At 38.9% G+C, this 72089-nt stretch overlaps 1 protein-coding gene across 2 annotated transcripts; it reads right to left on the bottom strand.

Moving 5' to 3' along the window:
* Window positions 1-15426: 15426 nt before the first annotated feature.
* On the bottom strand, window positions 15427-62918 carry sfswap (splicing factor SWAP). 2 transcript variants are annotated; one of them, XM_054612888.1, is made up of 19 exons: window positions 62550-62918; window positions 60708-60871; window positions 58140-58271; window positions 56002-56078; window positions 53187-53412; window positions 52887-52987; window positions 51903-52053; window positions 47548-47809; window positions 47007-47159; window positions 46734-46827; window positions 42042-42120; window positions 41063-41166; window positions 40799-40928; window positions 36564-36760; window positions 29889-30424; window positions 28261-28392; window positions 27729-27869; window positions 21466-21538; window positions 15427-16179 (listed from the first exon to the last, which is right to left on the bottom strand). In XM_054612888.1, the coding sequence occupies exons 1-19, from the start codon at window positions 62747-62749 to the stop codon at window positions 16114-16116; spliced, it is 3018 nt and encodes a 1005-aa protein (XP_054468863.1). In that variant the 5' UTR covers window positions 62750-62918; the 3' UTR covers window positions 15427-16113. The 2 variants fall into 2 exon arrangements, with proteins under 2 accessions (XP_054468863.1, XP_054468864.1); XM_054612889.1 differs by having other exon boundaries at window positions 56002-56075.
* Between the last annotated feature and the right edge of the window lie 9171 nt (window positions 62919-72089).

The raw sequence follows: 72089 nt of genomic DNA, 5'->3' as shown, positions 1-72089 counted from the left end.
GGGAATATATTATATATTATCATAGCATTTAAAGAGAGTCCATACCTCCAAGTCTGAAGCCATACTTCTCTGTTGGAAAACGGTGGATTGTGCCTCTGTGTTGGGAATGAGTCACTGCCCCAAGTGAGAGGGGGTTTAAGTGTCTTGGGGTCTTGTTCGGTGCTGCATCAGCAGTGATGTGAGCGTTGTATCGGACCATTGTGGTGAAGAGGGAGCTGAGCCGGACAGCAAAGCCCAGAATTCACCAGTCCGTCAACTTTCAGACCCTCAACTATGGTCATGAGCTTTGGTAGTGAACGAAAGAATGGGATCCCGGATAAAACCGGCAGAAATGAGCTTCCTTCGTAGGGTGGCTGGGCTCAGCCTTAGAGATAGGGTGAGGAGCTCAGACATCCAGAGGGTGCTTGGAGAAGAGCCACTGCTCCTTTGCATCTAAAGGGTTCAGCTGAGGTGGTTCAGGCATCTGATTAGGATGTGCACATCCACTGTAGGAAGCCCCAGGGTAGACCCAGAACACGCCGGAGAGATTATATCTCATCTGGCCTGTGAACGCTTCGGGATTCCCCAGGAAGAGCTGGAAATGTTCTGGGGGAGAGGAAAGTCTGGAATACCCTGCTTAGCCTGCTCCCCCGTCCTGGATAAATGGAAAAGATAATGGATGCATTATTTCAAAATGACTTAAAGTGGCCCTATTATGCTTTTCTACTTTTTCCCTCTTCTTTAGTGTGTTATGTATATTTTTGTACATGTAGAAGGTCCGTAGAGAGTAAAACCTGAAGTCCACGCCTAAAAGGAGTTACCCTCCCCCTCAGAAACACTGCTCCTGAGCTGCCTGAAACGGCTCCATTGAATTCTCTCCTTCACTTCAGTAACTTTATGAGGTCATAATGTTACGGAAGTGACGTAAAACTCCTTCCGGCTAGTTTGGCCTGCCCAAAAACAACAAAACAGAGAGAAGATGCAGAAGAGTTTTTTGAAATGTGAAACGTTTACCAATAACAACAGATCATGTAAACATGTAACTGTAACTTAAGATAAAAATATGCACACGGAAAATAGCATAATAGGGCCTGTTTAACATTGATATTAACACTGTATTATATTTACACAGGATTTCTGCAGCCAGCTCTGTCTACATGTTTTCAACGTCAATTTGTTAGCTGTTATTTCTTAGTGGTAATTTGGCAAAGCGTGGAGGAGTGGGAATAGAGCTCATAGGTGGTGTTTCAGAAAGAGTGCAGGTAAAGATGCTAAGCCACGGCAAGGGTGTAGGTAGAGTGAGGCAGATGTCCTGGCAGCTTTACAAATCCCCTTACTTTATACCTACTGGGAGACAGAGAAAACCTTGATACTTGATACACAGTACAAGTACTCGCACAAAACAACAGAACAGTGTGCCCTTCTAAAAAAACCTAAATGACTCATTCGAGAATGTTGTGATCTGGTAAAGAGTAGGCAACTTAAACTACTTGAGTAAGGATTGGAAAAGATCACCTCAAGAGTTAAAATATACCCATTTATTTGATAGAAGACAGGACAGAATTTCTTGGAGCCAATGCAGCATCATGACAAATTCCTGTACATTTTCTGGACATTAAACTGATTCTGACTAATGAGGTACAGTATAAGCCTAATACAACACGAATGAGGGGTATATTTTCTTTATGTCTCTCTTTCTCTCATATGTGTATAATGTCTCTGCTTGTCTTCAGTGTCTACTTCCCCCTCCCCACTCTCCCTTTCTCCCGACTTTGTCTCTTCCTCTTTTTTCCCTCTGTCGTTGTTTGTGACTAAAGGAAGGAAAATCAATGCCACAACACAATGCCATGCATTCTCATGTGAAATTAGGTGACACTCTGCATCACAATCAGCATTCCCTTCTGAAGTCAGGGAGACAATTGGTGCAGGAATGCAGCTTGCTCTCTGTCTAATTCTGTTTAGAATGATTATTGTCTGCATGTACTGTATAGTGTGCATAAGGATGTGTGCATGTGTCAGGAGAACAGATCGGGTTGGGGCTTTGATATGGTGGGACGGGTGGTTATATCAGATATTCCTACTATGGGTATTGGGTTTTCTTTGGAGACTGAGACACTTTGTAGAAACAGAAGCCTGCAGCAATAACTGTGTCTGTTTAGAGAAACTGGAGTTCTGTCTGTCTGTTATGAGCCCACGTTGTCTGTTGGAAGACTGACATTATCAGTTTATCCGTTTGGCAAAATTGCAAAATATGACCTTTGCTGTGCATGACTGATATGAAGATACAGTGCTTATGTATTTTGCCCACATGATTGAAGTCACTTTCATACATATTTCATACCACATTAATCTTTGTATTGCAGTTTATTATGACCCCCCCATATACAACCTGCATGTCTTACAAGTGGTGAAAAGTAACTAAGTATATTTAGTTAAGTACTGTACTTAAGCACAATTTTGAGGTACTTTTACTTAACTTGAATATGTCCATGGGCAAGACACTTAACCCCAAATATGAATGGTTATTGAGAGTCCTGATGGACAGGTGGCACCTTGCATGTTTGCCCTGCCCTCAGTATATGAATGTGTATGAATGGGTGAATGATGACATGAGGCAGTGTTAAAGCACTTTGAGTGGACGGAAGACTAGAAAGGCACTATACAAGTACAGTCCATTTACCATCTATAACATATTTTCAATATGTTTATAAATACGTTTTCAATATGGAACACACACAAAAAAGAAAAACTGAACCTTGAAAATGCTGTCATTTGAAATTGCTTGCCTGGATATAAAACCTTGACAACAGTGTTTTGACCTCTATCCATGTAATCATGTGCACAGAACAGGGGTTCATTGGATGACGCAGACATTCAAAGAACGCACTGACAAAAACTGATGGTACCTTATGAGAAAATCCATATTGGAATTTCATTCAGCAAGAAAATAAGAAACTGGCCAAACCCCATACTTATTGTGCTATCCTGATCTCCCAAATAGCAGGCCACTATATATTCATCGAAAGTGTTGAATAGCAGCAGAGAAGACTCCCCTTCATCTTTTCCCTACAAGCATCATTACCAACACCTGATATTCTCCACGGTAAACACTAGTATTCATTCTGACATTTGTGTCAGTGTCTTTCAGCAGTGAATGGTATACTCAAAACATTATTCAATATCTAGTCCTTTTTTTTTGCAACATATGGGGATAAAGTGTTGGTCAGCAACACTTTTGAATTTCCTCATATAAGGACAGCCTGGACACTTTCTAAAAAAGGATGCTTATTCACAGACTTAAATTAAACCACAAAAAGGTCACACACCGGCTGAACAAAAATAAAATCCTGTGCTTGGTTTCTTGCTCGTTGTCAATAAAATGTGGGCAAAGACCAGAGGAAACAAATCTCCAGAGTTCCTCCTGCTCATCGACTCTGAACACTGTATCGCCTCTCTGAAAGTAGGGCCTCTGCCAAACCCATTGAAATGTAAATCTGGCCAAGAAAACAAAAAGCTGCTGACCGACTTGGCTCTTTCTAAAATTCTGTTCACTAAAAGTCAGATTTTTCATTACTCTCTTCTCTCTTTCAGGCTCACGCTGTGACACAGAGTTTAACTGGCTCTGTAGCACTGACTCAGATTTTTACAAAGATTTGATGCTGCTCAGCTTGGGTACTGTATGAAATATACAACACATGTTTCTATTATAATTACAGGACTATTACATGGTTACAATTAATTTATCATTGGAATACTTAACAACTCAATAGAAGATAGATGACAGAACAATCACACGTCCAAATACATTTTGTAGCTGTTCTGGAGCTCTGAGAGTATCACACAAGTTTTCCTAGTTATCAAGGACGATTAGACGAAAACATTTCCATTTTAAAGTCATCTCCTCCATGTTCAATTATTATTGTGCGCTCACAGCAACAAGCTTAATGAGCAACAGCAAGAGGTGCAGCAAGTGCTTTATGAACTTTCTTTTTTTAAATATCTGTTTGTTATTTTTCGAGAGCATAGCTGTAATACGAACAAACATGAAAGAAAAACAAAACAAAAAAGACCAGTCCTGGGTAATAATAATGACAAAAGTACAAGTTTTTTTATATACACTTTGGTACAAGTACAAAAGTGTATATAAAAAAGAAGAAGAAATGAAATAAACACAGCAAGGCGCTTTATATTGGAAACTTCCTTAGTCCTGACCCTGAAAGGATATCGGTACAGGGTCCCAGAACTGATATAATACACCTCTAACTTCATTGTACAACCTCAGTCTCTGCAGATGCAATTTGTTCGCCGTTTCTCTCAACAAGAAATCATACATGGATACAGAATCCATTATGCTCACAGGCAAAATTTACTTTTTGGCAATCACCATTCCAGACAAAAAAGCTTTTTTTTTCATACATGCTGGCAGGAGATAAGGAATTTATTGCTCCAAGGATGAATATGAGTGGATCAGGTTCCCAACGCTTCCCAAGAGCCTCAGAGAAACAATGAAAGATGCTTTTCCAATATGTGTAAAGTGTACTGCATGAACAGAAAGTACGAGTTCAATTACTGATCATAGAGCTATCGATTACAAACAGGTGAAGCATTATGGACTCTTTTTTTTTTTTTTTTTGCCCTGTGTTTCATTGTGTTTGAGGGTTGTTGGGGACAGAAGCTATCTGAAGTGGATACCTGCAGGGACACAAAAGACCCATTGTCTTCTTTTTTTCATTCATAATTACAATAAATATAATATCCTATAAATATTCTTCTAAAATAAAAGCCAGGGTTGACCGTCAGTCAATGATAACACAGTAAAGCTTCATAGTAAAGCTGCAAATATAACATTATCCTTCCAGTACCAGGACAAAAACAAATAAAAAAACAGATTTAAAGTAGGGCTAGTGCATTATTGCAATACATATCTTTTATGTTATACATACCTTTATAGAAAGTACAATGAACTATTTTAACACAAGATGCCATTCACCACAGTGAATGGCATCGGGAGGGTCGGGAACTGCTCCAGTTTGCATTCAGTTCGCTGTGAGGACAGACAAGAGAGTTGTAATGATAAGAGTTGTCCCTGAGGACAATAGCTGCTAACTGTACAGCACCGATGGAGCCAAGATAAGTTCACGGGATTCAAAGGACACAATTCAAGTTATAGTAATTACACAGTGTAATCAAGTATGTCCATGATGACAGTCCTCCAAATCCCCTATTCAAAGATAAGGTTTTGACTGAGATTCCTGGCACACACTGCTTTTTTTTATCTGCAATGTGTCTATTTTCTGATTCTTCCATCTGAAAAAGCAGATCTGTTGACTCTCAGATCCCAGGGGCTATTACCCTGCTGTTGATGCAGGGAGACTGGGATGTGATGTGACTAAATATAAATGGAGTGACGGCAGGTGTGTTTGTGAGTGTTCTACTGTTTGTCATACTGCTGGTATTGAAGTAAATAATCTACAGAAACATCTCTACACATGTTTGAGTGTTTGATTTCCTCCCAATGTTATTTCATTTCTGACAAATGAAGTACAAAGTGATAGCACACTCGATTCCTACAAATTTGAGGCTTATTTGACAAACGCTCTATTAGAATTCTCATCAGGAAAAGAAAACATGACTATTATTCTTACGTTGACCTTCACAGAAACAGGAATACTCTACAATACCACAGATCTGTCAAAAATGGACCTTTTGCTTTTTGTTCCCAAAGTAAAGAAAGCAGAAAAAAATAACTCACACCTCCCTCTTTTATTGTGCATTATGATAGCAAGGCAAAATGGATGTACCTCAAAGTAACACAATACACAACCCTAACAAGACACGAGTATTAAAAAAAACCCTCTGTGCAGTATTTTTTAATGTGATTATATAATTTTCCAAATGATTTTTCCTTTTTTTTTTCTCAAATGAGACAGATGTTTTATCGAGTAAGTTTATCTCATTCTTCGTTATGTTAATCCACTTCATTTTAAGATGTAGGATAAAAACAGATTATATACAGGCAACAGGTACCAGACAGGAATGGCTAAAATGCTAAGTGGTAAAGAACACTGGCCTCCATTTACACTGGGAGGTTGATGCGGGAATGGAGGAGGACTGGGTGGTCAAAGGTGACTGCTTTAGGGGGGGAAAAAACTGTCTAAAGTACTTTATCCAAAGCCATGCTCCATATCACTATGTCAAGTGTTACATCCACATTGAAGCCAGAACCGCACGCACACTGAAGAAGCAGTTAAAACACAGGATAGCACATTACAAGCATGTGCAGTTTGTCTGCAGGTGTGCATGCTTGTGCACCCATGTTTTGTGTCAGGTGTGGTCTTTCTTTCTGTTTCCCTCCTCTTATTTAACACACAAATAAGAACTGCTGAGAGGAGGACAAAGAGAGAAACAAAGAGCGCTACAAGAATGAGCACACGGGAGAGTAGGTGAGTAAACAAACAAAAGCTGCTATAAACTGAAAGTGGCAGGCAGAGAATTACACCAAACCTCAAGCAGTGAATGTCCAATCTAATTGGTGGCATAGACGCCAAAAGGAAGCAAGGTTCTCTCTGCCAGCATAGAATTTGATAATCAGAGTAATGTCTGAACACATATCCGGTGAAATTTCCTGTAAAAAAACTGACATTAGCTCACTTTATAACATGCAGGTTTGTGGGGAGCCATGTTCAGGCGCAGGCACTGTAAACTACAAATTAAAGTTGAGCCCAAGAGAGTTTTTTATAAACCTTTATGATGATAAAACATTGACACCGTGCAGCAGGTCAACTCTTATTAAATTAAATGGCCATTTCAGCTCAACCTATCATGGAGGAATATGCAAGGCACCAGGGCTGAATGCATGAAGAGCATTAAGGACAGTAAACACATTAAGCCAGCAACACTAGCGACTGCATTAAGAGAGGACTGAGGGCACATTTGTTCCAAACAGAGACATAGTGGTCTAATTAAGACCAGTGGCCACGAGGCAGAGAGGAATGTAAAATAAGTATCAGACCAGCAAGGCAGAGGGCTTATGAAATATATAGAAAGACAGACACAAACACGGTGAATCGCTACATCTGTCTCATCCTAGACTCTGTTTGCCACTGGGACTACTGCCAGTCTGCTCCCTTCCTTCTTACAATGTCTTAATTAGACCAATGTGTCTCTGTCTGGGTCTGTAGCCAAGGTGCCCTCACCCTGTGTGCAGTCCTCTAGTTGGCGGTCAGACCACATCTGTCAAATCCACTTCAGCTCCCTCCCCCGATATATTCCTTTACCACGCTCTCACCATACAGCAGTATTTCTAAAGACGCACGCTGGAAATCATAAGGTAGATCAACACCGTGTCACATCCTATCAAGGTACGGTCATTTGAGTTAAATCAGTCGACTCTGCAGCAGAAGCTCAATACTTACCCACAAAGAGATTGGACTGAGGATTTAATCATCTTAATGTTCGGCTATTATTATTTTTAATAAACATCAATTGCATTTTGGAATGGAACGTTTCCTCTTCAACACAAACTTCCTTTATTCCCCCCCGCCATCTCCTTAGATGTCTCACTGAATTACGATGCATTCAGGTCCCGTAAAACAAACAAATCACTCTCCGTGCCCTCGTGGTTCTCTCTAACTACTTGCCTGAGTCACTTTCCCACTGCCCTGCAAGCTCTCCTGTTTCAATGTCTACACACACACACACACACACACACACACACACACACACACACACACACACACACACACACACACACACACACACACACACACACACACACACACACACACACACACACACACACACACACACACACACACAATCTATCTCTGCCAGACTGAGTTAATGAAATTGCAAATGCCAGGCAGCAATTTGTCTAGAATCAATCAGTGCAGATGTGCCGAGCTTGATTTGATTACATATAAAATTGTGATTTAATGTTTGGTTGGGGCATTGTGGTTATTATAGTTACCATAGACAGGGGTATGAACAGACAAGACAAAAGTGGCTATTCACATGACTTATTTGTTTTGTTCTTTTGATGGACTATTAGCAATAATGCGTTTGGTAATAAGAATTTAATATTTATAATGTTGTGAGTCTAAAGGCTTTTGGAAGTCTTTTAGCCTTTAGTCTAACTCATCGGATGTAGACTTTGGGTAGTGCAAGGGCACTGACGCCTAAGACTAATGTGATTGGTTTAAAGAAATACAAACAAGCCAGAATGTTTTTTTTCTCCGAGAAACCATAATGATAATGTGTGGAGCCAGACCTTTCTTTTGCGCTGACATTTGTGAGAGCAGTTAGTCTTCTAAAGATCTGAGAAAAATAAACATGATTTCAGTTTAGTTCTTAATGTTTCAACAATAATTGTTTCAGGGTTGTCTTTGGGTTGTGTGCATCTCCCAAAAGGCTTAGAATGGACTCTGTATTTCTGAATGAACTTTGATTTTTCCTCCAGTTTGTGTGTGTGCCAGGATCAACTGGATTGCAGTAATCGGTTTGGTTCTTTTTGATGTAGACTCTCAGTAGTAGGTAAGTGTTGATACCAGATGAGGCGTTCTGATAGTGGACAAGAACTAAGCTCTAACACGTCAGAGTGTTTTACACCGTGGTCACTTACTACGGTGGGAAAAATGATCTGTATTCATCAAACATCAATAAAATAAAAAACTCTTTAATGTTTTTTTTTGGCCTCTAGGGGGCAGCACAACAAGCTGCAAACAAAACATTGACTTGCTTGTCTACGCATCCAGCAGGCAACATTAGCATTCATCTGGATTTGTGTTCAGTCCAACATTCCCTCTCTTTCTAGCTGTGCTCCACTAACATAATAATTAGCAGCTAAATGCTCCACTGTTTTCACCAGCTAGTTGATAACTCCCCACTGACGTCAGGACAGCAGAGTCGCTGCCCATCTTTAGGCGCAGGCTGAAAACTCACCTCTTCAAGAAGTACTACCCTGAGCCTTCCTCGTAGCACTTATTGCATTCGTATTAGTTGTTGCACTTACTGTATTTGTATCAGTTCGCTGCACTTATTGAATTTGTATTTGTTTACTGCACTTATCCTATTCGTAGTAGTTTGTAGCACTTACTATATTCGGATTAGTCTGTTGCAATTATTGTTTTCGTAGTAACTTGCCTCTGCACTATACTTTTGCTCTGGTTTATGCTTTAAGATGCTTGTTTAAGAAAGGAGATGCACTTATGACTTCTGGTGACTAGTAGTTCTCTTGAATACCTATGTTGAATACACTTCCTGTAAGTCGCTTTGGATAAAAGCGTCTGCTAAATGACTGTAATGTAATGTAATGTAATAACTTTGTCTTACTCCATTTACTAGGTTTTCATGTTATATGCTAAAAACACGACACTTACTGCAGATGAATGGAAACAACTGAGAAAGGTGAATCAAAACAGTAAAGTTGTGAGCCAAGAATCCAAAGCAATGAGCTGAAAGATGCTGAAACAGGTGATATGTTCTGTGGGTCTATCAATACAAGACACCACTTTCACATTAAAGTTAAATGTCCTTATGTCCTTTTCTCCAGTTAGCATTAGCTTAACTGCTAGCAAACAGCTCACTGAACCAACTAGGCCTCGGTGTTGTTATGGATTACTGCAGGTACATTTTGACTAAACTACAAGATGTTTGAGTCCTAAACTTTTTAAGGACACCTACCACCTGAAATGACACATTTTAAACCCACGTCTACTCATATCATGAAGCAGACTCCCTCAGCCGTACTCTTTACCACAGACACTTCTCATGTCATTTCTTCACACCAATCACAGCGGCAAAAAATACACTAAAGCTCCCAAAAAGAAGAAATAGAGGTTATGATAACCTTGTTCATCTATTGTCAAGATATACTACCCTCAGTTTGTACTGCCTTTTGCCAGTATATGACAATTAACCCCACAAGAATGTTTTGACCTTATAGGGCATTACCCCTGATTTATAGTGACAGTTACAGCAGAACAACATGCAACCATTTGCCAACTATGATGCTAAATAAATGAGTAAGGGTTCGATATGCTGTGGCAAACAGTGGTCAACTGTATCAATGACCTTTCCGTCATCTGCTTTTGACTTTTGGAATACGTACCAAAAGAGCTGAATGTTACACAGACTTCATACACGCTTAGAAGGAGTTTAAGACCGTATACTTTAGTATTAAAGGGATATGGCTCATCCCACATATAAATCCTTCCCCCTAGACTCTGTCTGCCTCGTACTTATCTATTCTCAGCGGTAGCACACAATTACTTGTTGAAAAATGCCATATAAGGCATCACTCGCCTGCCTTATCGAAGCCACTGCAGCTGTACAGATAAAGGGTAAGAAGTGTCTTTTCACACGCGCAGGATTGGCCAGATGAACTTCTTGCTGAATTTTTGACCCATGCGTCCCACAGTATCAAGGCAAGACATGCTGATAGGAATGAGGAATGCAGAAAGTGTGGTTTATTTTACCTCATCAGTTAACAGTCTAACACATTTGTGCAGTCAAACACCAACATATGGATTGATAATAGTCAAAGCAGTTTTGACTAAACACTCATCTATATGGTACAACATCAAAGGGTCTTAATTTCTATTGATGGTAAGAATTCCCAGCCAAGTTGAAACTGTGCTGTCACTAACAGTTGTGGAAAATGAATATTGTTGTTGTGTTTGTTTTTGCAATTAGAGTAAAATTACTGAACATTATTATCAGCTGATTAAATGGCCGTTATTAGTTGGCTTCGGGATTATAGATTTAAGGTGGTTTGACTCTACTCGCCATCTATTGGTAAAGTGGATCACCATAGGGAGGTTCAAGTAGTCATTTTTATAAGAGCAAAGGAGAAAGTCAGGTGATGTAGCATAAAGAGCGACAAAGTCTGAGTAGAAAAAAGGTCAGGGTGGAAAGATGGGTCAAACAAACACCAGAATGGTTCTATAGTGACACAAAGAGTTAACATATTTAATTACTGTATAACGTCAATTAATAGCCCAGGCTTTTATTTGCTTCAATCGCTGAACTCGATTGGCTAATATTTTGGAAAGGCGTCTATATGGGACAGGCCTTCTTACAAAACCTTGCTAGGCAGAGATGGGAAATCTTCAACCATCTATCAAAATGTTCTTTTAATCCAGTCTGAAAATGACTTGTGTCAAGATAAGGCTATCGGATAACATATCAATTATAATTCATTCATTTCATCTAGCTCAGAGACAGTTAACGACCCTTGTTTTAACTGCTCCCCGCATACAGACACAACACCTCTCTATGTCCTCCACAACAACATAAATTACATGTGACATATCTATACTTAACTTATGTACGTTACTTAAGTTACATTGACAATTATTCATATTTGAACACAAACCACAATCTTTTCTTAAACCTAACCAGGTACTTTTGTTTCAATTCACAACTTTAAGCATGAATTTAAAGCTGTGAACATTTCCCAATGTGTTGGTAGGTGCAGTTCCCCCATTCCACCCAGTCTGAAGTATAACAATGGTAGTGATAACAACTGATAACAACATTTGAAACGGGTGCCATATAAATGAAAGCTAACAGATTCTTTATTTATGTGTTAGTTCTCCCTCTTTGTTATTCATAGAGCAGTTTCTCATTCCTGTAAAATATCGGAGATTACAACTGATTCGTTTTTTATCTGGAACGATGAGAAACTTTGTATTTTTCATGGTCTTTGCCCAAATGTGCTAAATTGATCAATCTGTGATAACACAAGCACAATCTTAGAAAAAAAAAAAAAAAAAAAGGACCAAGTTAACTCTTGCCATCGGGTCCCCTTTGAAAAAAATATGAAAATACACTGAATAATTTAACCTATCATGGTCTTCAGAGAACACTTCATTAAGTACGATAAAGAGTATGAGACAAGCCACATTAAATCACACACAGCAGGGAGCGGTTGCTGCACACTCACAATGAAACTTTCAAGGGTGTTGCAAACACCATCAGCGGCCCCATAATCAGCGATGCAAAAGCAGGTGTTTTGTTTATGACAGCTGGTGGAAAACACCTGCATAGGAAAATTATTTTAAGAACTTGGCACAAAGCAGTCTTTGAAATTAAAAACCTATGGGTGGACCAAATGTTCGTTGCAGAACTTTAAAAAAATCTCCTCCTTTGGTATCACTATGAGAGAACACTTTTAAAGGATGTGAATGACGGTCCGGGTGAGTCATTGTAGCACTACCTGCTTGTTTATTAGGCCTGTTACCCAGGAGTGAGGTCGTATTAAGAAAATCAATGAACTAAATAAAACAAGTCCCTTAATAGTTTCTTTCTTGTTTTATAGTCAGCATGTTTTGGCAATTATGCTGCTATCTTTGCTTTACCGATGTTGGATAAGCTTACAGGCTTATTTTATCTGTCAGGCAGGTGAGTGAGAAGCAGCAGGGGAACTACCAAAATGCAGATGGGCGAGGCAGATAGCGACAGCTAAATGATTTAATGACCAGTGGAAGATACAAATAGGCTTACAGGCAGAAACAGGTAGGTTGACAAGCGGGCAGGTGCAGGTATAAGTAGCAGAAACACAGCAACTAAGAAACAACAACAGTCTGACAACTTAATGGGAAAAAGAAGCTGGTATATGAGCTGCAGGGCTGATGAGGAAATGAGGTGCAGGTGGGGAAGCTCAGGTGATGGGAATGAGGTGATAGCAGGGTGGATGGGGTGGCAGTTATCTGGAGCAAAAGGAAAATCTAAAGGCATGTGGCTGGATGGTGAGGATAGACAGTGAAGGGGTCAGGGACAGAGGAAATGTGTCTGAAGAGAGGAACAGAGAGGCAGAATGGACAGCGATCCACACAATTAACTTGCACACTATGATATTAGCGGCCATTTTTACATACATTTTGCAATTGTTGCAAATATGATGCAATTATTGTATTTTGTCATTTCATTTAAAATGATTATTACCCTGAAGAACTGGGTGCATATTACAGTACCCCATACATGTTTTAATTTTTTATTCTAGGACCTTTCATCTCTGCATGAAGGGCCTTAGACTTGACTCGTGACCCGCCCTCAGGGACCTGTAACCTGACTCCTCCGCCGACATACATAAGTCGATGAATTGGAACTATTTCAAAATGACTTCAGACTTCACTTGGACCTCCTCTAAAGTACAGCTCTGCAGTTACCCAACACCCCAGTGTGAAATCAATAAAGAACATTTTCAGCTTGCCTTGAAGTACCCTTGTACAAGAATAAGTGCTGGCAAAATGCGAGACTGTTGCTGGCTTCCAGCAGTATTTCTGTACCTCCTTTTGACCTTTTCTATAGGATGCTCAGCTCTATCCCTTCAAAGTGTGGAAACACGGGAAGAAAAGTAAAGTCTACAGGCTTTGAGTTTACCCGCAGAACTTGCAGCCTTAAAGTGGCCAGACTGTTGCTGTCTACCTAAAGTGTCATTCTCATGGAGTGGGTCGGGCACAACGTCACATGACGCCCAGCCTTCAGGTGATGATGCCTGGTGGGAGGCACACAGCTCTGCTTCCACTCTGCACTATTTTCCAACATGCTACAGTGCGTTTGTTAGACAGAAAAAGTGTTTTTACTGAATGTGAGTGAAGGTTTTGGTTTTAACCTTAGTGGTCAACAGGTGTATTGGGATCTGAGTGGTGATGTGGGCTGTCAAATGTCAGATCATCAGCGTAAAAAAAAAAAGATTAGCTACATAATTGGAGTACTGATTTCCTTCCAATCTGTTTCTCCACACGAACATTTTAGCTGTTAGTGTTTGTGTCCAATTTTAATTTGTCTTTTAATAAAATTCGGCTGATTACTGACTTTGCCCTTTTAAGTCCCATTCACAGAAAAAGAACAAGCTTTTTTTGAATATGTCTACTACACATTTTCCCCATATGACAGATTTTCTTCTATTTTATTGTTGTGAATCAGGTAAAAACAGTTGCTGTAGACTCGATTTATTTACTAATGTGATTGATAACTACTATTTTGACATTGGCATTGTGAAGTATCAGTGGGAATTGAGGTAGAAAATCAAACAAAAACAGAAAGTGCTTCTACTCGCTAGTGCATACTATATTGACCTGTTATTTTGTCAACCTGCCAGACAAAGTATTATGTATAGAATACACACATCTACTATAGACACCTCTTTGACATATATTATTAAATTAAACTCAATTATTTCTCTGGTGTTCATGTAGTTGTGTTCAGGCGCTGTTTAAGCAAGCTTTAGACAAAGTAGTCCAATTTAGGAAAATAAAACAGAAACCCATCCAATCCAATTTTCCACCTTGTCTAGCAACTCTTTGGAAAACAAATACTAAAATCAGATTGAACATAAACTTTTGCCAGAATCTGTGTTCAGTCTGAGTGCTGTGATGGGATTTTTTAGACAAATAACTCTATTTAGGGCTATTGTTTAACAGAAACAATTTCAGTAGATGTGTTAGCTGTATTATACCGGGCCAATGCCCCCAGAACTCGGACTGCCACGGGACCTCCAAGCCGCAGGTGCGTGGCCAAAGACTTAAAAAGGAAGTTGAATGCCAGTGGCCTCAGTGAGCTCTGAGCCACCTGAACACTAGGCCACCTGGGTGCTTAATAGTGTGAGCCAACCACTAGGACCCACCAGTTCCTTAGCTCTTAACAAGTCAATATAGAGTAGGGAAATGATAATGTGGAAACAGAACAAAACCCAACTGTGTTTGTGTCAGCTGTTTAAGTTCGTCAGGAGGGAAGGAATATTCAGCATTCTCATATCCTGAGGCTTGAAGAAGGTTTTTACTTTATTGGTGCAGGTCTTAATGTTCCTGAAGGTGTATTGACATATTGACTTTCCTTAAGAAGAGTAGTTGTTGCGCCTTCTTTGCTATTTTCAGTGTCAGTTCATATGTTGGGTAGACCTAGAGCAACCCAGGGCTCCTTTGTACTTTCACTGAAGCTCTTCTGAAGTGAAGACTGTTGTGAATGACAACCTCTTCATAAATGTCAGTAAAACTAAGAAGTCTTTTTGTCCACGATGGCGCCACGATGTAAGGCATTACTGGTGATGATTAAGGTCAAGTCTGTTCAGTGTGCAAACTAATTCTGGACTTTGGTTTAACTGCTGAAGTAAAGACATTGGTTTGAGTGCAATCTCATGCATCAGCAGACACCTAAAGGACATCAGCAGTCAACAGTTATGTTTGTCAGCTTTATCAGCAATGCTGCTGTGACACTTAAGTCAGTACAGTCAATGGAGGTGAAGGTTTGGGGGCATTATCTCTTCCATCTTATCAGTGTTGTCAAATGAATGACGATGAAGCGGTGGACTGAAGGACGCTGACATTTTTCGCTTTAAATAGTTTCAGCTAATTAAAAAGAACTGGTGTTTTTGCAAAAACATCCAAAAGGTAAAAAAAAAAAAAAAAAAAAAAAAAAAAGTAAAGGAGGATAGCTACAAGTAAATCATAATTGAAAGTTTATTAACAGTTAGGATTAGAAAGTTGTTCTGCATTAAATTCCATTACAGTATAAACCAGGAACTGAAGTAAAAGGCCACGCACTAGAGCTCAGGGACAGAGGAGAAAATTAAAAGGGCTTCAGCAGCAGACGTGTGAAGTGCTGAAGAGCAGAGACAGCTAGGGGGCGGAAATAAAAGGGAAAACAATGGCAGAGAATAGTAGATGAGGGAGGAGAGAATTGAACTCATCAGAACAACACAACCCTTCATAGAAGGAGAGAATACAGACCTCCGGCAGCTTCACTTAATGCTGCAAGGAATCACTGTCACCACGTGGGAGAAAAGCAGAGCGTTTTTAAAACAGGATGCAAAAATAACATATGATTTATTTCCACGTTTTGCACTTAAAAAATGCCAACTGCTGACATGATCTCCGAGGTGATGAGCTGTTTTCTCAGGTCAGGTGATATATTTCAGCTTACTGACTGCCCTTTAATCAATCTTACAATACTGAATAAGTCATAACGTAATCAAACTGGATCTGCCAACGCTCAAATCGAGATTAAATCATAAATCGAGTATGAACACTGGGAGATGGAACAAATTCGGGCCAAACAAATCTTCAGGCAATCGGAGAATGCCGCTCGCTGATTGGCCGATGTTGTTGTGGCCAGTAGAAAGCCATGTCCTCTTTAGGAATTGGGAGGCTGGAAGGTCTTGGAGGTGGCAAGCATGGCTCGCACTTTGGCCATCAGATCCTAAAAAACAGAGAAGGCAAAAAGAGAAAGATAGGGATGAGTTTAATGTACATCTCCATCAGATAACTGAGAATGAACTTACAGTGTTACCCATCTATTGATCCCCCTCCACTCCAATAAAGAAAATATCCAATTGATCTACAATGAGCAACTGAGCTGGGGACCAAAACTATTGAAAGTACTGGGGGTTAAAGCAGCAAAGTATCCTATTTTGAAGTAATTGACAAATAAACATTCATGTTAGTATTACTATTTATTCAAATTGCTCCCTGTAGCTGCTAGTAATGGATATTTGATGTAGTTCAAACCTGTGGGATTTTCAATAAGAATATTTTAATGTCAGTTTTGGCCAATTTTGACGGACAGAATTCCAAATTCCATTCCTACCCTTTTTCAGGTAGAGTTGTTTATTTTGCTGACCAGGGTGTCAAATGCTTGCATTGCTGAATAAGAAGTGTTCCATTTGCATCCCAGGAGTGATTAATACACGCATGGATAAATATCCACCCTTGAGCTCTCCTGACAGATGAGACAAATTAAGAGCTGTAATCACAGAGGGAATGAGCTGTCATATCAAATCACTCAGAAAGCTCTTTGTCTCTCAACCCTGGTGTATCCGAATACTCACACAAACACACACACAAACACGCACGCACAAACACACGCACACACGCACGCACGCACGCAAAGAAGTGTGCAGGGAATGTGACAGACAAACAATACTCCAAATTATTAACGACGGAGTAGGAAGTTGCTCGACAGATGAATTCTTGTGTCGGCAAAGAAAGTGCGGCAGAAATTGTACGACATTAATAGATTATCACAAGTTACATTACAGCTGTCACACCGGGGATAGCAGCCTCTGGGTAATGAAAAAAGGATGAAGCCCACTTACAAAGAAGAATTCCTATAAACAATGCATAGGATGTTGACCTATATATTCCTATATCATCCAACATTTGATAAAAAGGGAATATTTGAAAACTGTTTAATAATCCATATCTATCGCTGACTGCTCAGCCTGACTGAGAAACAATGTACTCCACACTGGTCTATTATTGAAACATATTTCAATCTAATGTTTTAAAAAGATTAATAGTAAAACAAAAAGAGAGAGAAAAAAAACAAAACTTCTCACACAGAAGAAGACAATTCGCAGATTTGCTTATCATTACAAAGTCTAAACTATGTCTTACTGACTATCTTGAGGGAACTATGCAACATCTTGAGTTTTCTCTTCATCTCTCTCAGACATTCACACACCTGCCTGGGAAAAGTTCTGAACCACTTTTCTTTTTATCTGTTATCACGCTCCAAGACAACCCACATTGGACCGAGCCATTTCAATGTTTCAAAAATAAATATAAAACAAAGAAAAAAATAAATAAATGCACACACAAAGTTACAAATCCAAAATGAATTCCAAAAACAAAAAAATAACACAGTTAAACTAAAGTAAAAGAACAACAAGGTCTAAAAGCTTGGGCAGAGCATCTATCAGACGGAGTAAACCACAACAAATGTAAAACAGGGGACAGAAGACAGAGGAAGAAAGACAAACAGGAGGAGAACCAGAGACTGGTGGAGGCGAATAGCAACCAGGCACCCTCGGGGGAAGAAGAGACCATTAGGCAGATGAGGATGAGCTGAATTATTCAACATGTGTTTGTAAAACATCACAGATGGGGTATAAGTAGTTAGTGGTCGTGAATCTGTGCATGTTGCAACATCGGCGAACAGCATGCTTTCACCAGCGCGCTTCTGCGGGAATGGTTGAGATGAAGGCAGGAGAAGGAGCGGTGTTTGATTATGTGAGAGAAAAGATTTTCAATGTGTTGTTTTATGCAGCGAGAGACGTGAAATGTGTGGTTTTGTATCTGTGGTGCATCTGGTGAGTAAACACCGGACATTCGCTCGGAAACACTCCGTGGCACCCTCCCCCACACCCCCACACCCCCACACTCACACTGGCCAATGGCCAGAGGAGAGAAAAGGCTCCAAATGTTGTGTAAGTTGTACCAGTGTCCACAGAATGGCCAGTGCTGCCTCTCCATTCTTACTCTATTGACCTCCATTAACTCGAGCCCCAATGCTTCTTGGATTCTGGTCTCGACTGCAACCTCCCTACATTCAGTGCGACGCTGGTATTTTTGCAGGTTTAGCTGTTCCTACACCCTAGGTTTAATACTTTCAGTGCTATATAATATAGTTACTAAATATTACTACACACATTTAGTGTCACACACACACCGGGTCCTACGTTCCATCCTTTAATGCATGTAGTTGCACGCAGGTTGCATGAGAATCAAATGCATCTAAATATTGCATCACATGCAAGTGGAAATTAAATAACTGACATTTTCAGATTAGTAATCAAAGATGGTGATCTAAACTGAAATTGTAAAGATGTATATAATTAGATAACATTTTTACATATAATTTATGATGTGAGACGGTTGCCGAGATGTCTTTCATCTTGGAATTGATTTAAGGCTTTTGACAAATCAAGGTGATTTATTTTGATATTTGTCTGGAGGGATGTTTCTTCATGTTTCCACAGCAGTCAGAATTAAGCCATTTATGAGAGTTTCACAGTATTGCACTTCAGTGCTGGTGGAGAGAGACAAGCCAGACAAAAATAGGTAGAAAAAATGAGAAAATAAAATTATATTTGAAGAGAAAACAGTTGTGACTACTTTTCTTAATGTGAACTGATTGAAGTCAGAATTGGCTTGACAAACACTTTGGAGCCTTTTTTGGACATTTAACAAAGAACAGTGACACAAATGTCCTACGAGGAAAGAAAAATAACTCAAATAGTTTTTTGATTAAATTAATCTAGTGATCTGTACAGCTAACAGCTTTAGGCCTATTTTTTCCCTCTACAACTGGTGAGTGTACATGCATTTGTTTAAAGTGCATATCTGAAAGCAGCACGATAAACAGTCACGCATTGGACATTGTTATTTTTAAAAAAAGGGTGGAACAGGGAGAATGTGTACCGGGGTCAGAATGTATCGGTGAGGACTGTGAGATTACATTTTGAGTAACATTTCTGTACCACTTATTCAGACATAGCATTCCTTTTATCGTGTGCTCCAACACCCAAATGAGGAACACAGTGCTCCATGGATAAACAAAACACAGACACGTTCCATTTAATGTATCACAAACAAACAGATGTAGCGAGCACAATGCACAAAGCATTGTCATTCGGACAATTGGTGCACAAACTGTGAGAAAGTGGCTGCATGCAGAGCCTGGAGTGTGATTGGTGTAATTTTATGGATGGAAGTGCCTTACTTTCTTTAGCACTCAACGGGAGATGGTGGCTTCTGTGAGCCATTGACGACAGCGGCAGTCGTCAAGTCAATAACATATCACAGGGTTCCCACACTTTCTCAAATTTGAGGACTTTCTAGGCACAATTACCTAAAATTCAAGTGCCCAATAAGGCCTAGTTTGAGACACGGGTCAAGGTTAATTACGGTTTACGCCCATGGTAGCTTGTGAAACAATGTTGCAACAGGGGACACACACTTGCAGACAGCAGATTTACTTAAATTTACTTTTTTTACTTACTAATGTTAAGAAAAAAAGGACCCATGTCTATTTTCCAAAACTTTCAAGGCATTGATTTTACCCCCTGAAGTTGACAAGTATTTCAGAGGTCCATGTCAACACGATATCACCACTTTTGTAATTCCTAAACCTGCAATAGCAGATATTGTAGCCGCTTGGAGGCAGCAGAAACAAGTTGTGAACACAACACTGACATTGTTACTTTTTAGGTTGATACGGTGAATATGTCCCCCAAGGTTCGGTACTCGGCCCCCTTCCTCTTCATCCTCTACATGCTCTCCCTTGGTAACATCGTATGCCAACATTTTCTCCATTTCCACTGCTATGCTGAAAAACCCCAGCTCTACGTCTCAAGCAAATCCATCACTAACTCCACCACCACCACCACCAGATTAGAGGCCCCCGATGCAAGCAAACTTTCTCAAACTCAACAGCGGCAAATCTGAAACCCTCGTTATCGGCCCCAAAATAAGCAAATACCACAACTTCTCCCTCTGCATCGATGGCACCACTGTTCCTGCTTCCACACATATGCCTAACCTTGGTATCATTTTTTTTAATCAAATCCTCTTCCTCGAACGTCCGATAATCACATCACAAAAAACGCTTTCCTTCACCTGTACAGTGTACAGCCAAGGAGGTAAAAACAACTCATTGAACTTAACCTCTAGTACCTCGGTAGAAGTGGTAACCCTTTTTTTGTCTGAATTTAGAAGTGCTGGATGAAGGCACATTAGCTTGGCCTTCCCTCCACAGAGAGGTGAAATCCCACATTCAAAGAGACTGTTTTTGACAGGGGAAAGTTCGCCAAAGTCTCTGCATTCACCTGCCACTCAACTGGCATCTATGCTTCCAAAATTCTTGGCTACACTCCAAGAAGTAGTGCAGGGGTTGGAAGTGCGATTTCAGATAGGATGAACTGCTACAGTGGCAGCAAGCAAACATTTGTTAGAATGTTGAAGTGGTAGCGTATGGGTAATGATACCAATGTTACTCTGTAGATGTAGACAAAATACCAGAAACACCTTTCAACCCTGGAAACTACTACTACTACTACTACACACACACACACACACACATATAGTTGCAAAAACTAAACAAACAAAGATGCAAACCAAAATGCATATATTTGCACAGCCAACTAGTCATTGAGACAAATTTAAAGAAAATTATACCAAAATGCATATACACACACACACACAACTAGTCATTGAGACAAATTTAAAGAAAATTACACACAAACCCACACACACACACACCACACCCACACACACACACACACACACACACACACACACACACACACACACACACACACACACACACAACCAGCTGTGTGGTAGAAAAATTACTTCAGGTAACAGATAACCTAATGCATGAGATGCAGGTGAGAAATTTGTACTGCTGGACCAATTCTATATCCAAAGATAGTTAATCAAGGTTCCAAATATTTAATCCTAATAAAATATAATACATGGATGAGTTGTATAAACATACAGGAGATGTAGCAGAATATGTAGATGGTATTAAACATTTATTCAAGTAGCATTTCAATTCGAAAAAGGGCCTAGACAAAAACAAGACAGCATTTTTTCGGCTTTCCTCTTTGCATGATGGAATGACGTAAAAGCACTCAGTACTTGTATTTGGTAAGCTGTTAAGTTCAGTAGAGGACATATTTGGGTTGAAAACAAAGAACAATACCTGAGTTATTTTGGACTGAACAGAGGATACAATGGATGAGGCCACTGCCTTGTCTTTCTCCAGAGATCCACCCCTGTAGAGAGAAGAGAGACATAGAGAGAGAGAGAGAGAGAGAGAGAGAGGAAAACAAAGAGAAAAACAATCATGTTAACAGGAGAGGCTATACAATATTCATAATATCTTTTGAAATGTTCAAAGTTGGATGGACATCAAGAGCAGTAGAAGGGAGAGGAGAGAGAAAAGACAAAGAAGTAAAAAACTTTAAATATCCACCCAGAGCAGAAGCTACAACATCAACAATGTCAAACACAGACAAGTTAATATCACGCAGACAGAGAAAGTGCCCAAATTGCAGGCCTCAGATTCAACTTCTTGGGTATGTCCAGAGCTTTTAATCTTTCTTTATCTGACTGCCCCCAAAAGAGTCTCTGTACAAGGCTCTGATAAAATCATTTTTTGAATTCTGGGGTGCCCCAAGTTGTGTATTTCATCTCCTGCACTTGTTTGTCTATGTATATAAATAAGATGCAGATCTATGACATAAACTTAAGTGTCCTTAGGTGACATGGCAATGCTGACATTAATATTTAAGGCTCTACAGGGAAGAATAATAAAAGAAAATTAAGGAGCAAAATGAAGCTCAATTGAATAGATTATACAGTACCCAGGAGGAAAGCAACATCAATAGTTCAGGACCCTTTAAGTCCTCTGTTTAATGAATTTGTAAATCTCCCTTCAGGAAGACAATATAGGGTACCCACAGGAATGATTAACATATTTTATTCCATCCTCTGTCATCATACTAAACAAATTACTTAACAATGACTGCTGCTGTTTTTTGTTTTTTTACCACGTCTATTAAAGATAAGTAAAGAGTTTAGTAAAGTTTAAGTACTCCCAACCTTTTGGCACACTTATTAATTGTTTCTTACCTCATGTATTCTAACCCATGGCAGAAAAGGTTTTTAAGTGCATGTATGTCTGTGATGCCTTATACAAATATCCACGTGAGCAGATGATAAAGATTTGTATTTACCTGTCGGTGTCTAAAATGTAATAATTCATCACGAGATGTTCTAAATAGGAGAGGTCATGCGTATCAAGATCATAAAACATAACGGGTGACAGGAAACGGCTTGTGTTATGGAGATCTCCAGATTAAGTCCACTGAAAGAGTCGGACAATTCGGAACGTGTTTATCTGTGTATGTCAGTCATTCCTGGGTATTACGCACCTTTAAATACATAATGTGGGATTTTTATGTTACAATGCTCTAGTCCCATTCCTTGTAAACAAATTTAATAAAAAGGAAAACCAGCCAATCACCTGATTATGTAGCCACTCTAATAATTGTGCTCTCTGAAAAGACAGAAAATATCTACATACAACCGACAAAATTCAAAAGAATAAAAGAAAGAAAAGCATTCTTGCCCAGGGCATCACCTGGTGATTTGAGACGTGGTTGAAGAAAAACAAGGCTTTAAAGAAGCATGTTTTTTGAAATACCTTAGTTATAAGCAAATTGTCCCTGCACAAATAGGAGTATTTATGTTTGTCCAAACAAAACATATGTCCATGGTGTGTCATCATTCACCACCACTTCCATAAATCAAATATTGTTAAACACAACCTCTGTTCACTACTTGCTAAACATTTACTTCCCTCAAAATCGAACAGCTTGTATTTGGAAACTTTGGGGGAGAAACACTTTATCTGTTTAGTGAATAAACAGAGAAAGGATTCAGAATATCATTCATCTGTAATACAGATATACTTTTATTACATCCAAAAACTGACATAGCAACTTGTTTAATATTTTGTACATATTTCCTTCTTACAGAGAGTGAAATGTCAAAAACGATGGGAATGATGAGCAAAACTATGAAAACTATGATAAGAGTCCCTGGGGCGGAAAAGAACAGCGTTTACCTTGTATACGATAGGTCAGGATTATTATATTACATTATATTTGGGCTACAAGTGTTTCTGTTTTTGTCGTCACTCAGTGTGTGTAAGTGATTTATAAAAGCTAATGCCTGATCTGGAAAGATGAGGCTATAGTTAGAGCTTTTAATAAGCTGATAAAGAAAGATTGACTTCTTAGCGACCTGACAGATGACCTCAATAAAGAAGTCAACAATTGTATTTTACAGCACTTTCAAATTAGGCTGTTCCTTTGCATAAAACATCCAATCAGTACAGATTTTTATGGCTTGTCTAAAATACATAAATCCCCACAATGGCTAGTATTGGCATTAAATGGAACCTCTGTCCCAATGTGATGATCATTTGTTCAGAAAACATGTTTCCACTCTGCCTACTTTTGCATGTGACACAACAGATATTTTGAATAACGCAAAATACAGTGAGCCCTTTGCTTCATTTTGATGTACAAAGTCTGTATACTTGTATCCTCAACAACACTGGCCTTTCACCTTATCTTTACAAACACTTGACTAATTAATACTCCCAAGGATTTTCCCCTGACCTTGACTGAGGCTATGTCCATGAACTTCTTTTAAATATTCAAGCAAATCTTTCTTGCAATCACGACACACACCAATGGGAACTTCCTTTGCCCCCTCTTACTCTTGCCTTGTATTGGGTTTATGGGGAAAAAAACGTTATTTTCAACCCTGCAAATATATTCCCCTCTAAAATTGTTTCAAGAGATATATTCATGATTATACTGATAAACTGGAGAGGCAGCACTGAAGAATTGCATTATTTTCTTTAATTATAGTACTTGAATGCCACAGCTGATTATTTGCGTTTCACTGTGGATTGCAACATAGAATGTATTAGGTTTATTAATTTCATGATTTCCTTTTGAAATAATGTCAGACTGAAAACCACCGTCTTTTGAAACGGTAAAAACATGCTCTGCAGCGTGGACAGTTATCTCTCAAGAAACCTTATTAAAAAAAATCCCTATAGTACAATTTATCTGGCTTTGTTCAAACTGTGGTGAGGATGATGATTATCAAGGGAACTCTTCAAGGCCAGGGGATACCCTATTACATATACAGAGCCAGCTTATCAGAGAGCAAGGAGCACAGATAGATGTTCCCTATTAGTCAAAAAAACAATACTTGCTAAAGAGTTTTTACTACTAACAATCAAGCATTTGTGCATAGAAAATAAACAATACTTAAAAATTTGCACTTACAAAAGAGATACCCTTCTATGAGGGAAAAGGGCTTGTGCACTGAAACTCAAAGTCCAGTCGTTTATAAGCTGCAGCAGCACTCAATGTTATCTACACACTTATATGTCCCTGCAGTCTATTGTATGTCGGCCAAACCAACCAAGCTCTAAAACTGAGCATTGCAGAACATTAGACTGCTAAATGAGCCAAGAATCTTGAGCATGCAATGTCATAATGTAAATGCAAACCATGGATCTAACCCAACAATCTGGGGGACTGAAACCATTTCCTCAACCCCAAGGGAGGAGGTGACATCGAAAATAAACTATTATGCAGAGAAAGCTACCAGATTTATACACTTAACGCAATTGAGTTACATGGATTAAATGAGGAAATTAATGTATTTTGTTTCTAAGGATGGTCTGAGACTCCAGACTGATCCTCTGGAGAAAATAACTACTTCAACATGTAACAAGATTTGAGAGTCTGCATGATTTAACATCTGCTTGCAGTAATAGGGCCCAATGCAATGTGAAGGGCAGCATTTCTGTGTCTGTTAACAATCCAACTTTCTTCTGCTCTTTGCTAGATTATTGACTAACACTCCTTCATCCCACTAATCATCACCTCTGTTCACTGACCATTCCACGCTGTACAAAAACACTCTGCACACAGCTCCCATCTTGAAGGTAAACTGCAGGATTAGGTTAAAAGAAAGTAATAATAATTTGAAAAAAAAGAAGAATGCATTACACTTTAGTAAACTTGGTACCGTTTCACATGTCAAGTTTGAGCGGTGACTGCTTTATTTGTTGGTGTGTACCAAAGCAAAGCCTGGTTGGTGTTGGAAAAGGCTTGCCTTACTTCAGTTCCTGTAGTACAGCGGCCATACCTTTTGTTTAGGAGCAGAATGGGATGGATAGGTGGGGAGTGATTTAGCCTCATGTTTATCTTGCAACCCATATAGCCCTTCAATATTCAGAAGTTAATGTATGAAGCTTTATTTGTGTCTTTTTTGGAATATTTTAAATAGCAAACCAACAACCTGAAGACCACAGAGGGGATTTTGTCCACTGCCAGGAATACCTTTGTGCCTTACGACCTTGAGGCGAAAGATGTTGGCTCTTCACCAATATATCACTTGCTTGTTATACTTAACGCTTAAGTCATTCCTGTCTATACTTGATTTAGTATTCCTTGGACACAACGGACAAGACCAAACTTCTTAACCTACTAGATTTTTGTATTCACAAAGATAGTATACATCAGACCGGAAATACGTCATCCGGGATAGGCTCTGATCAAAGCACCATTTTAAAAATCTGAGGTCCTTTGTAGATAGCAACTGCGTTTAGAGAAAGATAAAACATTCCTTTAAACTTCACCTTTAAACAGACTGGTATAAATGAATAATTGCTATAATGTAGAGTTGCTGTGTAGTTGGTTTCACCAAGAATAAATCCAAAGACGCTGATCTCCAATTTGTTCCCCTGTCATGTCCTACAAAAGGATATAATAGAAGGGCTTTATCCCCAAGAGAGCGCTCCCTTTAGGTAATATAATTGCACATTAGGAGAGAAACTGCCTTACGTGATTCAGGCAAATATCTATAGCTGCCTTGATAGGCAATATCTGGCCACGGTGTTCAACTTGGAAAGACTGAAGTTGCATGAAGGCAATATGCATTTATGTATAAAGTTTTTGCAAACTCTCAGGCAAGGTAGCAAAATAATCATTAGATTCTGTACAAAGCAAATGTTTAACATGAGATACATGCATACGAACTTGTCAAAGTTATAGATTAAACAAAGATCTATAAGATCCTGGGTTTTCTATCCCCCAAAATGGGGCCTGACATTTTGCAAAGTACCAATAGATGCCGTTGTGATGTATTTCAGTTGTATTCAACACATGTTTTGGGATAAAAATAAACTGTTATGCAGAGAAATGCTGGATGAAAATTATATATATTGATCATTCTGAAGCAAAATGATTAAAACTTGCTTTCTATTCTGCCAAACAGCAATACAGTGTACAATAGTCATTGCAGATTTACCACAAAAAATTCCCCCTCTTTTCATTTTGTAAAAGAATGCGTACTTGATTACAGACAGGGGCAGATAAAAGTAGGCTTCTCATGTCTCACCGGCGACAATCTATTTTGCCAGTTGGAATTACAACTGCCACTGGCAGTTCTTTTTGCTGTAGCTAGCTAGCTAATCAAGTTTATGTTGTAAAGCTCCATGAGTTGGATGAGAATGCAACTGGTCGTACTCTGCCTCTCTGGCTGATTTCATTATTCCAGGGCACTTGTTTTAAAACAAGAATCTTTGAGGCTGAATATAACACTGTTTGGCTATTTAGTTTATACTTGGACAAGCAAGACAGAGGTTAGATAGTGGCTTTATTGTTCATATTTTCAAACATTATGTCTCAGTTGAATGGTTTTAAGATGAGGAATAATGTGTGTAATGAACATAATGTTATATTGGTTTGGTTGGAGTTGCTGGAGTGTAAAATTCCCCAATCCCTTTTTATCTCTGCAAAATTGTCCTTGGAAGTAAAATTGGGTGACTTTTGTATGGTTCCGTTTTGCAGCTAACATTCCATTCTTTACACTTTTGCCGTTTTCTTTTTTTGTTTTTTTAAAGGCTAAATGGAAACACACCACCCTCCATACTCTTTTATCGCCTTTACTACAGCCCAATGCACACCACTTCAACATTTGGAGGAAAAAATGTTATTTCACAACAGTAACAGTAAAAACGTTATTTTAGGAAAGAGTTAGTGTTCATCATCATGCTCAGTTTGGTCTTTGACAGGGTGTATCAGTACAGTCTTGACAGTTTGCTATAATAGCCAACTGCTGTGTTCTGTTTGTTTCATGATAGACGGAAGCTCCAAAGACCCAGATCTATTCATAGTCCAAAGACCTAGATCTATTCATAGTCCAAAGACCTAGATCTAGTCATAGATCTATTGGTCTAAATTAAACACGTTAAAAGCAAAATTAATATTAATTGTACCAATTTCCTTGGCTGTAAATCCTCTTTAGTAAAGAGAGGTTCAGTTATACCTAGGAAAGCAGTTGATTGACAGGCGTGTAAAGGGTTACCTGGAGTGAGCCAGGCTGGAGGCGGGGCTAGCTGACGGGGACAAAACTCTGCCGGGTGAGGAACATGGGGAGAGAGAGGAACCCACAATTTGCATCTGTCCTGAGGATGACAAGAAGGTCCTCCTTTTTTCAGCAGGGGACCTTGGAGACAAATGTGAGAAGGAACTGAAACATTGCAGATTCAAGCAGTAACACCATACGATACACAATACATCAAGGGCGTGCAATACTGTCTGGAGGCAGTGCTTGTGTATTCAGCAAAGCCCTACTTTAAATTCATGCAAGTACAAGCTGTCCATTGCAGTTTCCATCAGTGGTCATTTGGGGATTAAGTATCTGCCTTATAGGGAAGTTGGCTAAATATACTCTTATACAGACACATTATTAATAATATTATTAACACCTTGTTGTGCAAATGTCATTTCATCTCCCTGCCTTGACAGGTGGAATAAACAATGTTTGCAGTGATAAAAGACCCCATGTTTTTTTTCTCTCAATGGAGACTGATGACATCTGCTGTTGTTAGGTTTACCTGGATCTGGAATGCCCCCTGGGCAGGTTAGAGCTGCTGCTGGGATGATGGCGCTCCCGCTCTCTCTCGTCACGCCTCCTCTCGGATGAGGCGCCCCTCCTGTCCCTTCTCCCCGGGGAGTGTGAGTGGGATCTGGCCAGGCAGGAGGACAAAGAAAGTATAAGAGGAGGAAAAGTCATTCAATTATACAAGACGGAGCCTTATTAGATGAGCTGATGCATTAGAAATGAAGAACACGAATAGAAGAGGGTGAAAAGAAAGTGATAAGACAATGACAGAGGTGCAAGAGGAAGAAATGAAGCAAGCTATCAGGAGGTTTTTTCAAGGAACTTGAAACCAGGAATTGCCAGAACATTGTGTGCAGTGATTCAATTAGACTGTTGGCTGAGGTGGATGTGGTACAACTCCCATAGAGGCAGTTAAATACGGTCTCAATATAGTGCAACTGGGCCACAGGACAAAAACACATATCATACTTGCGTGAATATCTTTATGAACATCATATCACATGGACTTTAAATATGTAAATACTGTTTTTCTGAACTAGTCTGAAAAGAAAACAGTATTAAATATTTATGGACTACATATGGGATTTACGAATTTCTCAGATTTCTTTGCATAAAGGGTAGCACTAGATTCCGTTCTCCACTTGCTAGTATGTAGAGCATGCACATCATTTACAGGCATGAAATAGCCAGGGTAAAATGATACCCCTTTTACACAAAGCCATAAAGGAAAGGCCAGCAAAGTTAATGTCAGCTTGTGCTGGGTGGATAAACAAAGCATGCTGGTCAATAATGGCCTATTTGACGGACAAATGGCACAAACAAAGCTGCCCGATCTCTACCTTTGATCACTTTAGTTAATTCTTAATACAAATGCTCCTTCTTGTACATATTGGTAATCCTCCCTTTTTTATCATCTTTATCTTTTCCAACTACATATTTTTCATCAATGTCTCATAAATTCATTCCAAATTTACTGTTTTCTTTATGATAACGAGAAAGAAAAGATAACAAGAAATAGAGAGGCAGAAAAATGCTTCATTTTCTATTCATGGTTTTGTTCATATTCGAACAATGTGCTACGCACTAAAGGTTCAGCTGAAGTGAAATATAAAACAGAGGGTGATTATTCACTTAGGTCTCCGTCTGTCACATTAAATGTCTTATACAGCAGCTGCACCAATCACAGACCTGCTTCTCCAACTATCCAGAGAAAGTTGTATTTTCAGAGATCTCGGTTATTTGCATTGCATAAACAGAGAGGCAAAAGGCATTTTGGTTTAAATCCTTACCAAACAACAAATGTCAATTTTTTCTGCAGCGAAGCACCATAAAAAACCCCCAAAAAATATCCTATATCCTATCAAGGGGCTGCGACTGTAGCGACCAGCAGCAGAGGCAAATCAAGAGCTGGACAGCTACACTGAGCACACAGTCTTTTGTCCTAAAGGTTCATTTATCTTGCTAAATCGAAAAAGTGGCATAGTCACACAGGGAAAAAATATGTATGTGTAATCCTAGCACACCACTTTGAATGAAGATCAAAATGAATTGTTGGATACGTAGAGATTCCTAGCCCTGCCACTGTTAGTTTTGAACGAGTGCACGGCCAAGGGGTCTTACCGGGACTTGCGGGATCTCTTGTAGGCACTGGGAAGGGAGTGTTTGCTCTTCGACTTTGACCTCGACTTCGATCTCGATCTTGACCTCCTCTTGTGTTTTTTCTTCTTTTTGTCTTTGTCCCTCCCTTTGTGCCTGTCTCTGTCTCTATCCCTATCTCTGTCCCTATTTCTGTCTCTTTCTTTCTCTCGCTCTCTGTCTCTCTCTCGTTCTCTCTCTCGTTCTCTCTCTCGATCTTTCTCTCGCTCTCTCTCTCGCTCTCTCTCTCTGTCTCGCTCTCTCTCTCTCTCTCGCTCTCTCTCTCGCTCTCTCTCCCGATCTCTCTCCCGATCTCTGTCCCGATCTCTGTCGCGATCTCTGTCGCGATCTCTTGCTGCTCCTCTGGAGGTAGTGTGGGAGGATGAGGAGGATGGCGGCTCCCTGCTGCGATACGCTCCTTTGTTCTCCCCGGCTGGTCTTTGATCCTGAGGATACGCAGGTGGTGCAGACGACACTTGAGGAGGCACAGCGTCAGTCAGGACAGAGAGGGCTTCTTGCAACTAGGAACAAAGATAGTGAGAATAGAAGAGAGAGCAAAGACATCAGTGAAGGCATTGTTCAAACTGACACATTAGGATGCTGGAACTTTTCTTTTAAAATGCCAATGTATTGATTATATTCAGCCAGTATCCCTCTTTATCAGCAGCAGCATATATGTAGCTAAAACAAAATAAGTTGGTGGAATAATGTCAAGAGATAAAAATAAGGAACATAAATGCACTAAACTGGGCATGAATGGGATCATAACCAGCTGGCTCAGGCAAAGTCATGGTTCCTTACTCTGTTGGAAAATTATTACTCTAAGTCTCACATAGAAAAAAAAAATCCTCATTCAGCTGATTAAAAAGTGTGAGTTACACAAAACAGTGCAGCCCTCTGGCTACACGCTGAGTTACAACTGTCAGCTGCGAAGTGCCTCTAATTACTCCAATGTGGGTCTGTCTGCTCATACAAGATTGACCTGCTGCTGGATTCACATTGAAGAGACGGCTTCAGGCCATCAGTGGATTAAACACGATGCTAAATCTTCCAAGGTCAGATTTTATCTTCCAGGGTTGGGTCTTAGAGTGCTCCTGGGGTTACCCATGTTACATATGTATGCTTTCCTGGTACCAGAAGGGCAGTAAGATAAAGAAAGATATCAAATGGCACACTTTATATGCTAACATTCATATAAAGGGATTGACTGCCCAAGTGATAAGTGATGAATATGGAAGACAGCAAGGGAATGAACGAGGGCTGTGACTTCCATCTCTCCAATTCAATCAACCACCTCTTATCCATCTGCTAAAATGTGTAAGAACTGGGTGGAGCATAACAATAGAGACAGGGAGGGGCAGAGGGAAGTAGATAGGGAAATGAAGATGATGAAAGAAGATGAAAGTGGGAAGCAAATGTGGTAAAGAAGTAAAGGCTGGAAAGAAAGAGAAAGTGCTCACAGCAGAAGACAATCAATACGTATCTAAAAAACAGGCAGGGAAGAGGAGAGAGGAAGAATATTTATTGCACCTTTCTATTTGCACGCTATCTGGTGTCTGGGCTAAGGGAGAGATAATGAAATGATAGTAAGCGAAGGTTTGGATTAAAATTAGGACTGACATATGGGAAGCTTATCCCGACACCAGAACGAGAAAGTGTCTGCCCTCTCACACCTGCTCTGGCAAGATACGAAAGTTTCGGACAGTAAGGGGAGTAACAATAAAAAGTTGCAATCCATGGAGATGGGAAAGGAGAAGAAAGGAGGAACACAGGAGGGTCATTCTATCAATAATAAAAATAATAATCAATACTATATAATAAAGAGAAAAAACTAATAATAATTAGAACTACAATTTAATACCTGATTCACTTTTTTGGATAAAGTCCGGTTGGCAATTTCACTCAGTTGGACTCATCTATATTTTGTATCACTTTCAACACAGCACAGCTTTGTATTGAATGCCATAAGAATAATAAAGAAACTACAGCAGCACAAGCTAAAAAAAAAAAGTCACAGAGTTTAAAATGCATATATATTTTGGCTTGAGTAAAAGCACAATAATAAAAATATCACTTCATTATTATCTCCCATGCTCAAAGAAAAGAAAATCCATTTAATTTACTATGAAACACTGTGAAAGAGACACTTTTACATTGTTAGAGAGAATCCTCTCATGCTAAATTAGTCTTAGCACACAAAAACAGCCGATAGTCACAATAATTATGAGACCAGCACTGCTTCTCTGGATTTTCATTTTACAAACAGCACATAATCAAATACTCTTTTTCATTCTACGCTTGTGCACTGTCTGACATGATAAAATAAAGAATAGGCTAGGCAGCAGAACATCTCTATCTAATTAATAAGGAAACATGTGGAAAAATATGTTAGGAAATGCAGTGTGAGAAGCACGCTAGCCTCCCTAATGCTTAAAATGGTCATTAATCAAAGGCGTGGACTGCAAAATACGTTTAAAAATCCATCACTGATGGCGGCCTGCAATAGAGCTGAGAACGCTCTTATTCCTTCATATCATTATTCTCAATTCATCGTTGTTCTAAGTGCTGCCACTGCTCCCCTACTGGGCATTGGGGCTCATTCCGTAACTGTACTTTCATGTCTGAATGAACACAAGAGAAACATTTATGATAGTAATCTTTGCCCGACTGACAAAAAAATTCAACACTTTAATAGTGTGAGGAGTGACGATGGAGAGCTCAAAGAACAAATATCTAAATCGATGCAGCAGAACTGGAGGTATTGTCTTTTTTATTCTATGCATTATTCTTCCTTGTCAAAACTTGATGCCTTCAACAGCCTTAATGCAAGAGATCCAGGTGTGTTATGCTAATATTGGGTAATATAGCCTGGAGCAGCTAGCCTCAAGCAGAAGTGATGAGTGGGCTACAGAGGTCTGGTGGTTCAGGTGGTGGATTAACGCATATTGTGATTGGGTGGAGAATTGTCAATCTAATCTGGCAAAACTGATAGTTATTTCATAAGAGGTTATGTTTGGACATGCATGATGATGGCGAGAAACTTCTTGTGGAAATATTCTCATTATTAAACTTTATAATTGCTTAGTAGAGTTTAGTGATGTGAATGTGATCACAAATGGAAACTGTCCGTGAGGTTCATCAACAGTATATTATTCTATACTGCGACAACAGTACTGAAACGCAAGGTATAGGCTAAATACCAATGGCAGCATTTCAAAGTACACATTTGAAAAATAACTAAAACGTTACTTCGACATTTGGTTACTCTCAAAACTATGTTTTCAGTAACAAAAACTGACAAAGACACAGCAAAAGTTACAGAAGAAAAGAGGCCTAGGCCTGTAATGTTCATCCAACAGGTTGTATTTACTAGAGATGCATCAATTGTTTTCTTGACCGAATTCTGAATTGGATTTTGGATTTTCTTTCTTTTTATAACTAAAATTGAATGCATACACAAACATTTTTGTAACTTTTCTATCATGGAAAATTGAAATGCAATTGTATGGTCACAAAAAAACAGTCATTTGTTTTTCGAGGTTATTCCTCCACTGCTTACTTTGGACTTGCAGTTTTTACAATTTGAAAGCCTTATGTCTCCTTTACTCACGCTGAGTAACTTCCGCACTGTCGACATGACGTGAGCGTGTGTGGCTGACTGTGCTGTGTACCAGGCCTTCCACTGGGTCGCGGCATACATGTTGTCAATGACAGTACGTATGTGTTTGGGGCGTAAAACAATCATGCGGCAAGAATGTGCCCAAAAATATATATATGAGTCTGATGGGCCAGTCACCTGTCATGGCCAATCAGCTGACAACCGTCTGGTTTGGACGGGTGGCCGATTGATTGGTGACTCTCTACTGTTAACTCATGACAGCTTACTGTACTTATTACAGTGCTGATGCATTAACAACATGATGAGCACTATGGGGAACATGTCAAGCTTACATGAACAGATCCAAGGCAGAGCATTTTGCCAACTCTACAAAGACATGGCATCAGCATTCACATTCGTCCTCAAACCTACAGCCCCAACATACTTCACTATATTACGCCATCCTGTTTTTCAGGCTTTCCAAAATACACCATCAACTTACAAAATGCTGCAGGCAGCATATTCACCACAACTAGAAGTTATGGCTAATTACCTTGAAGCCATTCCGATCTCCCTTCGCTTGCTCTGTATTCAGGTAACATTAGTTATTTAAAGTGCTTCTTTGTATGAACAAATCATTACAAATGCTTGCACCCTTGTGCCATCTGATAGAATCAAGGAGAAAAAAATAGAAGAAAATAAAGTCCCACTGTACTCAAGTAATTGCTTCAATCTTGCAATGTCATTGCCCATGTTATTTTCCATTTCACTGTCCAAGAACCTAATGCACTCAAATCTGTTCTGATGGAAAGTCTCTTTTAAACATTGACTCTCCAATGCTTACTGATAAACAATGTTGGTTGGATAGAGAAAAAACAAAAACCTCTGTAAAGTCCTTTAAGACATACAGCACTTTGTATGCTGAGCACCAGCCAACATAAGCCCACAATCTCTATCTTCCCATACTTTCATCAATAACATCCACGTATTCATTAATAAGCCTAAGTCCTGGATGTTGGAAGTTCCTTCAGAACATCTGGAGAAGAGTGACAGAGTTGGCACAATATTGACAGGAGCCTGCCCACTGCCACCTGGCCGAACCGGCAATAGGCCAGTTCACCGCGCATCAGTTGGGCTCACATGAGATGCTGCTATGGTGAATCCATCAAATGGACAGGCAATCTACACATCAAATGACCACCACGGGGTCTTATTTACACTTTATAGTATTCTTGCCTTTTTTGTTCCGTGTTTAACATGACAAATTGGCTTTTAAAATCTGCATTATTGCATGCATTATCAGATAATATGAAAATATATTATAATGCCAAAAATAAATTTGGTTGGCCATTGTTTAATCACTTTAAAATATATATATATATTTTTAAAAATGGTCCAAACCACAACAGCAATGGACCAAGAAAAAAAATTGCATTGGTACACTTTGGTTTATCAGCTCTCCCAAGTGCCCACTCAACAAGTGTGTTGTATATATAAATACCATACCATACCGTACAACAATAAGGCATTATGAAAACTAACACAAACACACTGACTTCTTTGGGATGGAATCATAAGAAAATGAACCTCATACCTCCAACAAAGACGACAAAGCAAGTTTATTAGATATCGGGAAACATTCAACCCTCTGCCTCTAAATCAGTCTTTGTTTAAAACAGTACATTACGAGCCAAGGAGGAACATATACTAGGCTTCTTTATGAGTGCCAACAGCTGCGTAGTGATTAACTTATTCAGCTTACAAATCCCACCCTTTTCAGTGATGATTGATTGGAATTGCTGTCACAGTCCAAGCTAAAAGCTGCTCATGCATGGAAAGTAGTTGAAGCTGAGCCTTAGCACAGACTTAGCTCAATAATAATATGAGATAACCTTTAAATGTATTGGCGTTTCCCAATATATGTGACTGATGTATATGAAAATATTCCCTCTGCAACCAGACATCCATCTCTTAATCTATTATTGCATGTTACATGAACTGAAAAGTGCCATCAATACACAGGTCCTAACAGCTGAAGATGCCTGCAACTCCATTCGCACATAATCAATAATAAACATAATAGAAATTTCTATTTACTGAACCTCTACTATGATCAAAGACTTAACTGCAGAAAAAAACGTCAAACTTTGTACGGAAATTGTAAAATGTGCAGGGAGATATGTCAAGGTCTATGGAGCCTGTATGTATGTTAGTTCAAAATGTCTGTTTAAACTAGTGTGCTCTGTGCTAAAATTGTATAATAACCACATGCTTCTGCATATTGAGAAAAAAAAAGTGGGCCTGCCAGCCTTGACAAATAAAACTGAATCATCAATGCTTCCAGTTTAAGGATCTAACACTTTATTCAATAAATGCAAACATGCAATTAATGGACACAGTATTTTCCCCCTGACATCATAGACTACTGCTATTTTCATTATGACAGCAACTTGTAGCAGTTAGCCCACTCAGGTGACTCATAGCACCCTATTTGTCCCTGAGTTCAGATGTAAAAGTGTGACACCTAGCAGGAATGTGTCTCCCTTTACGTCACATTTGTGATTTTAGTGGGCCCAAAATGGTTTAACCCTTGACATGATGTCTCAAACTGCTATCGAGCATGAAGCTGTTTGGTATTCTCTCAGCATCACAAACAGTAAAACTCTTAAATGGCGCTAATAGCCAGGATTGATTGATCAGTTTAACTTGAGTCAACCATGTTATGAACGCCTGAATATTGTATCTCGCTACTCAAGGTCTGTATTTTAAATTACCGCAGACATTTGGTCTTGGAGATTAAAATTTAAAGGGGCCTGACGTTTTGGAAATGTCATTAAATGCACAAATTATCAACAGCATTACTTTGTTTATACTAATGTAGCTCCAAAGGTTATGCAAAATAAAACACTGTGCCTGCTTCAACATGTGACTTGGCTGTCACTTGGCACTTGTGTCATGATTTGAGCGAAAATTATATGGCTAAGCTTCTAGTTCATAACTAATGATTCACAATGATGACACTTGGCAAAATGCTGACCAAAGTTTATAAACCATCCACCTACCTCAAGCTGTGCAGCTGGGTCTAGCCCAGCTCTCTTGGACTCAGGCTCCCCAGCGAAGGGGCTGCGAAGGGTCTGTAGGAAGAGCGCTGCCTTCCTCTTCCTCTCCGCCTGTAGCTGTTTCTCCTTCGACTCCTTAGATGCCTGGGCCAGCTTCTCTCTGGCTGCAGCTGCTAGACGGTCTTCCAGTTTCTGCTTGGCTAAGGGTGGGGAGAGTAGAGGGTAAAAACAGGTGAGAAATGGTCCTTGTCTGTTTTTACCGCAGGCAGAAACGACTATGGTCCTAAGTGGGAGGAGAAAATAATTGAAAAGACAGCAACGAGGAGGTGGAGAGCGATTAAGCTCTGCTTTTCACTTAGCTGGCCTTCTGACCAAACTAACATGGTCTTTGGAAGGCAAAGAACTTAAAGAGAGAGAGGAGAGGGAGAAAAGATGAGAGAGAGCGAGAGCAAAACATGCATGTAATTAGTGTAAGAAACAAAAGAATATAGAGGACAAAAGTGAATGACAACAAAGGATGTTGAAAGTAATCTAACTAAGGTGATACATCTGTCAATGCACAGCAGTTGGAAACTCACAAAAATGCCGCAGTACCTGCTCTAAATGATAAGGCCTGACTACGTCTCTGGTGGTGGGTATTTTCATGCAATTCAAGGTTTATACAGAAAAAAGCAAAGTAGAAGGGGAAGACGTGGGTGGGGAAGAGGAGACGGACATCTGAGTGAAATTGGGAGTGGAAAATATGCAAGGGTTTTGAGAGATGAGGAAAGGAGATGAAGTGACAGAGACGGGTGGGGGATAGATAAGTAAAGAGAGCACAGGAATAAGATGAGTCACACTGAGAAAAAGGATGAGTGAGACAGGGAAGACAAGACAAGACGGTGAAGTATAAAGCAAATGCTTGCGGAAAACATGTTGTTGGAGTTATGTAATCGCTGGGGCTACTGTTATCTCTTCAGGGTTAAACATAGACTAGCTGCCGAGGCAAATCATATTTGAGTAAAGTGTAAACAACAACCAAGTGGATCAGAATCCCTCTGTACCCCAGACAGTGAAACAACATACAGTGCTGGCCAGGCCGAGTCTGACTGTTGTATTTATGGACTAATCTGACTCAATTTGTTGGGGAGGAAAATCTTGCTATATGTTTTGTTCAGTACAGTGCTGAAAATATTTAGTAATTAACTGATCAAGACATTTTTTTATTAATTCACAACGATTTTGACAACTGATTGAACATTTAAGTAAATTATCAAGCAAAATTCCAAATGCTCTTTGTCCCACCTTCTCATATGTTTTGCATTATTGTGTAATAATGACTAAAAACTAACAATTAAACAATGGATCAAAAAAGTTACTGATGAATTGATAATGAAAAATAATTAGTTAAACCTGCAATAACAGTTATTTTAAGCAAAGTGGAGGCAGCAAAACCAAGTTGTGTCATTTGATGATACGTCATGTTCATGTTATGTCAGTCCTTCTTTTATCTCTATTTTTGGTCTCAACCAACTCCTGAGGTCCTTAGCTCCATGATGTTCACCACCTAGTCCCTTATTTGTCTGTCTGCTGTTTGAAAACCGCAGCCAAAAACCACACTTTGGTGTTGAGCAGAAATGTTGAGCAGGAAATGTACAGTTAGCTCCATAAAGCCGAGGGGAGCTGCATATTTTTTATTTTTAGAGCTTTGTCAATGAAAATGAATGGACTAAAGTATCTAAAAATACAATATGTCACACAACATCCCTGAAGATGATCTCACATTGATTTAAGATATACTGGTATTCTAAGTCTTCTATCTCCACAATGAAATATACTCTGGGAAATATTTGCAGCAACCTGAACGATTCATGTACTTATCACTGGAAACCGCATTTATTGTGTGGCTGCTTTCCAGACCATCACTACAGATTAGTGTTCTGCTGTCTGCCACTGATTCTCCTGCTATCTGATCAAGTTAGGCCTGCTGACTGACAGCCACTTTGCCACACAGCAAAGCCAATTCAGTCAGCTATTTATTAGGCTTCTCCAGACTCTTTCTCTGGCTGTCTGTCAGCTCAGAGAGAGAACATTACTCTTTGAGATTGTTCCGCAGAACCTAAGCGGGACCAGTCAGCAGGCTCGGGGAGTAACGGAATACATAGTACAGCATTACGCGGTCAGGATACAAAAACAGGTAACTGTAATTCCATTGCAGTCACAGAAAAAAAAAAGTGGTAACGAATACAGTTAGGACGTTATTCTGGTCTATGGAAAATCCCTACCCTATTGCTCCATCCATTAGGATTGCATTGTCTTAAGGGCATTATGAAAACAACTAAACAACTAATTGCTACCTCAATCATGTGTCTCTGCATGGCAGTCTCATAACATATGGCAGCAAAATAACGTATGTAGGTAAAAAAAGTAGCAAATAAATATTGGAGGAAATAGCGTTACCTCAAGCACAAGCTACTACTGGTTTCTCTATGGCCAGAAAAAACATAAATACATATAACTCTCATACCAAATAACCAAAAATGTTCTACCTTTGTCAGGAAATGACGTACTTGTGCAGGAAGAAGACGACTATGGAAATTGCTTTTCAGGTCCTTTAAGTTGCATACGGTACAATTACTTAATAAACTACACACTAAAGCTTTAGCATGCTAACCACACAGAGCAAACTATTAAATTCACAAAGATAATTTTGCTGATTTTGTTGAGAGTTCAACCCCAATTTTTTGACAATTCAGACAAAATTAGATAATAAGACATTCACAGAAATATCTGGCAGAAGACACCAATTCTAGGGATAACTTTTAATATTGCTTCTCGTCATTTGCTTTTTTTTGTAAAAGTATTTTAGCTTTCATGTAGGAGGCTTTGAGAGGCAGTCATCTCTGCACCTGCTTAAGCATTTATTGAGTCATTACTTATGATGAACTCACACAGACAAATTATGGTTATTTAGTGGGATGATGGAAAAAATCCTATTCTTCACAACTTTAGTATAGAAGGCTTCTGCGAGTGGTTAACAAGTAAGGTCAAATGGATTATTGATAATCATATCATTTTATATTTCAGTTGCAGACAAAGGTGAAGCGCCAAATTTTTTTAAAGCTAAAAGTATGCAGTTGCATCATTTTGGGGGTTGTAAAAGTGTAACAAGGTGCAATGAATCAACTTCAAGTACAATAGCTTCCAGCTTCCAGTAGAAAAGCCCATTTGCTTTTTTTTTTTTGATCTATTACTAATAGCCGGTAATAGATCATAATACATGAATATTTTAGAAATGTGACTCTAACCTTGAAATAAAATGGCAAAATGCATGAGCCAATTATTTTTTTCTCAGTCCCTTATGCAGGAGCTCTCTGTAAAAAATGGCAGATCACCAACGAAGCATGACCTTATTAGATAGGGTGAGATAGATGCCATAGGTCCTATAAAAATTCTGATCCGAGCAAGCAGAGTGTAAACCTCTTACAGGACAAAGAATGCTTTTTGTGAGTGTATGCATTCTGACGTAGACGAATATGTCAAGTATTTCTGAGTGCAAAGTCACTGATGCATTACTTTAGTTTAGGGAAGACTGAGGAGAGCGAGTGTGTAATACTGTACAGCCACGAGTGAACGAAGTAGAGAGACAGAAATAGAGAGAATACATCTCCATTAGGCCTTTGGAGAGATACATGCTGTTGTTTGCTATGCCACACTGCTCATGTCTTACTGCAGGGTACACCCTGTTGAGAGAATTTATAATTCAGACCCAACGGATTTATTCATCTCCACTCTTCCCCTTTTGTTTTTTACTCCGAATTCCAACCCTCCCAGAAAGTAACAGCATGCCGGTGGGTGTGACAGAGATGTCTTGTAAGCACCTGCACTTAGTCTATGCTGACACAGAGAATTGAATTCTAGCACACCCACATAAAATAGTCACGGACCTGAGGGAAACACAGGAAGAATGATGATTATCTGAATGTACCAACTGGCAGATAAAAACAAGGAAGTAACAGTCAAAATCTAGCCGGATGAAATTTGAAAGTGTTCAACAAAGTAAGCGATTGTCACACTCAAGATCAAAATTGTAGCAACTTTAACTTCTTCATATATTTCTTTGTCTGTGCTTTCTTGGAAAATTAAATGTTCTTTTTTCACTATATTAGTGTTTAAAGGGGTGCAGTGGCTAAAGCAGTGCAATATTTCTTTTTTTACAATAATACTTCAATTTTCCAACAACCTTTTAACAATGATACCTTGTTTTGCCTCCAGCTCCTCCAAGCTGAGGGAGGGTCTCTTCTCCTCTGGTGCACTGACTGGAGCAGGATCCTTATCAACCATCTCAGCTCCACCCAATAGAGCTTCCAGCCCCTGCTCCTCCAGCAACTTCATGCAAAGATGTATGATAAATGTATCGTTAATGCCAACGTACTAAACATGTATTTTTAAGGATCAGTTTTCTATCCATACCAAATCAACCCTAGATCTACATGCATTGAAAAGACCAAGCTGAACTAGACCTTGTCCTCGTCGGAGTCATCGTCCAACCGAACTCTGTTCTTCTCCAGCGGCAGCATATCATTTTCCTTCGCTTTGATGGCAAAACAGATGGGGGCAAAAGAGGCTGCAATGGCACAAAGAGACAGAAGGTACATCGTAGACATCTTTAGTTTGACAATATCAGAGTAAAATGAAAAAATGCATTTACTAAAGCATAAGTTGCTTTGTTGTCAATGATAAGTGCTTAAAAAGTTCACAAGAAAAGGAAGAAAGGAGAGGCTGGATGAAGGATTACTAAAGGGATGGGCAGAGAGAACAGAAAGATTGAAAAATAGAAAGGGGAAGAAGCAGAAAAGGGGTGTCAAAAAATATTAAAGATTGACAGTTTACAAAACAGACATACAAAGAGAGACAGGCAAAACAAATGGGAAAAGAGACAATACAATGAAGAAAGAGAAACAGACAGACAAACAAACAGAAGGAAAGTGGGAGTTGAAACTGCAATGGTGTGTCACGTTGACTTCTATTGTGTAATTAAATGTAGACAGTGGAGAGTACAGTGTGCCTCATTTCCTAAAGAAATAACTTGAATATAGGACAGTTTACTTGTGTACTACTCTGTACAGTTATTAGTTTCTTTGGGCTGCTCCGTGACCTGTCGCCCCCCCAATAGCCTGAAAAATGCATGCCTTAATTTGCATATATGTACATGTTTATGGGTCCCGCCAGCGTTGTGGTAAGCAGACGCTTTCATCTTTGCATAGACATTTCCAGCCTGATATCGCCGAATGAAATGCTAGAATAAATACCAACAGACTCACAGCTAGCTGTGCGTTAACACCAACATATGAAACATACACACATATACACACACACACTAGAGTAAATATGTGCATGTGTTCTCACATAAACACATATTTACCCAAAGGATTTGCAACTCATTTACTGAATGAATAAAGAGGAAGTGAAAGTAGTACTATGCTCTGTGTATTTTCCTACCTTTCGTCAGCATGGAATCCTGGACTGACGTGCCAGATTGAAGCGTATCATCATTGTCGTCATCATCTACTGTATCATCCTGGATGAACAAAAAGAGAGTAGAGAAAGATAATAAATAATCACTGCAAACGTACCTGTATCAATTTCCTAGTTCTTCCAGTAACAGTGGGCACACGATCTCGACATACCATCTAAAGTTGTCTGTTTTTTTCTACAGTATATCCATGTTATTGGTAAACCATTAGGATTTTTCATGGAAACCTGTTGTTCTTCATTTTAACATGGTGTACTTCCATGATTGGTTGGAAGTACAGCAGTAATATGTGCAAGTTGGTGTGAGGGATGTTTTTAAAGAAACATCCAGAGGAGCTGCTTGTTATTTTTTTTCTCCCCCAAATTTTTTTTGTGAATGCTTGTTTGTTGTATCACATCACCCCTGGATGGATCTGAAATGTTAGTATGAGTCAATCCTCTGCATCGATTGCCAATTAAATTAAAACTGTTGTATTGCATAATGTTACTACTCATCTGCTAAATTCTAGCCACGATTAAGGTTTGCACCTCTGAAGTCGTCTCCCTACTGTGCTACAGAAAATGTTGCTTCTAATTAGCTGTACTCGTTGCAACAGGACACGTCTTTATTGTATACTGTTTGGGAAATAGAAATCTATGCTATTTAAACCAGCCTGCTTCTTAATGACGCTAAAATGTAAACATCATGTGGTCATGCAAATGACGGTGCTGTACATATCTGATCAGGATCAATTTATTTCAGTATTATTTGTCTGCTTTTAGTTCTTAACTCCTTTCTTTTTGCTATATTATAATAACACTAGTTGCTTACTAGTTATACTTTAATACCTCCAATTGGCTCTCTAAAGTCTTGTATAGTCTTTCAAATTATTTTTAGAGCTACATTGTGTGCCCAGGCCATTTAACCACAAACCCTCTGTAGTGATACCTGTGGACCATGTACCCTTAGCCGCTATCCCAAATATAAACTGATGATGGAATGAAAGGTTAAAGTGGTGATGAAGCCAATGCCTCGTGAGGTATGTCTCCCCATGTTTGAAGGATGCTTCAAAGCTAGCTTTCTATGCAGCTGTAATTTACCAGCGCTTTCAAAAGTCAAAGCACTTTACTGAGGCCCCAGAGAATGTATAAAAAAACAAAACTTAAAGATCACAGGAGAAAAAGCAGGAATAAACTCACTCTAAACCATTCTGGGAAGACCTCACCAGTTCGAGTTTGCAGAAATTTGATTGTGCTCACATACTCAGCTTTAGCCTTAAGAGTCCCTGGATTACTTGATTTACATGCTTTGCTGGGTAGACACAGTACAGTTTAGAAGGTAATAATCCTCCAATCTGAATAAAAACATTCACCAGTGTTTTCAATCCAGTGCAAAAGTAAAGCTGTCACATTAAAGTAAAACACCCAGCCAAAAGTAGAACATTATACACAAATTGACTCATTGAGGGAATGATCTGACAGGATGGGGTGAAAACTTTTCTGATGTGCCTGATTTCAATTGTCCTGTTGAGACTAAATTTGAATGCTTTAAGTAAAACGTGAAAACTAGTGTCCCTGTTATGACATTCTCATAAATGTGAGTTCACATTTATTTTTAAATTGGCTGAAATACAATTTTTTTTGAGACATTCCGTTAGCATATCAGCCACAAACACACTGTCGAACCCATATACCTTGTGCTGAACTCTTACAAAGCAAATGACGAGCAGAAGCAGACACAGGAAGCAGACACGTACTGATGCTTTGGACGATTTAAAAAATGCTTCTTTTTTAGATGCAAATTGTATTTATCCATTTCAAGAGTGCCACATTCTGAAGATTATATTGACAACAGAAGCCCCAGATCCTGCTAGCTCTTTAACACTTTTTTAATTCACTCTGAAAATATAAATAAACGCGCTGACTGAGAGCAGCGATATCTGCATCCCATTACCCACAGCGCATATCACAAACACGAGGCAGGTTTTCTTGATAGAAAAGCTGAGCAGCTGCTTGTTGGAGCAGCCTGAGCTGTGTCATAATGGGCCACACTCCTCTGCACTCTGAGAAGCTAATGGATTTGATACATCAAAAGACAAATTGCTCCTTTCAAAACTTTCTTGCTTTCTACCTCTTTCATCCAGACTCAACACACATTGAATATATGACGGTATACATAGGCATGCATATATATACATATGTGGGAAAAATCTATTCATTTATCTACCTACCTAGTTATATGTGAAAATCACTTGTAATTCCCTTGTCTGAGAGGAATGATGGCTTGATGGGGCTCCCGTTAAATGTGAACACTGACTGAATACAGATGACCGAACGACAAAGCACAGCAATGAGACCTGAAAAACACTCGCTCTGAGACATTCTGGCAGATTCTTGTTAGAAAAAGGTTTGCCCTCAGTAAGTGAACTTCAAATTAATTAAAATTGTGTGTTTACTCCTAACAGCAAGCTGAAAAGATAAGGCCTAAACTGCTTTTGGCTATTCACATAAGTTTTCCAATATTATCGGCAACACCAACAATTGTACAACCCAACTTCAAACCGCTTTACTTATTAAAACCAATTGAATTTTTTGGTGAATAACTGCAAAACAAACTGAATGTGGAAAGCCTTGAAACAGCTCATATATCTGGTGAATGCACTATACATATGCATAGTCTATTCATCTTCAATGGTGTCATACCTAAGTGAATGCACTACAATCTCCATGGTCTATTCTATTCAGATTCTAAAGGGACCTTAACAGGAAAACAGGCTGTGCTTTGGAGGAGTTGAGATCATATTTGCTTTCATTTTGTGAAGGAGGTTTCATTTATCACCAATATAAAGAAAATAAATGATGGATCACTTGTCCTTGCATCTATTCATAAGTTAAATTAGTTGGACTTTTGGTATAGTTTATTTTAAAAGCAACATTTAGTAATTTAAAAAAAATCCTATATGGACCCTCAGCATAAGGTATATATAGGTGTATATATAGCTTCAATAAGCTGGCAGGCATGTGCAATATCCTTCCATCACCATAAACTCTAGGAGGGGCTCTATTACAGAAATTCCAAGTAAATAAATTAACAAATGTTCATTTTTTCACAAGGGTATATATATAAAAAAAAAATACAAAAAACAGGTGTTGAACCCAACTTGAAGGGGAGAGAGAAACTGCAACTTACTGTGCATCATTTCAAAGACTGATAGAAAATCATAAAATTTGTTCATGCCAGAATCATTCTGCAAAACTCTGGGGCACCTTAAAGCCAGGGGGAATGCACCAATCACCTCTTGCCTGACCACTGGGAATTTGTTAGCAACAGTTACTGGTTAACCAATACACCATGCAGCATATAAGGTATGTGCCACTGGGGAGCTAAGCCAGCCAGTTCTGATTCGGTCGTAAAGTCCGCATTAGACATTTGGGATGAACCCTTGCAGCTCCATGGCTGGACAAATGAAACAACAAGTGAAATATCTTCTAATGGGCAGTGAACCGACCAATTTGTTAAAAATAAATTGGTTTTGATAGTGGTGCAGCAATCTGCTTCGTTTCAAGTTATTGAAATTCAAATTGTATAAAATTCACAAAACAAGGGAGAGTAATTGTTATCCTCACAGGAAGAATGTTTAGCCTTAGAAATCTTGATGGTGGAAAGTGAGACTTCATTATTATTTAAGAAAGATGTTTTTTTGCAGTGTATTGCTCTGGTGCCCAGTGAGGGGGGGTGGATCTAGCTTTTGACAATTCTCAGCCAGTACTCATTCGTCGCCCTTCGTTGTTCTCTGTGTCGCTCTCATCCTCCCGGCATTTCAATATTTTAGATCAGGGTACGTCTAACTTTAGCATGGCAGGTACTCGCTTATCAGGAAACAAAAAAAAAAAGCTAATTTCAAGGTTGACTGTAAGTGCAGTGAATGCTTAGACAACCTTTTCCCATGTCTAAATGTTAGCTGCAAATTCTGTTAAACATAATTACATACAGGTTTGCGTGGAGAACCGTGAGGTTGATGACAGGAGACAAATGCGAAAACAGTGTTTCTCTTAGGTATGAAGGTCATATGTTGGTTTTTATCTGCTCATACGGAGCATCTACAGAGCAAAAGAATAAAGAAAATATAATTAAGAAATAAGAAATACATAATAACACAAAACTAAGAGAGAATTTTGCCATCTGATTGTACAAAAGATATCATTGAATTTCATCAGCACTAAATGCAATTTTGGTTCTGTGGGTCATAATGGCAGAATCTTTTTTCCTCACTTGATCGATAGAAGACTAATTACACTTCAACTTTATCCATCGTAGCAATGTTGTGACTCATCTGTCACTTGGCCAATCTTAATTAACCTATTCTGGGTTTTTATCATTTATGATTCTGAAGCAGCTGTGATAAAAATTGAGATGGTAAGAACACAAGGACCATTAGTATAAATTAGCTGTGCTCTATGAGCATTCATACCAAAGTTCATGGCGATGCGGTAGTTGTACTGGTCAACTGTATCAAACACATTCAAGAGTCAAAAATACAAGTTTTGACCAAAGGTGTCAAGATGGAGATAAGATGGTTATAAGTGGTTAACCTGCTGGAGGGGATCTTTCTGATTATTTTGCACAGAAACAAACACACACATATATATATATAGATATAGATATAAAGCTTGTAATACCTCTGGAAAGCATTTTCCTTCCTTCTGCAAGAAGTAATTCTTCTTAAACTCATAATAGGAGTTGTACTGATTCCAAGACTGCAGAAAGTCAAACCTACAGTAGACGGAGGGAAGAACACATACTGTATAAGATGAGAGGTGAGCACTCATAAAAGATAAGCCAGAGGATGATGAAGAGGCTCTGCAGTATCTGAAAGGAAAGTTACTGATAAGAGTTCCTAAAAACCAAGATGTGACCGGAGAAACAGATTTATTTCGTGTCAGGACACTTACCGTGGATCATTCTTGGCACGGACACTGGCCTCAAACTTAAGACCGTTCCTAGCAACATACTCGGCCAGCTTGTCTATGACTGGCTGGGTGTCAGGTGGCGGGGGGATGATGGCTGTTGTTGCCGGTGCAGAAACTTGAGTATCGGGTTTCGAACTGTTTTTGGAAGAAATTATAGAAGTTAAGATGAGGGAGACGTTTCAGCAATCAAAACAGGTGTAATCTGTTTTTACCTGTCTACTTGCTCTAAAAAATTAGAGTGTTTCATTTAAGTGAAATCTCATTCCCTATGCCTAGAGCAAATAATGCAAATTAGGTTTTTCAGTAAAAAAAAAACACTGACTAAGCTCGCTGGAAATTAGTATCTGTTTTGATCAGGTTGTATAATCAAATTACTGTATTAATGTGCAGTATGTTAAAAAGCTTCACAGTACTTGAATTTTGCCCAAGCAAAATACTAAGAAGCCTACAAATTGAATCTAAAAATATCACATAAAGTATCAGGAGAGATTGGTATAACACAGGGATGTCCATTAGTTCTTACCTGGTTTCTGGTACAACCGCAGGAGCAGCAGAGCTGGCGACCTGAGAGGGGGCTGTAGCTGTTGGTGCCATGGTAATAGTTTCAGATGGGGTGGGTGTAGTTCCCACATTAGGTAAAGCCTCAGAAGATGTAGGGGGAGCCATGACAGTTGCGGGCATACTGTTATAGTAGGTGCTGGCATCTATCCCTGGGGGAGGTGGAGCCAAGCAGAATGTTCCATCAGGAAGCATGTAGTACCCGTAGTACATTGCTGCTGCATTTGCTGTAAAGAAATGAGGAGGACAGAAAAACATTAATTTCTTTCCAAAAATGCTTCAATTGTACCTGATGCACAAAGCATGAAAAGGATTGGGTGTGTGAGGGACCATCTATGCTTTTTTCAAAGCCACAGGACTCTATTGACAAAAACAGAAATTTTACGTCGCAGAACACAGGATCAGCTGGTCTGTTTCTCCAAACTGGGTGCATTCCAACTGCTAACTACTGTAGGTTATACACTGACTGTGATTAAGTACCTTATACTAATAAAAAAATGTGAACCATCCCTTTAAAGGCAATCATTTTGTATGGTGCTGTAATTCTTTATAGTGTAGGATATAATTATTGCGTCCATTCCCTGTATAGTTAAGATTGGAAGTTAGAAGTACAAAGAAAAATGTGTTGAGGTTTAATGTGAAATGGTGCTGCTTTCACAACAGTTGAGGGAGGATTTACTAATTCATTCCAGAGTATGGTCATGGCAATCTTTTTATTTATGTGTATCTATTTCAACCTTGGTGAAGAACATCAAGAGGTCAGGGAAAAGTCATCTGCCACTGGAAATAGAAACTGTCAGAACAAGGCTGTTTAGTGAGCGTATAAATAAGAAAATCGCCAAATTTGGCATATTTATCACTGTGTTGAAATTACATTTCCATGGCAAAGATATAGCCTCTTATGACGCAGCAATGTTTCCCTTTTGAGGTATTAAGTTGACCTCACACCCATGGTATGTCTCTTTTTACTGTAAATATAAATATGAGCTATCTGTGGTGTTTTTGTTTACACTGGCACACAACCTGCAAATTTAACATGAAACTAAGTGACAAAAATGAATCAAACTGAGCTTATTACTGCGAGTGCTACTGCAGGAACTTGCTTTAAGATTTAGTTTTGACAACGTAAATTCCTAAGAGTGGAGGCAAAATGTAAGCAGCTTCAAATCAGCCACTGCACAGCAGCACATCAGTGTGGTTGTTGTGGTAAAACCTCAAGAGTTAAGTGGTGTAGAAAGTGTTCATTATATGGCTGTGATGGGCTTTCTGCTGCTGAAGCTTCCTTTGTTTTGAGTCTGTTTTATGTACTGTGCTGTCCTGTTCACTGTCAAGCTATGTTTTTGTTTTTATGTTGCGTTGAATGCGTCTGTCGCAGTAATTATTTTAAATCAGCGGTGGGAAGAGAATATAAATCAAGATGTGACCTATGGGTGAAAGGGTCATATCCCTTATCAGTGGGTTTGTATTACAAAGTTTCTTTACTGAAAAGGGAATGGGGAAGAGGAGGGGTGAAATACAGGGACAAGGACAAAATAAATGGTCAGTGTCAAAATGGAGACAGTGTGATATTAACACATTAGTCACCGATGTAGCTGCCTCAAATGGCACATCCAATTTTCTTTAGTGAGGAAAAATTGAAAACCACAGCAGGAGCTTTCATTTACAAACTTGACATATGTTACAGTTGAGATAAAGACTTAAGATGTAGAAGCGGAAGGTCGAAAAGCAAATTTAGTTGAATGGTTGGTCAGATAGATAGATGGCCACATAGATGGATGATCAGATCGCTAGATATATTTTATAGATTGACTTTAATGTTGAAATTAGTAAGTGTCTTTGGAGCTGCTCTTATTGTAGAGTCAGAGGGAGTGATTAAATATAGTAAATTAAGGGAGACAATCCAGTACAAAAGAGGTAATGGAGCAACTCATCATCCATACCCTGTATTAACATCATAAGTGGCAAGGCATAAAATGCTCAAAAGGACAAGAGAAGTATCAACAGACCCAATCCTGCAGCAAAGATCAGGTTAAAGGACATCCTCCACAACTGTCTCAGGTATGAATAAATTGCAGTAATGGACAAGTTAACACTCACAGGCCAGCAGGAGCCAATGACCATGGGTTAATTTCAAGCAAACGTTTCAGGGGAGGATAAATACCTACATGAAATAAGCACTTAAGCATAAGTGTGATTAATAAAGCGGAGCGGAGGGGGAGGATGTGACTCATCATGGATAGATACGCATCTGACCTTGCATAAAGTGTGTACATGAGCCAGGCATTCTTTTGAATTTAATCAAAGTCCATTGTTTTATGTCATTTATCTTAAAAATGTATTTTTCATTCGGTTTTAAAAATTGAATATTTGGAGGAGATGCAGGTAAGCAGTATATGCAACATAGAAATGGTATACATCATCGGAAAGCTGGGAATATGGAGATTAACTTGAATCTGAATCTGTAAAAAACATTGTGGTTTTTTTTAGGAGTGTATTCAAATGAGTGTAGATTGTATGATAAAGGTTTAGAACAGTATGATGGAAGTATATGGTGGCCATCATTAGTTTTTGCAGCAATCTTTGGGTTGATACAATTTTTTAAGCAAATTTTCTGAAAGATTTAACCATTTGACCAGTCAAGAATTTATGAAAATAGTCAAAATTCCTTCCAAAATCCCACATTAAGACCCCAAGACCTTTAGAAAAGACCTAGCCATACAACCTCTGCATGGCCTCGGCCCTTAGTTTGTGGTTTGAAAGTTTCATGTAGACTTAGAAGTCACAACAGGTCATTTTATACAATGAGGTCAAGTTTTAATTAATGGTCTCACTAAAATGAAATGGCTACTATGTGGACTAACATCATCACACATGAATACAACTGGGCTTATTGGATCCACAAGTAACAGCTTTCCAGACAAACCCAATTTATGTAATTCCTAGACTGGGACCCAGGTATACAGACAACATTTTTAGAATAGCCAAAAAGCACACACTCATACTGCATGGAAAAACAGCATGGTTTTTGAATGTGATTAGCATAAAGTAGGCATGTCTGTAAAGGGGAGAACACATTCAGATATCTTGAGGTGAGAGGTGAAGGAAGCCCTGTGGATTTACCCATGCCAGTTTTCCCTCACCAAACTTTTGCTTAACTAGCGTGCTATTTAGCCTACTTCCCGTTTGAGCCTGCTACCGCCTCTGAAATACAGTAAGGTCAGCTGAGGATTCCGGAATCCACAAGTAGAAAAAGAGGTTAAAGATCTAACTTATTTGTTGTAAGCATTTATTGTTGTTCTGAGGTGTGTGGGTTTAGCCTTATCTTTATATTCCTGTATATCCATTTAACTAAATATGTATGTTAGGCATTTGTCAAAGTGTGTGGGAAAGCGTTAAGTAGGACTGTAATGAGTATGCTTACATTTTTTTTTAAATGATCTGACTCTACTTTTGATGTAATATACACAATTTCTAACACAAAGAAGATAAGTTAAAATCAGCAATTTCTTGTGTTTTGATTGAAATGCTGTATGTGTTGCTCATGTTAACAAACATTGTTAGACACTGGCTAATTGAAATGTTGCATACACCAAGAACACACATCAAGTTAAGTCTGATCTGAACCAGAGCCCAGATGGACTGAAAAGTGTGGACCCGATAGCAGGTTCAGGTCAGGTCCTCTGGTTTTCAGAAGGTGCTGTCTGCCCCGGAGCACCTCTTAGCTCAATATTACTTTTCTGAAAGGTGTTCAGAATGCCTTTGTACCAATATCAGCATTCATTAGAGGGGAGCTGTATTGAACAACCAGCAGTGGCAGAACACTTTAAGCAAAAAACAACAAACTTTTTCAAGATATGTGAGGGCTGAGTGGAGGACAGTGGAGACGGCATCCTCAGTGGATCTGTTGGCTCTGTATGTAAACTTGTGTTATGTGCTGGAGAACCAGTTTCCCAAAGCACTTAATCAGAACGGGGGTCAATGCCAAAGGGCAGTAGTCACTTAGATTGGACAGTGCAGCCTTTTTAGGTACTGGGATGATAGCACACACATTTAGATAATAAATATCAGTACTTTATGTCACTTTATGTAATTGTGTTGAGGCATTTTTCATTTAAAAGATGAAACAACACAGCTATGATGGTTTATGGTGGGACTTGCCATGCTCACCCCTTTCACTTTGATAGAACTTGCACCAAGGCAAAATTGTTATCACCCTTCCTTCTTTTCTATCTGCCTTGTTACACTGCGTATGTGAATGACAGGAACTTAACATCAACCAAAGCTGTTGCCTAGCAATGCAATCCTGCAGTCCATACTCACGGTCAGCAGTGTACTGCGCTGGTGTGCTGGATACAACTGGGTCTGTCACTTCTTCTGCTTTGGTTTCCACTGTTGCTGTGCCGTTCCTTTCCTGTCGGGCTTTTCGTACGAGTGCTGCCAAAGGATGGTCTGGGTCCATTACTTTAAGAGGCTGCAGAAGAAGAAAGCTGGTTTGGTATAGAACAGTTTCACTCCATTATGTTAGTTTTTCTGTAAATGAATACTAAAGCCATTGAGATCACACCATGTGCACATTACTGGAGAGACGGAACCCTTTCAGAGTAATATCATAATAGATACACCAAATATTCAAAGCTGTAAAATCAGAAACCATGAAATGCAGAGAAATATTTAAGCATTGCATACAGAATTGAATAGTTAACACAATAAAATATGAACTAAGAAGAAAAAATTGGAGTGGCTGATAAGAAATGGAAAGCCCTATTGATGGGAAGCAACTGTCAGACAGCTTACTATTAAAAGGAGCTCATTATGTTTGAAGAAAAAAAAAAAATGCTTCTGACTGCTCTGTCAAAGACTAATGACTGTTCCGACAATGTACATGCAAGCACTGACAAAGAAACTAACAGCATGAAGACATGGAAACATTAAATAGTTATTAGAGATTTCAGTACCAGACATGGGAAGTACTAACAGCATGTAAATGTAATTCACATGACAGGCAGCGGCCTATCTTATAGAACTACAGCATACTTTTGCAACATTAAACATTTTTTTCAGTTTGACTCCTTGACATGAGCAGCCTAAGATCTTTGTCCAATTAAAAAAACTCTTCTTCAACCTACTTCCTAAGCTAGATATCTCAGTTAAAAAACCCGGAAAGATTTGCCTGACAGGTTGTTTTTCTTGACTCATTAAAATGTTTTGGGAGTACATGGTTTTCACAGGACAGCGTCACCATATAAAGTAGCAACTTTGTACATCAGGTAACACACTGGGTGGCCTACATTCTATTTCCATTACCTTCACCAGCTCCTCCAGGCGAGAGCACTTTTTAGGGGCAAACAGGCTGGGATGGAGGTAATTGCCATCCCCATCCTCATCTGAATCATCAGATTGGGATTCTACAGCAAGATAGAAAAGAAAAAAAAGGAATAAATATATGTATGAACAAATGTTTTACATCATAATTAATGCAGAGCGTTGATGTATCTTACTGCATTCTCTTGTTCTGTTCCTTTGCTCATGTACAACAGATGTGACATTTCCGCATTAATAACAATACATGATAATTCTTGACACTGACTGCTTTCTTTAACTCACCCTGTGACTGCTCTTGCTTCTTGGCGGAGACAAGGTTGTATCGGCCTTCCTTCATGGCCCGCAGGATGTGTTTGTAATAAGGGTTCAGGTAATGGTCGAAACGAAGAAAGTCAAACTGGGAGTTACCGGACTGCTTAGCTTTCAGGACTATCTCAAACTGAGCCCCCTGCTGAGATACAAAGTTGGCTGTCCTCTCAATGATGTTATGGGTCTTGATGGTTGCCGGCTACAAAAAAAAGTGAAGAAAATTAGCATATATGTTTGAAACTGAACATAACTGATTAAAAAAAAAAAATAACGGGAATAAAATGGAATTATAGTGGTTATTTGCAAAATTTGACAAAGTCCTTTAATTTTCCAAGTAATTCAATGAATTTGTCAAATACATACAGTTTGAAATTTGCCATGTGGTGAGTTAGCTAGCTAGGAATTTGAATAATAGGGAAAGGTACTTTGAATATTTGAGCAGACAATATGGGCTGGAGCAACCTTAGGGTTTAAAGTGAAAACTAAATTATAAAAGAAATGTTTTACATAAAGAATGGGTGAAATGTGTACTTTGCTTCAGGCTACCCTCTGCTGGTTCAATGAAATATCAAATAATATATAACATATATTCACTCCAGTAATGTAATCAAATCTTGCATGAACGTATGCAGTACTTTGTCTCAAACATAGCAATAGAGTGTGCTTTACATGCAATTCCTATTTAATGGGATGCTGGCAAATGTACATGTGATAGTAGAGTGTGCAGCTGAATGTACTGCATGGTTACAATTCAATGGGTATACTTTTAACAAAGACATGACACCTAGTATTTTTTTTTGTGTGTTTGCCCCCAGAGGCATTTGCATGCCAGGCATTCTTTATGTTCATTTCGATGACATGAATTCTTAAAGTACACACGTGGTGAAAAATCTGTGAAACAAGAAAAGATCCATTATTCATTCAATATTGTCTCCCTTATGTGCTTTTAATGATTAACGAGTCATTACCCAGAGAGTGCAGAGTGGTGCAGAATTATCCAAAAGAACCCACATACCTCATCAAGATGAAAGTCTTAATAAATACTACCTTTCAGGACACTGGCCAAAACAATGCCAGTGTCAAACACAAACAGACCATAATTATGTTCTAAGCTGCCAAGGCCATTCCTGACATACAAAGGCCTTTTGCACTTCCATTTACAGAAGTAGCCATGAGGTAACAAGGGACGTGCATAATACTTGTTTTATGTTGACATGATATACAGGGAAAGCATCCTCTGCCTCACTTACAACTGAACAACAGTGTTGCGGCACCAAAGACCAAAAGCAAAACATAACGGTTATGAAGAGTGCCAGCACCCTAAAAGTATGACGCACAATGACAAACACACTGCCCTAAAATGTATTCATAGAAAATTATACTCCCTCACAATCTAGGGAATAGACGTTTATATCATATGCATATCATGTACAGCAGCTATGTTTTGCTCTATATGTATGCAAAGGATGTTTTGACTGTTTTATACCCAGCATGCTATACACCGAATATGCACACAGTCCACGCAACCATTAAAGCTTGTCTTGCTTCTCATGCATAAGAGAGCAGCTGAAGAGAGTCATTGAGGGTTTGGTTGCTAGTTGGTCCAGAGGGAATTTTGCCTGACACAAAAACACCAGATAGAACAGAACAACAGCAATGTATTTTACATTTTTCCGTCAATTCTTTCTTGCTTGTTGTCAGCATTGGATCTTATGTTAATATGAAGCATTGCCAATATTTTAGATGTATATACAATCTTTATACCGCAAATATGTGCTGTTTTGTAGCAGGGATGTGGGACCATAAAAAAATATTACAAACACAAACCTCTCATTTTAAGGGGAAAGAAGAAGAGGTGCTATTTAACATAGCAAATGCTTAAATGGCTATGGTCATCTGATGCTGAGATGTGTCAGGACCTGGGTGGCTTCCACCTCAAACTATTTCTGGTGTAAACCCTGAACAGTCAATCATTCTACATTTTAAGAGCGAACTCACAGAAATAAATACATCCTATTAAGACATCCTGATCCAGACTCTAATAAGAATTATTAGACCTATTCTTTTCAGCTTGTACTCCAATTATTGTTGTCTTCCATATAACAGCGTAACCTATTAAATCACTATACTGTATATACTGTATATATAGGCTACCTGTGATCATCACGACAGTGTATATTTCTTAACTTCCATATAACTCAATTAATTTATATATACATTTAAATAAGTTGGAATTATCATGTTAGACATGCCATTCGATTAATGTGTTGCTGTCTATACAGGCTGTTCAGTAGGGCTCTAACGATTCTTATATTTAAACCAAACCATCACGATGCTGGGATCAACTTCTGGCGCACGCAGCCGCACACAGAATACAGCCTATGTAGAATAATGCACATATTATGCAACCAAAGAGTTCCGCCCGGCTAAATATGAAACAATTGCAGCGCCTGGCTCCAACAACTGCAGCCTTCTTGATCTGTGTGAGGTTATCTTTGCCTACGTTTGCACGACGTTGGAGCAAGTCGGTATCAAGTCGAACAGAATCGTCATGCACTGTGTGCATGGTCATCGATTCTGCACCTGCCTGGCTATTCTAAAACAAGCGTTATAGGTGATTTGGGAGTGGTAACTAGTTGTATAAGAGAACAGTTTAAAATGTACACAATAACATGCATTTGCACATTGGATACCCACTGTACCTATGCATTTTTATATATTGTGTATAAATAAACTGTTTATAAGCACACAGTAGGGCATCAACACAGTAAGTACATTTAATACTCACCAGTTCCACATCAGGAGGGATAGTGAGTCCCGGGGGAGCAACAAATGGTTCCTCATTCTCCTCAGGCTCCAACTCTTCTATGCATGTGAAGAGATAGTCGGGCAAAAAGAATGAGATTAACTCGTGTTAGTCATTTGTAATGAAAAGTAAATATACCCTGCTGGATACATTTCCAGTTGAGCAGTAACTTCAGATTCATTTTTAGTGTCTGAAACATTTTAAAAGTAGGTGAACCACCGTTATAAAATTAAACAAATAAATCACAGTGAAGTACTACATCCTTTATCCTCTATTCTTAACCTTCACTCAATAAAAATGAACAGGTCAGGTGGAAACTAGATTAACATTTTTAATGTTGCATTGTGGGGAGTTTGCAAAGCAATATAAGAAGACAAGCTCCTCAATTCAAGATTTAGAACCTATGGGAAAAATAATCCTGCCGTCCCAACCTCTTATACGGATTTCTCTTGGCTGATGTGCCATGGGTACAGTTTTGAAAGCTTTTGGCAGAGCCTGAAAGCCAAGCAGTTTCCACATGTTCACTCCATCTTATGTTCCGTCTCGACTCCAAATTAGTGATAATATAATGGCCTTTCAAACAGTTTCCCCATTTTTAAAGAAGACAAGCTCTTAATCATCACTTTAGTTATATAGAAATATTAGTATCATGGTTGACAAGCTTGTACTTGGCTGCTAATTCTGGATCATTATGTAAACCTCAATTATCACACATTAGAACTAACCCATCAAAATGGATGTACTCCTACTTTTTAGAGGCAGTCCAGCACCATTCCCATTTACTCTGTGTACCGGTTTCTCAATTCAAAGCTACAGTATGGCCACACACTGACTCAGCAGCTACAAACACGGAGACAAGAAGGCACTTTGCTTACAGAGCTGAATAAATAGGTCAGATATATGTTGAATTCAGGTATTTCAGTTAAATAAAACCAGCTAACCGATATACTGCCCATTGAAATTATTAGGAATATTGTGATTGTGTGTCTCCATATCCGTCAGGCTAATCACTCCCTTTGAGGCTACAAATTAGCATTGTGGTGGGGGACATTTTCATGATTTCGAATTGGTGTTAATATTGAAGACTTTAAAGAAGGAAAGTGAAATGTTACAACCAACTGTAGCAGGGATCCAACTGAAACCGGCTAACACTGTTAGGTTGACAGTGTGACATGACCCTTATTGACTTATTCCCAAAGGACAAAATTCTACTATCATCTAGAGTTTTGGCAGATGTATTCATACTCTGGAATGGCTCTACAATCTCTCCAGGGAGAGGCATTTAGTCTGCATAACTGTCAGGCCACTGGCTGGGACAAAGTGCTTCAAGCTATCTCGACATGAAATATTAAAATTTGCAAGTGTGTGCGTGTGTGTGCGTGTAATGTCAGATATGGATGGATGACAACCAGAGCTGACGCCGGTGTTCACAGGTGATTAGCAGTCTAAATGTCAAACTTCCCACCACTCATGGCAAAAACATTTAAAATATTTTTTATGCAGCAACTGAAGGGCCTCAATAGAGGGTTGTTACAAACTGTTAAGTTTTATGGTATCATTCTGTAATATTGAATTAAATATAAATATGTTTGACACGTTCACCGTGTCCGCTGCAGGCAAAATATTTTACTTCGGCAGCCCCCTTGAGGTAGCATATTTTCAGATGATCACATGGATAAGAATACTTAAAAAAAAAAAAGGAACACATGGATTAGAAATGGATTAGACAGACCTGCTGTGTTCTACACAGCAAAAGACTAAAATCCAAAAGTCAGCAGCTAAAAACTAGAAATAGAAATACAGATCCCACCACAAGCATGTCAAGGATAGAAATGGTTTTTCAAAGATCCCAGGTTTTCAAGCAGTACATTTTCATGCAAACAGTAATGCGTTTTTGTTGAACTTCCAATAACTTTGTTAAATTTACAAAGCACCATTCAGTGAGTTAGCTCTACAGTTAAAAGCTGTGTTTTGCTTTTTCCATTTTGTCCCATTGTTCCTACACAAAGTGTTTAGCACTTGTGAGTATGTCCAAATGACCGAACACCTCCATACTTATTTGAGTTCGACTATCTTAACCATCTGACTCGTTGGCAAGTTTGTGAGTTATGTGTTCTCACCACATGCCCTGTTAGCATCCTCCTCCTCGGTGGGCTGAGAGGGATCATAGTAGTCAGCACTGTATTTGAAGGCCACTGCATTGTAGGTGCCTTCATCAGCCAGAGCCTCACTCAGACGTTTGTACTCCTCCTCTGAGGAAAACAAGAAAACAGACAACAAAGAAATATTTAGAACAAGGTTGATGAAAGCTTTTTTTTTTTTTTTTTTTTTTTTTTTTTTTATTAAATCAGATTGCAGAAATTGACAATGTCTTTCTATTTTGATATAGCCCTGGATAACTCAAAAACATCCACTCCATAACATTCACCTATTAGGAATAATGTATTGTAATATGTATTGTGTTATTATATAATATAATTATTAGGTTGGTTCCAAATGTTGTTTGTTATAGTTTGTTTTGGTTGGCCCGAATCCGTGGATGAGTCGGTAAAATTGGAGCACTTTCTCCAGTGCTAAAACCTACAGAGGAAGAAGGTCCTGAAGAAGGTTGCATCTGCCCAAATATAAATGAGGCAATCTACTGTGTTGCTAGCCAACTCACAACCCGAATCATTCTAGCTGGCTGCTAGCAACTGTTGATTTCACTCATTTGCATCCCAGTTTGGATATTGCACCTTACTTGCAGGATACAAATTAAACCTGGGTCAGGTCCAGGTTGAATCATGTTACACACTGATGCCTTTGAGAACCCTGGGTACTCGACAAAACAGGGTCTCTTTAGAAAAGATAGGTCGATACTTTCCAAATTAAGCTAATTTGCTACATAGGCATTCTATGATTATTGGCATTTATATGGTCGGTTTTACAAAAATGTCTCACTCATAATAACTGATGACAGTTATTATAAAGTAAGAACAATAATGTTAATGATTCCATAAAAATGACATGTGACTGAAATAGTCTATTCCAAATTATGGCTAATACCTTTACAAGCACACTGAGCAATAAGAAAGACAGAACGAGAATTACGTACTGGTTGCTAGACAAATATACATGCTTATTTGGCCCTCGACACTACCCCTGTCCTATTGAAATTCATGTCGAACTATATCTTAAAAAGAAGCAAGGGCAAAATTGCCACTAAAAATATCAATATTTCTAATGCTTTCCTCCTGCTGTCCTTTCAGTGGACAGATGGGTAATAGCCTAAGTGAATGGGGTCAGGCCTCCAAATTCAAGGGCAAACTAGCCTGGGGGATGAACCTTCTGCAGTGTGTGTGTGTGTGTGTGTGTGTGTGTGTGTGTGTGTGTGTGTGTGTGTGTGTGTGTGTGTGTGTGTGTGTGTGTGTGTGTGTGTGTGTGTGTGTGACACAAATCATTAACTGGCTCATTCTGTCTTGTCAGTTTGGGCATAAGACACCATATTTCACATAAACTGTGGCTTATCAATTCAATTACAGTCATTAAGTCTGTCTTTTAGAAGGGTGCTTTGTCATCAAAACAGCCTGTTTCATTATAATGTAAAACGACTGAGATGCAAGTATCCAAGGGTCGAAAGTGATTTCCATAGAAATGGCAGCTGTTGAGCTCAGAGTCAAAGCCAGTCCTTTTTAAGGAGATGAAAAGCTGAAAGTGCCTGAAAAACCAGAATTGTAGAAAACCAGAATTTGGAAGACTGAAGCAATACCAAATGCTAGGAGTTGCCACGTTTCTGTCTGTACATGCCGACTTGTCAAATTCAAACACTGACCGACTGCATGAGAAGAGGGTGACCAATTAAACTTTAAAAGTAGAGACAGACATCAGTCATAAAGGAAGAAATAAACACCAGAAAGGGTCGAAGATTTGGGAGTTTTTCCGAGTTGACAGAGGCCATGCCGCTGTGCAATTTTGGCAGTATTTCTGATTAGTTATGGCTTGCCCTGCAACCTTGGCTTCAACAGACTAATTAGGCCTAAGTAAGAGCTTCCTGCAAGGATCAGTTATTTGCCAGTTAAATACAAGGTTTAGGTCTGCTGCCAATGGGAATTAATATCTGCAAGCATCAAGCCATTTGTAAGCATTGGTAACAGTATGCCAGTAAGAAAGAAGCAACATATGCCAATATTTACTAACATATACAACTATAACACCGGGAAATGTTGCAGCAATTTAAAAAGTTCAGTTGAATGGTAAATGACTAGTATGAATAACTTTTAAGTAAATATATTGTACACAGTAAACAGCAACGGTTACTTTTAAGAAGACATGGCCTACTTAATTTCTGTCAATTTACCCCCTTTTGAATTTTTTATATTAGTACTTCAAGTTACAGAGCCAAAGAATGTATGTGGGAAATAAAGTGATCATTCATCGTGTTTAAAATACACGTTATTACGTTTGGTCAGGACTTTGCTGTGGCTAATCACCTCGTCACGTCATGAGATGAAGGGGCGAAGGATCAAAACGCGAATGATTGATCAAAAATTCTAACACAATTACTACATCGTCTGCTAGCTAGCTACCTTCATCACGATGATAAATTAAAAAAAATAAAAGGCAGATATATACATCAATCATATCCAGCATGACCCATTAAGAGCAGATTTACATTAATGATCACATTAAGTGTGGAGCACCCCGCCCACCTTGTCTGGCCTCCTCCTCCAGCAGGTCGGTGTGCAGAGCCAGGTACCTCTCCTCATCGCAGAGCGCCTCAATCCTGGCCTCCTCCTCTGACAGCTGGTAGGATGTATTCCATGACCCGCTGTCATACTCTGAAAGGTCATGTAAGTGACCACGCCCATCGTATCTGTCGGATGATAACAAGGATTAGAGAGAAGGAAGTCGACAAAGCCTTTTATACACAAAATGGACCTACTTACCGAGGGAGGGGGACCTAAAACCCCAAATTAACATTAAAAATGCTCTACCTCTGTAAGTCAGTCATGAAGGAGTATACTTGTAAAATACTTAAAGAGAAAATGTATCAAGATACAGACAATGTAATAATGCACTAATTAAGTCCTTGGGCTTAATTGTCAATAGTGCTATTAAAATACCTAGCAAGCTCTTTGCTGCTATTTCCTTCTTGGACAAGTCTTACAAACCAACAACCTTACATCAAAAGGAAAACAAAAACAAAAAAGGAACAAACAAAGCAACTCGCCTCTTACCTTACAGGGTTCAATTCCCCCCCCTGTAACACTCATCACTACGTCTACATCTGCAAAGAGAGTTACAATCACACAAACCCGAGCACATAAATACCTATCCGCAAGAACCCAAATGGACGACATTTTCCAGGGTTCGTCCCTCTACGCCACTTCTCAGTTGCAGTTTCTTCACGAAGACAAAGAAATGGGGTGCTGTGGTGGGCATTCGGGGTTTGGCAGGACCCCTTAGCCTACCTTGCTGGGGGAAAACTGGGTTATGTGATAAAGACACACATACAAAGGCTGTACAAATGAAACACAAGTTGGGCCACCGCAGATCAAGGTGATTCAAAAAAAATAAATGCACTATTTTAAGGTTAGAGTAAGTCATTATGTGCTCTGCATGGAGGAGGCAATAAAACTTTGACGCATCGCCTGCAGCCACAGTTTTGTCGAGGAGGAAAGCACCTTTAAAACTTTTTTTAGTCAGTCGAACCCGCTTTCTTTCATGTTGGCATTGTGATATTTTGAATCACCTTAACTGCTGTAACTTTAGTCTTGGTTAGAATTTGCTCTGGCCTTGTGGACTGTGGCAGTGCATAGTACAAAACCCACGTCCTTCGCTTTGTTTACACAAAGCTTTGAAAATTTGAAAAGGACAGAAAGAAGGAAACATCTTCCGTGTTGTACTTGTTTATGACCATTAAGTAGGCCTATGCTTAGGCTAAAAGTTTCCAGAGGAAATTCTCCCCAACATGCCAAGATGCAAAGTCCACCTTAAGCTAACATGTGTAGTGTAGGTGTAGGTTTATAAAAGTTAAATATCTTTGCATTTTTCTCCAAAATAGAAGCCACTGCCAGTTTATGAGGTACACAGCACAAACTAATGCAGTCAGATAAAAAAAACAGCTCTGCAACCAAAGCTACCAACATGAATGTCACAATGTTTCCTTTCTGTGTCAACAAGCATGGTTGTCCACTAAACATTTGACACGACATGTGAATCAATGTTGTATTAGACTGCAGTTGTTTCAGCTAGTGTGACTGATAAATTGGCAACTGGGTATAGAAATAGTTCAGCACCATGGCTGATGTCAGCAAAGACTATGAGGAGTTTGCATCTTCACACGTCATTCTAGAAACATCAGACACCATTTGTTGTCAGTTCAGGACATCCAAAAACAAGTTAACAGACAAGAAATAGAACAGTCGTCGCCAGTTGCAGGTATTCCCAAGCTTCTGCAAGACAAAATCCAAGTGGTCCCTTGAATTGTGAGGCTCACTGTAAGGATAGATGGTTAGCATAATGTTTCGGTCTAAGTTTGTTCAACCGACCTATCAATCATGATGCTCTTGTCCCCCATCCATGGGATGAGATGTTTTCCATGTTCATGGTAAAGCGCCCTTTCGTCGTCTGGAAACAGTTTGCAGGCGTATCCGAACACCAAGAGGTCGGCGTATTTATCACTGTCACTCACATCCTTCTTCACCGGTTTGTTGTTGTGGTCCTTCTTTGCCGCTCCGCGACGATACATCTCCCAATGACTCGTGAAAACACAATCACTAGCAAAATGAAATAGTTATTATAGTATATGGACGGATTTCTGATAGCCAAATAGCTTTCATTTGGTCCAAATGATGCGATAATCCGTGATGTTGTACCCAAAAACTAGATTTTACGTCCCGTATGTCGCCATGTTGGAAAGTAAGCAAATGCACTTGTGTATCCGGTCCGCACTTACGACAATTTATCTGCGTTATTAAAATGTACCCTAATGAGAATAAATAGTTATATTTAAAAATACATCGTAATTTTTTTGGGCCGTATGCTTTATTTAAAAGTTAAAAATAAATGTATATGAGTCGTATTTTCGCCAGTGGAGTCGTTTGACATTAGTCGAATGTGCTGATGGTGAAGGGCTCTAACTGGAACCTTGCAACCCCACAATAGGGAGGAGCATTAGGGGTCAAAGGAATGCGTATACTTGGGTTTAAAGATATTCCTATTACATTCCTATTAAATATGTGGTAATTAAAAAATTAATTAAAGGGCAGAATGTAAACATTTTAGAAAAATAGAGCTTTTGATTTAAAACAGAAACATAGTTATAGTTATAAAGGCTATGTCTGATCAGTAGTGCAATGATGGGCATATTATCGATCCCTGTCTTATGTTCATTCTATGTCTATTTTCCTTTATTTTAAATCACTTTGTGTAACATTTTTAGCATGAATGTGTTATACAAATGCAAATTGTTTATTTCTATGATGATGATGGTTTGTTTTCTTACTCCAAACTCAGTATGTAAGAGCTTGCATAAGATTTCATGCAATGACAACTGTGCAACTGTTTCATTATGGACAATATTTTTGGGAGAGGCGATAGTAATTAAAAAGGAAAAACTGGGCAAGACTAATGATTACTGTGAATAATATAAAATACAAACTGAAGATAAATATATGAACAAAAAAGCACATTGTACATAAGGCTATAATAAAGTTAGTAACTTCAGCAAAAGGTGATTTTGCAAAACAGTGGAAATATAGTGAATATTGTGGGGAAAAAACACAGTAAATACATACAATGCAAATTGTGCAAAGGCTAACATAGACAGTAACTGACTGACAGTACAGCAGCCTAATGACTGTATGCAGGTCAGCATTCAATCAATCAATTTCACCACACCATCGCTGAAGGAGTTGAATAGCCATATGGTTGATGGGGGACTTTCTGCAGTCTGTCTGTTGAGCAGGACTGAGACAGCGGTCTACCACTTAACACACTCCTCTGCCTGGTGAAAGGGCTGTGCAACGGGTGGTGTACATTGTCAAATGGACAACAGTTTATTAAGGGTTCTTTTCTCTTTCACTGACATGAGGGAATCCAGCTCTGTAACAACAGAGCCATCTCTCCTTACCAGCCTCTTCAGCTGCATAGCGCCCCTCTTCTACATGACGCCTCCCCCAGCACACCACAGCATAGAAAAGAACAGTGGGCAACACTGGATGGTGTTGAAGGAGCTGAAAAAAAAGAATAATAACTCGATCCTCACAGCACTGATCACCTGGTTCAGGGGAGAGTAAGCCCTGTGTAGCACACACCGGATGGCATTGTCCTCCACCTCTTCTCTTGGTAAGCAAACTGCAGTGGGTCAACTGCATGGTGGACCTGGGGTCTAAGGAGATGGAGCAGCAGCTGATCTCAGGTCTATATTATATGTGGCTGAAGCAATTTTGGACGAACTGTGGGCCAGCTGCCAGCTCTCCTCTGACGTGATCTGTGATGAATAAATTGTAAGTTGGTTGTGTCCCGGATTTGGAAATAAACCATTGAGTTTAATTTCCAGTTATATTTTTAGACGGGTAAACTAAGATCAATAGTGGAAAACATGTTAAGCCTTCCCAGTTCTGTTCATGTCCTTTTCAAGCATGCGACTGCACCAACAAATCTTTCAGACAGATGGTAAAATTGAAGCAGTCACAGTCTATTGTTTTCTCTGATGAATGCGGTGTAGCCAAACACATTTTGGGGATTAAATAGCACAATGGAGAAGACTTGTGTGAACCTGTCTCTTAATATAATTTTAATGGACTTACTGCTGTAGAATTTTTCACTTTTTATTCCTAAAACGTTTTTCAGCAGCTACAGCTCCTCCCGTGGGAATATGTACACTATGTGATCTACAGAGCGAAAGGAGAGCTGTGAGGGAGGAGAGGTCTGAATAAGTGCTCAAATGTATAACAATCAGACTTAATAGAGGTGAGTGCGGGAATGTAGTACATAGGCTATTACATAAATTCCCCAAACACTCAAGGATGGTTGTAACTGAGTGGGAGTGAAGTGAATTATTATGATAATTAAAATGTAAATCAAACATTATGATTTTAATAACCTGCCCCTGCAAATAAAGCTTAAACAAATATATAAATTGACTATTGATTTGTCTCACTCGCCATTCAGGTCTGTTGTCTAAGTGAGCACTTACACTCAAGGTGAAAACAGATCAGTTGTCTAAACAGAGTGGCAATTCAGCTTAGCTTGCAGCCAGAGCATCCAGCAGCATACTAAGTGTGTCACACGTTAAAGTGAAGCAATGGCTCCAACACAAAGTCTCTGATTTGTTCTTGTAAGGCTTCATATCAGCCTCAAGGAAGACACTTTCGTTCTACTGAATTGTGCATTTTCCCCTTTTACGTTACCACCCAACAACACATTTACACGTCAGTGTGTGTTAAAATAATGAAAATTGTGGGAAGGAGTGCAGTTTACCAATTTGTTTCTTGTTTAGAGAACCACTTCAGAACAAAATGTGATGATCACATTGAAGCCATCACCCAAAGTATCAACATTACAGCAGTGTCAGCTACTGTGGAGGTGAACCTCTTTCATTGCAATGGTGTCAGCTCCAAAAGACCGTAGACTTGACCTGTTTTTAGTCTAATAAAAGCTTAAAACATAAAAAGAGATTTCAAAACAAGCATGAAAGGTACCAAAAATCGATAAGCCATTCTAAAATGATGAAGATCTGTTGCTGCATTTATTTGGCATCAAACCATGTGGTGGATGGGTGATGAGTATTTAAGATAGTAGCCCATTCTGTGATGAGTATATGTGTGTGTGAGAAAGACTCAGATTAACATGCTATAATTAGTTGTATGCATGCACACAAATCATTGTTCTCATCACATAAAACCTGACTCGCTCATTAATCCTAATGAAGTATACACCTGAACTAGTATACCACAGGCACCTGTAGGAGACATAGCAGATTGGCTTTGTAGTCCTTGCCACAAAGCTTTTATCTCTCTCCTCTATTATTTACAACCCCTCACTGCCTTTTGTTAAAATGTGTCCATATAGGTTCAGAGTAATACATTTGTGAAAGCAAACGGTGAAACACGGACAGAAAGCGAGAGTGCATCTAAGTGTTCATACAAAGGGTTGTAGTGCTGTAGTGGAACCAGTTATGTGTCTTGTACAAATATATATTCGATCTTGGTGTAGTTATTGTCATGGGATTAGAAAAAAACAACAACAACGCACATCTTGCCACTTTAAAATAATCAAAATGTTATCGCTGCCATATCACAGTGCCTGCAGTGGGTCAATGTTGGTACTTCTTATGTGCTTCCATGCACTATTAATACCAGTCATTAATATTCAGTCATTTGCAAATGTAGACTTACATGTTTTATGTGGTATACTCATATATATACATATGCTAGATATGGCATCTAGTACATATTACGTGTGTTCACATTTAACAGCTTTGAAACCATGTCACACAAATGTGCCCTAATTACCACTGGTGACGCATACATCTCATTAGTGTTGTTCACAAGGGCTTGTATGTAGGCCATGCTGGGCTTCCTTCATAGGCTTTCTAATAACCCATTCATAAACACTACGGGGTAATTAGATACCTTGAAGGGTTGTATTCACAGATGGCCAAAGAGCCAACTAGGAGGGCGAGAGCGCCTTGTGGAAGCTGGTAGGCAGATGTTTAGCTAAGCAACACCGAAAACCCTTCTGTCTCCCTCTTTCCTTGGTCTTGCATCACAATGTGTGGACGAGTGAAGATGTAAGCAGATGTAAACAGTTTAACTGTTTAACTGACTTTGCAACAAAACGTTAAGTAATTCGGCTGCAGGCATTTTTGTGATATTTTGATTGCATTTTATTGTAATGGTGCACACCTTAGCACATCCACTCATTGTATTTTCTCTTTCCACTTAAATCAAAAAAAGTGCTATTTTGATTTTGAGACCCCTGCCGTGAATGCGGAAAAGTTTTCACTGATTTATTACATTGTTTTCCTGCCAGACTGCTTTGAAGGCATGGAAATGTAAATGTTATTTATTCATTTATTCATGTATTTAGTAGGAACAGAACACATTAATACACACTGCTGTGCAAATGTGCATAAAGCTAACCAAGGTACCATCTTTCGTCTCTAGTGTCCAGACTTTTTCACTCTAAAATATAATATAGGATTAGATTTATTGAAATTGTTGATCAACATGCAGAACAGTAGTAAAATAGATTATCATAGTTGGTAGAAAAATGTGTTATGTAGTACAAATATCATAGAGGACATCATTATACTACATTGTCAGGAATTAAATACATCATGCAACACATACAATTGGGCATATTAATGTTTATAGACATACTTGACAGCTGAGATCGGCTCCAGCACCCCTGCGACCCTTAACTGGATACGGAAAATGGATGGATGGAATGGATGGTTTTGCATGACAGTTATTGATGAATGGTTAAATTGTGTGTATTTATGTTGCACTTTCAACCAAAGCCTCTCCTTTAATATCACACACACTTACACACTGATGGCAGCAAGCTACTATCTTCTTCTAGAGTTTCCTTTTTCCAGGTTAATGCATCATTCATATGACATCTGAAGTGGACCTCTGTATACATTCGCACAGTGGCCTTTGTATACATTTGCACAGTTAACACACTGTTAACACAGTCACAGTGGATTACAACATAAAGTCATTAGTATTGTTAAATGTAACAAAATAAAATTGTGGAGGATATCAGCAAGTCATTCACTCCATTGTGTTTTGTTAAACCCTGTGGTACCGTTCAAAGGGAGTTATTACAGCGAGATTTCAGGATCCAGCCAAGTGCCTCTTTTTTATAGTTAGTCTACAGAGCCTTGGTAACAAGGCTTTACAGTGCCTTTCGCCTTTAAACATTAACTTTACAGGTATTTATATTTCTCAACTGTTCCAGTCAAAACTCTGTATATAATATTTCTTACAATAAAGACAAAAATAGTTCAGACACAGATTAATTAATCTGAATGTAATATTTATAAAGAACGATTATGAAACACACTGCTGTAAAACAATAACATTAATTGTAACCTAAAATAGGTCCATATACATGTACATACATACATCTGAGTCGTGGATGTAGAGGAAAAGGTTACTTGCTATTATGTAAAAAGTTACTGCGGAAGAATATATCTAAACAATGGTTTTAATGTCTCCTGAGTAACATTTTACAACCTGATTCCTCACTAATCAGCTCTCGGAATTAGGGCATTAGACTGCAGCAACAACATGAAGACATTTTGAGTGCTCTGAGTCTATTCTTTGATCTTGCTAAGTCGTCCTCTGAGAGGATTAAAGTGTCACATTAGATAGTTTCCCGTCTGTTGAGAATAATATAAATCTTCCAGTTCCCCACAGTGTACGACAGCATGAATGAAAAATGCAAATCGCTCCACATTTAGACACTTTGTTTTTTTCTTATTATGCTTGGCATAATGTGTCAACATTCACTAGGGTGAAGGGAAAGAAAAAATCTACAGCCTTGGATAAAAAGATTGTATATGAAAATTGAATTTATTGTTGCAGCAAAGTGCACATATTGAACAAATTCTTATGACCAAGCATTGGTTGCTTTACTGGTACGTGATCGTAGCCGACATGCTGAAAGCACAGTCAGAACCGACATGACTCTCCCCATCACCTGCTTCATGTGGTGTCACACACCCAGAAAGAACAGACAGGCCTCGTGTGCTTTTCACGTCAAGGGTTGTGCGATCAATCCAAGTGAGTGACATGTTGGACAGGACCTGAAGAAACAAGGACAAATGTCTTGATGCTGCAGCTGTCACTTTTATTTAGGAGCAAGATGAGTCAAGTTGGATTTATTGGGATTAGTCAGAGGCTTAATGGGACCCCTGGGCTCTTATCATTATCTCACAGAGCCAACCCTTCTAGGTGGGGTTAGACAAAGTATGAAATTATTTTTTGAATATGTATGGCCTTCTCAAATTAGGTCCTGCTAATCCATCAGGATTGTTTTGTGTGAATAGCGCAGATGATATGTGTTTGAGCTTGGCACCTTTAGGGCTGTTTATCTGCTTTGCATACAATATCTGGGTGATTCATGTAGTGATTAAGCCTACCTCAGACAGATTTGAGCTTTTATTAGCCATCGTGATCTGTCATAAAGGTGTTTATGATTTGTCTCAAAGTGATTCAAGTTGTAAATATACACACACAGATATCCAGGCAGGTGTACGTGGGCGAGGATACAAACTCACACATAATGAGAAGATGAAAAAGGAGAAAGATGAAAAGCTTGCAGAGAGGATGAATACAAATCTTGCACCTTAGTTCTGTGTATTTGTGTTTATACAGTAAACACAATCCTCCATGTACACATACCATATACTGTATACCTTATACATATTGAGCATTTCAGCAGAATTACACGCAGTCTGTCTGCAGCTGGGAAAATGACATGAGTTCCCAGTGATGAGTAATGAGCAGATAATTAATAGGTTCTGCATGTCATCTCTGTTGTGATTAGGTTAATGGCTTCAATGGAAAATGTGACATATTGAATGACAGTAGCTCACATTCATAAAGGAAATGTCAAATTACACACATGACGTGTTTATTTAATTCATGTAGGTATGGGTTAACCTTGCTTAATATAAACTAGTATAGTTCTAGATAAACAGAATAAGACTGGATAGTTTTTCCAACCCTCAGTGTCTTTGTCTCTTTTCTCCAAGTTTCTGTCTTTCATCTCTAACTTCCCAACAGCTTAAAGCAGTGCTTTTAATTCCGATTGTTTTAAGTTAATAAATTGGTAATTGGGTTTGCGTTCATGCTCTTCCTCAGTGAATAATCAGGTACCCTTAATTGTTGAGACCTAAGGCTCCAAAAATCCATTGTCATCCAGTTATTTTAATATTACCGTCATATATTTGCACTTCAATTAATTTATGGAAAGCAGGTTGAGCGTGGTTTCTTAAATTATGCTAATGATTTTTGGCCCACAATGTCATTTTTGTTCAATAGAAATAAGTTAGACACTGAAATCAGAAGAGCTATTTTTTCCTGGCTCTGGCTCAGAAATACCAGGTCTCATCCAGTCGCCACAGTCAAAGTCAATCAGATACATCAACTTAATCCAGATTGGCTTCTACCTAAATCATACTAGACAGCAAATCTTAAACATGAACTTTAAAGGTTTTTAAGGGACTGATCAAAATGTATTATTGTATCAACTATTTAGAGGTAACATTTAAATAATCAATGGTTGCTTTCTTTCAGTAAATCGACCTTTTCCTGTGGCCTTTTCCATGAATAATTGAAATGCTGTGTGACAGCAGCTCTTCGCAGGATTAAATTAGTACGAAGTAAAGCCCATTTCATCCTGACTACTGTCTCAGAATATATAGATGCTTTCATGAAGCCCAGACTTGGCATTTCACTTGCTGAGCTACAGGTCCAAAAAATTGAATCACAGGAAGTATTTTTGACCGTAAAGGTGACCAAACACCTCAGCTGGCCCTGATCACAAAGCAGGCACCAGAGTAAAACATTTTGAATTACAGTGTCATGGATGTCATGTTTACCTAAAGATGACAATGTCAATCTTCCAGTTGGTTGGTTTGTTGGTCTGTCAGTCTGCTTCCCTGGTCTTGATTGAAATATTTAAACAGCTATTGGATGAATATGACATTTTGTACAAACATGCATAGTCAGGGTGAAGCCTACTGACATTGATGATCCCCTAAGTTTTTGGGTGGCACCACCAGTGGGCCAAGGTTTCCATTTATCCTGCATAATATCTCATCATCTACTGGATGGATTGTCCCATATTTTTGTACAGATATTCATGGTTCCCAAAGAATGAAGCCCAATGGTTATCTTTTGACTTTCCCTTAATCCCTGTCATCAGGTCAAAATGTCAATTTATTTTTCAAATACTTTGGTTTATAACCAAAACCTATGACTAATAACATGCTGAAACAATATGGTGAAAATGGTACATATAAAACCTTCTAAACGCCAGCATGTAAGCATTGTCCTTGAGAACATTAAACATTAAAGGAGCTATGCTTCTGATGTTATTTCTTTTTTTTTTTTCTTTCGTAAAACAGAATTGCTCCATGCATAAGATTATGGTTCTTGGTAAAGGATGCGCCTGTGGGAGTTTCTCCACTCATTTTGTTGCAATATTTATAATGCTGTATGTATGTCTTCAGGTCTAAAAGTAATGGTCATAATTTCCTAGTCAGCTACTCAACAACACTGCAGTTTTAAATCAAACCTAGCAGTCAAATGTTACACAAACAGAAAGTGTTGGGTTTGAGAACTTTTTAGCCTTCATTTATGGTTTGGAATGCGATTTTTCTTTCATTTATTTTAACCTTTTTATAACAGAAGTCCCATTGAGATAAAAAAAAAAAATCAGTCAATCATGGGACATAATTGTTTTTCATCTGACAGTAACATATTTTCAAAGAAAGAAACAGAGCTGCAGAATAGCAAAAATAGAGCAAGAAAGGAAAATAAACTTTCTGCTTCTGCCCAAAAAGCTTTTATTGTAAATAGAAAATGGCCAAGAAAGAAATAGAGGGAGGGAGACAGATGAAGGAGATTCAAAAGGTGATCACCAGACTGGGACATCCAGCAGACAGTTACTGGCAAAAACTGTGCGCCTTTCCCTGTGCAAATGATAAATAGGACATTTCAGTGGCACTGACCGGGCTGTGGTCAGCGCACTGCAAAGGGCTCATTCTTCATCTTGGCCTGGTTGGAGTCTAATGGAATAGCGGCCTGACAGTCTCTGACAGAGAGAGCACTGGAGGGCAGAATGGTGGCATATTTCAAATACTGGACATCACTGAGGATGATTTAATCATTGAGTTTAGGTCTTAATCAACATATTTAAGTAGAGGCAAAGCTTGAAATTTCAGCCTGCCGCCTTGCTCTGCTGGTCCTTGTTATGATGGACATGAAGTTACAACATTACTCATGAGTGGGAAAGCAAAGGCCTTTATAGGCTCCTGTAAACAGGTACAAAGCATTAAAGGCCCT

This window comes from Anoplopoma fimbria, chromosome 14, assembly GCF_027596085.1.
Source record: "Anoplopoma fimbria isolate UVic2021 breed Golden Eagle Sablefish chromosome 14, Afim_UVic_2022, whole genome shotgun sequence".
Taxonomy (NCBI): Eukaryota; Metazoa; Chordata; class Actinopteri; order Perciformes; family Anoplopomatidae; genus Anoplopoma; species Anoplopoma fimbria.
The sequence above is the reverse complement of the archived record's forward strand: the minus strand, read 5'-3'. Positions and strand labels throughout refer to the sequence as shown.

Bases quoted from the DNA above. Each gene is read 5' to 3' on its own strand.
- sfswap (XM_054612888.1), bottom strand. From the start codon at position 62,749: ATGTATCGTCGCGGAGCGGCAAAGAAGGACCACAACAACAAACCGGTG. The intron at 36,761-40,798 runs GTATCATTGTTA...CCCCACCCTTAG, and splicing joins GGAGCTGGAGGCAAAACAAG to CCAAGCAGAAACTGGAAGAC. The intron at 30,425-36,563 runs GTAGGTGGATGG...CTTTGTTCCTAG, and splicing joins ACCCAGCTGCACAGCTTGAG to TTGCAAGAAGCCCTCTCTGT.